Genomic DNA, 72,089 nt, shown 5'->3' on the forward strand with positions numbered 1-72,089 from the left:
CAGTTCAATCAAGTGGTTCAGTGTAAGCAGTTTCAGGTTTAAGACTCAGCTCCGTGACCATGGGAAAATCCTCATTTTATCCCTCATTTATATAATACGCAGGTAAGTGTCACACTAAGGTGTCTTTTAGTGGTAATAGTACATGATGCTGATTCAGTATGGGACTTGTCACATCTGCTCTTGTCCCTTCCAATACAGTCTACAAAGTAAACATAAGTGATAGCTCAAAAATCCCAAATCTGAGCATATTATTCTCCTACCTGAGATTCTTCATGTCTCTTCATGTGTCTTAGGCTGAAATCCAAAACCTTCACCATATTATTTGTTAGGGATCCTTTTTTTTTTTAAGGTTTATTTACTTATAAGAGAGAGATTGAGAGACAGACAGACAGAGAGAGAGAGAGATTGAGCACAAGCAGGAGGGGCAGAGGGAGAGGGAGAGAGAGTTCCAAGCAGACTCTGTGCTGAGTGTGGAGCCCATAGGGCTCGATAACACAACCCCAAGATCATGACCTGAGTGGAAACCAAGAGTCAGGTACTCAAGTGACTGAGCCACCCAGGTGCTCCAGGGCTCAGTGTAATCTTGACCTTGACTGCCATTTTATCTTGTGCCACATTTCCCTTGGTCATCAGGCTCAGATACCTCGGATTCCCATCAGTTCCATAAATGTTCTCCACTCCTGCTCATGCATGTTCTTCACATATGCTAGAATGTCTCTGCCTAGAATGTCCCTTTCTTCCTCTTCACCTGGAGAACTACCTGCAGTCTTTAAGTGTCAGCTTCAACACTCGTTGGTCTTGAAGGACTTCCCTGATGCTTTTGTCATGAGGAAGTTTCCCTGACATCTGGTCTTCAGCACCCCCTAAACATGCGCAGGCTATACACTTGCAATAGCTCACAGGATGTCTTCACGACAAAGACATGAAGGGGACTTACATCTTTATTATGGCAATTTGCCAATAGCATTTTGAAGAAGGGAAGCCTTTTATTTACTTTGCACAAACTTGCTGCATTTGTCGTTGACCACCTTGTTTATTATTAAACAGTTTTCCTATAAAACACCAGTTAACTCGTTATTAATTATTCATAAAATTTTTAAAAATTAAATTCTGTCTCTCACACTAGATTGCATAACCTGTTTGGGAAAAAACTGCCTTTTTACTCCCTCGAGTCCAGCCTTCTCACCTGCCACTTGGGGACATTCAGCAATAACTGATCAGTGATGGACCTGGGGCCTGCTGCATTCTGGCTCCTTTTAGGCTGCACTGGCCACGCCTGGCATCTTAAGCAGATGTAACTGCTGCCTTCAGCTTATACTTAGTGCAGGTTTATGTCTGTTTTTAGAGCCACAACAAAACCAGTTGATCACAGTTTACTGGCAGGGTCCATAGTCTATACAATAGAAATGCCAAAGCACCCACCACCCAAGACACTTTGTAGCATGAAGCAATAAGAATCATTGAAAACACATTTTTCAGCTTTAAAAGTACTTAGAGTCATAAGCATAGTTTTAGCACTGAGCAGAATGGCAGGTAGCGATAAAGTGTAAGTTTAATAACATGTGCTTTATATCCGTGCATAATAGTGTACAGCATTTTAGCAGTTTATTTTTCCTCTCTATTTTATAGCTTTTCTCCAATATTCTGATAAAATCTCATACTCCTGACAACCTGACTCCACATAAGCGGACTTCCTCATTGTGTTCAGAGCACAAGCCAGGTTCCCCTGGCAACAGCAACTGCCTGAAGGTTTTTTAATGCTCTGCCCATTTTGGCTTCACTTTATTTTGGCCATTAGTTTGGTAAAAAAGAAAAAAAAATAGAACTCAAATGAAACAAAACTGCCTTTATCATAATTAGTAATTTTTGCCTTCAAAAGACTGTCCCAACTAGTAGAGGTTTCTTATGAGTGATCAGAATGAGAACATTGTCTTATAGTTTAGAAGTCCCAGGCTGAGTTCTGCATTCTGCTTTCATTATAGAAGTACCTGGCAAACCTCTCCATACACATACACTATGTATATACATATGAGATGTACGGGAGAGCAAAAGGTCAAGTTATTGGAATTGTACCAACTTGGAAACGTCTTTAAAGTTTTTTACCTTTTTAAAACGGTTAGGGCACCTCAGTGGCTCAGTCGGTTAAGCCTCTGCCTTCGGCTCAGGTCATGATCTCAGGGTCCTGGGATCCAGCCCCACATTGGGCTCCCTGCTCATTGGGGAGTCTGTTTCTCCCTCTCCCTCTCTGCCCCCCACCCACTCATGCTCTCTCTTTCAAATAAATAAATCTTAAAAAAGAAAAAACAACTTTACCTAAATCTTTTCAAGTAATACCTTTCCTGTTCTTCTTTTTTGTCCTTGCCAAATAACGCTTTCTATATATATTTTGTCTTTTGGGGAAGAGTGGCTCTGCATTTGCTCCTCTACATGAAATCATTCTGTGCAATCAGCATATTGCAAGAGCCAGAAACACCTGTGTTTGAACCAACTCAGTACTGTTACCAGCTGTGTGAGGCACCCGTGTGCTAAATACAACAACAAAAATTAACCAATGTGAGTGCAAAAGGAGGATAGATACTGTAAATACCCTTTCAAAAGTGTGTTGCACAGAGACAGTTGTATGTATGTTGAATGCATGAAATCATAAATAAATAGGTAGTAGAAAGATGGATAATTCTGTCTTTCTTAGCTATTTTACTTTAACATACTATTTTTACTTTTTTTCTTATTTGGTTACTGCTTAATTTTCAAACAAAACATCTTCCTAGGTTGGTTTGGTGGTAGTCTGGGATCCCTCTGGCAGGAAACAAGCCCCCAGACATATGGAGATGATTCATCTGCTATCTTCCTAACAGAGAAGGACCCTCAGACACATGGAGATCCCATCATTCTGATGTTTTGTCATCTTCTAATGAAAATCTGCAATCAAAACCTAAAAAGATACAAGATTTGATAATAATTTTCAAAACACCAATGATCCCAGGTTTGGAGGGATTCTGTTGGGCAAAAGAGAGCTTTCCTGTTGTTCTTTGAATCAAATTGCTAAGAAGAGCTGTGCATTTTGAGGTGGTTTTTAAGACTCTGGTGGTCAAATGCCTCTTTGGGGGTCACAATATCTTTTTTTTCTCTCCATTCATCTGTTTTTTTTTCAGTTCACATTTGTTTATTTCGTATTTTATTTTTTTTAATTTTATTTTATTATGTTAGTCGCCATATATTACATCATTAGTTTTTGATGTAGTTTTCCATGATTCATTGTTTTCCTTTAATACCCAGTGCTCCATTCAGTACATACCCTCCTTAATACCCATCACCGGGATAACCCATCCCCTCCCCACCCTCTAAAACCCTCAGTTTGTTTCTCAGAGTCCACAGTCTCTCATGGTTTGTCTCTGGGGGTCACAATATCTTGAACAAGGTAGGAGCTCTCTTCTGCAGTCAACTGATGAATGGAATGACTGTATCAGCATCCTGACTCCCATACCCAGTTGGGAGAGGGGAACTTCCCCAATGTCCTTCAGCACCTTCACTTCAGTGGCTGAGTCCTGGCTCCCCTGTGCAACTTACCTTGGCCTTCCTTCCTTTTCCTCATTGTCTCCTGGGTCTTTTTGCCTGAGGCTGTCTTTCACCCAGCAGAATCTGACAGCAATCCTTGACTGGTGGAGTTAAGCACAGAAATGATGACTGAATTCCTCTGTGGGAGTTCAGGTTCTTGCGAGCTTCATAGAGAAGTTACCCTAGGGACAGAAAAGTGATGATTGAAGGGATTAAAAAAAAGAGAAAGAGACATTGTCAACTCCCTGGCCAACACTAAGGAGAGTGTTTTACTCATTCGCAGGTAATACAACGAAATACAGGTAATACCTGTAAGCTGCAGTCTGTGTGTCATCTCAGAGAAGATTAGAAGGAATAGAATGCACAGGAATATTCTATTTATGTATACTAAATCATTAATATCTTATGACCTGGTCTTATTCTAATTGGATTATTTTGCTACTTTATTTGGATGGGTCATTCAAAATACGCTTTTTCTCCTCTTGAAAGAAGACCTGTCTGGAGAATGAGGCCCACAGTAGTTCTAGACTTTATTATGAATAATCCAGATGCATACTCGCACTGAGGCACACCCTTCCTTATTACTAAAGCTAAACGGCACAGCAGCTCAGTCTTGGAGCCATCCAAGTGAGGCTGATTGAGGCTCTGGGTAGTTGGTGCTCCTTGAGCCTCAGCTAGGGGCGCGGGGCTGGGTTCGGGTGGGCGGGACAGGGCGGGGCGCCCTGGAGCTCTCCATCCGCAGGGCCAATGAGCCTGCCGACTTCTAGAAGCAAAGGCCTGGCTGAGCTGCCGCGGGTCGTGGGAGCCGCGCGCTGAGCGCGGCGACCGAGCTCGACTGAAAAGGTGCCCCTGCCAGAGCGCTGGGCTGAAGGTGCGCGGCGACTCCGAGAGCTGAGCGGCCCCGGCAGCGCAAGGTTCCGCAGGGGCCAGGACGTCCCCTAGACCACTGTGCGGGTCTCCAGGAGCCGGAGGTGAGCTTTGGGCTTTCGACTTTCGAGGAGCAGTCCTGGGGAGCGAGGGCTTTGTGCTCGAGGGCTTTTTGTTCCTGGGGGCTCAGAGCAGCAGTCTGGGGACAATTCCACCAGGGGACCGTGCCTAGGAAAGGGTTGGAGGGGATTTCAGGAGCCGGGGAAGAGGAGCCAGCGCTGTCCGCCTCACCAGTACTCAGCTGCAGCGAGATGTCCTTCCTCCTTTTCCCGCCCCTGGGGAAGTGCGCCGGGGTGGGCATCAGCGGGTCCCGGGCTCCCCGGGCTGCTGGCCTCCGCTCGCTGGCCGGTGGGCGGGCAAAGTTTGCCTCTCCGGGTCCAGCTGGTTCTCGCTCTCGTGGCCCAGCAGGTTCTGCCTCTGCTTGCCCTCCACCTGCAGCCGCCTGACCATGGAGTCCCCGGTCCAGATCTTCCGCGGGGAGCCGGGCCCCACCTGCTCCCCGAGCACCTGCCTGCTCCCGAACGGCAGCGGCTGGCTGCCGGGTTGGGCCGAGACGGACCGCAACAGCAGCGGGGGATCCAAGGGTGCGCCGTTGGAGTCCGCGCACATCTCTCCCGCCATCCCTGTCATCATCACGGCTGTCTATTCCGTGGTGTTCGTCGTGGGCTTGGTGGGCAACTCTCTGGTCATGTTCGTGATCATCCGGTGAGTGCGGGACCCGGGCGCCGCAGTGGCTGGGGTCGGGAGGGAAGGTCGGGCTCTGACGCCAGGACCCGCGGTTGCGGCTCCCGCCAGGTGGTGGAGACTCCTTGCCCTCCGTGCAGGACTCGAGATTCTCAGAGGGTGGCCTCCTTGAAGTAAAGGATTTCCTGGAAGAGTTTTGGGTGGGGAACTGCGAGGTTCACAGGGGGCGAATCAAACAGCCAGGGGCGTTTTGAGCATTTGAATGACCCTCCACTCCCCCGCCCCCTTCCTCCCCTTCCCCCAAACTAAACCCCTACTAAAAACTGGTCAGGGAAAGTACAAAGGCGTGGAGGAAGGTCAGTGTCTTCTGGAAGGGAAACTAGTACCTTTTCCTGGCTTTTTTGCCTGGTGTTCCGCGCCAGTTCCGAACACTTTGTTCTGTCCTTTGCAAATATTTTTTAAGGTAAAATTCAGGCCCATCGAATGCACTGGAGATATTCAGAATTTTCTGTGACTCATCAGATTGGGATTATGGTTTATAAGCAAAAGCCAGTATACTATTTAGGGTTGTTGGTGTTCACGCATGAGCCCTTTTAGTACTGAAATGTTATCTCATTTACTTAGAATATCAGTGATTTTTGTAAATAAGCCATCCAATATTTATCCTCTAAACTGTGGGTTGTGGAGGTTTTCAAAAATTGCTTTACTTTTTATTTTCCACGGAGAGAAACCGATGGTTCTATTTTATTGTTCTTTGGTGGCATTACATTGAAGTCAACTTCTAATTATAAATACCCAAATATCCACCTGTATCTGCTAATTTTCTGGTAAGTGAAGTGATTCTTATTTTGACCTCTTTCAACAAAGAAAACAAGAAAAGAAAAAAAATCCCAACTTTGCTCTGGATGCCCTTTGATATATATGTATTTACCTTTCTGGGAGAGTTAATGCTTTTGAAATACACCTTTAAGAGTGAATAAGGACCTTACATTCCTTTGAGAAGTCCCTGTAAAATAAGGGACACAAGTCACTCTTTTCAGGGACATTGAGGGGATGAAGAAAAACTACGTTTTTGTTTTTTAATTCTAATTTTAGTTTAGCTCTTTATTTATTATGAACCTTAAGAACATTACCTATAGTAGCATGAGTCTTGGGAAATCATCATAATAAAAAAATGCCCATTTATCTGTCTATCTAGGTTTGAGAATGTCAGGTCTTTTATCTTCATCTGTGCTCCGGAACTAAAACCCATCTTTTAAGCCTCCAAATATATATTATAAAGCTCATTTCACCTACAATTAGTGTTTGTAGCTTGGTAGCCTTGGTTTCCATAATTGTGTATTGCATTTTATAGGCATTCTATCTGTGATGAGTAAAGGCTACAGAGGGAGAAAATATTTTAAAAGCACATTGTTTTTCCAAGTCATTAGTAATTTCAGGGCTGCTCTCCATTAGAGAGAAGATTATAGCAACCAAAAGAAAGACAGCTGTGTTCTCAATTACAATTAAAATTTTTAGGAGATCTTTGGTTCAGAGGCTGTTTTTTTGTAATAAAACATTATTACACAAGAAGAAGATGCTAAGAAAAAAAAACTCTGTTCCTATTTATATCATATAACATCTTATTGTTATTTGAATGAGCACCTGAAGTTTTGAGTTTGAGAAGAGCTTCTTAGTTGCTTAACAACTGTTTATATAGCCCTGAAGAGTAGGATAAAAAGGAATGAAGAATCCTAAAATATGTGCAAAGACAACTCTATGGGGAACAGTAGACATGTCAGAATGAAAACAGAATTATAGATTAACTAGGACTTTTAATGTCAAATATGAATATGAAGAAATAGAAATAGAAATGAAATATAAATATATATATAATCACATGTAATTATACATAATGAATAATCACCATTATAAATTATAACATAATACACTTACTAACTATTCATATATTTATATAACATATGCAATATATAATTACATATATATGTGTGTGTGTGTGTGTGTGTGTATATATATCCAAAAGATATCCAGGACTAAAATTTGTTAAAAGGAGATACATTTAGCTAAAAATACAAAAGAAGTTAGCTAGTTCATGTAACATCATCTGTCCTCCCACTCCACTCCCAACTACTTGGAGATGAAGTATGAAAAGTGAGGAGTTTCACTATCATCCTGGAATGCCAATGTACTGAAACATTAGTTTGCTTACATATATAGCTAAGAGGATTAAGGAGTATTTGGAGTTGGTTAAGACTGAGAGATGGTCAAAGAGTTGAAAAATAAAGCCTCAAAAGAAAAGTTGGTGGATGTGGGTTTATTTCACTCGGAAGAAAAGGAACTGAAGACTTGAGAGAGGTGGCTATGGTGTACACACCAGGACTGAGAGCAGAACCAGAATGAGGAATTCATATGCAGCTTTTATAACTGATGTTGAGAGCTAAGTAACACTGCTTGAAAAGATGGAGGATCACTTTTGAGAGGGATGCTATTTTAAAATATTACACATTGAAAAGGGGCATGGTTCAGTCATCTAGGACATCATTCTAAAGATGCTTGGATGTTGGGGCAGGTGCAGGTCCGAGATGACCAGTTCAGACCTGGGGAGGAAGTTAGGGCTGTGGAAAAAGCTTTGACTATTTTTAGACCTGTCTTACAAATAGCTTTCCCATCTTGGGTGCCTGAAATGCTGCCCAGAACCCTCTGAATATAGTTACAATTTCAAGTGTTTTCATCATTTCATAGGTACCAACTGCCCTAACTGCCTAATATTAGGGCATAGTAAATTTTCATTGTGAAAATCAGCCTCTCTTCTCACCAGGCTTTGGGGTTTATGGTCCTGGGGTGGGAGGTTCTTGCCTCAGCCCTGGATCCCTGTCTTTGGCTCCTACAACACCTCGGGTGTGCCCATGGGTGCAGCACTTAGGATCCCTATGCCTGTGTTCTCTCCACCTCTTCCTGTGCAGGTCCCCTGCAGTGAATGCTGTGATGCCCACCCACACCCACACCCACATCCTGGATCTTGCCAGGCAGTCTCACCTGTGACATCTTAAACCATTCTCCCACAACTTCCATGCATATGACAGTCTCCTCCCCCAGTGGACATGACCAGAACCTAAGGGACACTAAATATATGCCAGGCTAGTAAAGCTCCCTACTTCACGTGAATTATTTTATTTACTCTTCACAACTATAGGTGTCTTACCATCCCCATTTAACAGATGGTGAAAATGAAGGCAAAGTAAGATTAAATAAACTGACCAAGGTCACACCTTGCTGATTGTGGAGCCAGCCTGACCCCAGAGCCTGTGCTTTGGTTCACTGTTGAATTCATTGCCCTCTATACCACTTCTGCAGACTTGCAGATACTTTCTTACCAGGCAGCCCTTCATTTTCTCCCAGACACTCTTTTTTTTCTTACCTCACCTGGGTACCACAAACCATCACTTAGCCTCTCTTGACAATACATTCGGCTGCCTGGCCTTCTTGTCCTTCTGCTGTTGTCCAAACCTCAACCCTGGATCAAGCCAGTACCTTATCTTCCTATTCCTATTCCCAGCAAATTGAATGCTGCTGAATAAAATCAATTTTATCTTTGTAAAGATACACTTGAAGGCAAAGTCACCACCGTCAAGTGTATCTGACCCTTAGTCTGCCTAGTGCTTCTATGTCTCTCTCCTATTTCCAGAAAGAGCCAATTTCTTTTCCCAATTGTCATTAAAAACAAAACAAAACAAAAAACAAACAAACAAACAAAAAACAAACAAAAAGAACCCCAAACTAATTTCATTGGTACTAATTCCTAAACCCTCTCCCTGACCATATTTCGTCATGGTCAGGGGATATTCTTAACTCAGTAGTTCACTGTGACACTGGAGTCTAGCTGCTGGGAATGCTCTTCCTACATACCTGCACTGGCAGCTGCCCTGCCTTGTATCATTCCATCTCTGTAGTGACGTTTCCTTCTTTGTATCCAGAGCAAATCCCTGCTCCTGAGATTTGAATCTCATCACCTCCAGCTCTCCTGAGGTCTCTGCTGCGTTAGCCATCCCCTTTCTACGCTATTTGTAATCTCTCCACTGCTTTTGTCCCTTATGCATCTGGACATACTCAAGCATCTGTCATCTTACAGGTAATTAATATCCACGACCCTTCCATTTTTCTGAGTTCTCTTAGCTAATGTCTTTTCATCCTCCTGTGTGTTAGAGGTAAGTTTCTTGGAGGGATAATCCTTCTTCATTTTCTTGTCTTCCACCTGTTCCTCAGCCCCGTGTCCTTGGGTCCCCTCCCTGACGCTCCTTTACCAAAGCTAGAGCATCACGTTTCAGCTGCTCAATTCGGGCTGACTGTCCCTTGATTTCTGTGGAGATTTGGCATGCTCGACCAGTCTTACGCCCTTCACTTTCTCTGATATCACCCTGTCCTTCACTTCCTGCCACATCCTTGGGGTTTCTCGTCTACAGCACAGACTCCTCTTCCTCTCGTGTTTCTTATATGGTCATGTTTTCCAGAGCCTTCTCAGCTCTTCTGTCTTCACTTTGCACACTCTCTGTGTTAGGATTCAATCAGAACAACAGGACCAGTAGGAGATATACATGTGAAGAGATCTGTTGCAAGGGCTTGGGTTATATGACGGTGGGACTGGCTGAGCTAGTCTGAAACCTGGAGGGCAGGCATCAGCAGAGGTAGGCTGCTGACCGCAGGTAGAACTTCTTTCTCAGGGAAGCCACTGCTCTGCTCTCTATTAGTGTGCTAGGGCTGCCATCACAAAGTGCTACAAACTGGGTGGTTTAAGCAACAGAACTTATTTTCTCACAGGGAGGCTAGAAGTCCAAGATCAAGGTGTTGGCAGTGTTGGTTTCTTCTGAGACCTCTCTCCTTGGCTTGCAGATGGCTGTTTTCTCCCTGTGTCCTCACAGGGTCTTCCTTCTGTGTGTGTCTGAGTCCTAATATCCTCCTTTGATACAGACACCAGTCAAATTGGATTAGGGCCCAACCTCATGACCCCATTTTACCTTGATTTTTCCTCACTTTGCCTCTTTGAAGGCTCTATCTTCAAATACAGTCACATTCTGAGGTACTGCGGTGTTAGAACTTGACCGCATGTATCTGAGGGGACATAATTCAGCCCTAATCACTGCCAATCCCCTTTCTGTTCTCCTTAAGAAAACACTCTCCTCAAGCTTCAATTTTCATGATAATTATGTATATATGTTCTCTTTAATTTGAAGAAAACCTTTATTCTTGTAAAGGCATGCTTTTTTTAAAGTTAAATGTAAGGATAAACAAGGAAAAAAATATAAATAATAACAAAAATAACAGGAATCAAAATTACTTGGTTTTTGGTCTTAAGTTTTGCTTTTTGCTTTTTTCATTAGTTTTCATTAATTCACTGCTACCACAATAAAGACCTCTAGGGGGTCAGTTTTCTGCTACCGTTGCCCTGAGAGTAGAAGACTTATGCTTACCTGTAGTTCAGCCTGGGCAGTGTTGAAATTTCCTAAGAGGGGCAACTTTATAAGAGGCTTAGGCAAAAACAAACAAACAAACCAAACCAAAACAAAACAAAACCACAAAAATACTCTGGAAATGTTTGCATTTCCTGAACTCAAATTTCTTCTCCAAAGGCAGCTAACTCACCCAAGCTTGCTGAGCACAGAAGTTGTTTTTTGCAAGGGTACTTGTTTTCTTGTTCATAAATTGGGGGACAGAGTGTTTCTTCTCCAAGCCACTGACAGAAGTCCCACTCTGCGGAGACCATCTTAGGTCACATTGCATATACGGACTCAGGTCACCTCTGAGTTAGTCTGGGCCCCATGGCTGAACTTGTGTCAGTCCCAGGAAACTGTGTGGCTATCACAAAATTGGGGAGATATGGGAAGAAGTGAGGTGACCAATCAGAGTGTCTGATGCAGTGCCTTCCTCTTTTCCATCCAGGGAAAAGTATCTGTTTCTTCTAGAAGTTCTCATTGCAATCACAGCAGTTTCTCTCAAATGTCACCATAGCCTACCTTGGATAATATCGCCAGACTATACCTAGCCAGGCATTGAAGAAAAGGCAGAGGTATATTGGTATAACTAACCTTGTGCTGCTCCCTTTCTGACATCCGTCTTATCTCAGGCTTTGATTGAAAAATATGTTCTCATTTATCCTGAGTCCTCTCTTGGAGTCAATGTTGAACATTTCCTTAAAAGTAAGCATAGTGAAGATCCCTCCAGAAATTATTTTCAAAAGTGCCTATCTTGCACTTCTCCAAGTAATTTTATTATTTCACAAGCTCTTAAAAGAAAGAATTGGTTTCATTGCAACTGGTGATATGGATTAGCAAAATAGAACTATTTTCTTCCCCGTGGAACATATGATTGGAGCTGAAATCCAAATCCTTGTGTTTCAGAGATCAGAGACTAACCAGCTGCATCCCCCCCGCCACAAAAAAAAAAAAAAAAAAGGGAAAAGAAAGAAAGAGAAAGAAAACCAATTTAGTCATCAGGCATAGAGCTCCTAACCTTTAACAGACTCTAGGCAAAATTGTAGTCTTCAAAATCACTTCTTGATTCTGTTCATTTTATGACACTTTACAATTTTTCCTGGTGCCTGCCTTTGAATTAGTTTTAGGGGGGACTTATTTCTGGCTAGGAGATGGTTGCCCCTCTCCATCAATCATTCAGCTGTATCTCTTGAGTAGCAGTATCTTCTTTTGAACTGTGCAGTTGGCACTTTCTTCACTCCAGATTAACTTCTGGATGCACTCAGTTGTCATTGCCCTGGGGTCTCTGTCCTAAAACTGTATGGCTGCAGGACAGTCTTTTTTTCTAAGGTTTGGCTTACATGGTTTCAGTGGTGTAAGTAATGCAGGCTCAAAACTGTATTAACAAAAGATTTATTCCTCCACAGAAAATCAGCCAACTTTTCTTTGTTTCTTTCTTTGGAGGGGATACTGGCTTATGTCTGAGATAAGGAACACTGATGTAAGAAAGGAGATTTTAGGAGTGGGAATAATATTGTAAAATGCTTCTGTGTGTGTGTTTAAACACTTACCCCTTCTCTGATCTAGCAAGTCAGAATATAGATGAAAGATGAGAAAAACAGAAAGCACGTGATGAATATGTGATGAATTGAGAGATCCCAAAGGACTGGTCTGAAGGTGGGGAAGGGAGCCTTCAGATTAACAACGGTTAGAATTTCAAGAATTTAGAGACAATGGGAACATTTTTCTGAGCTCCTACTAAGTATTAACTTACTAAACCTCACAAGACAACTAAACTCTCTCTGCTTACCATGTTGCTTTCCACCCAGTGAAGGGACCATTTCCTTCTGATAAGAGTGCAGAGTGGAAGGATAATCTTGTCTCCTCTCTACCAGCATCCTGCGGCTCCCTTCGCTATGTCAGTTTTCTGTATAAAATTGGAAAAATCATTTAAGGTATCTGTGTACTTCTAAATATCCAGATAGTTGAAGGCTGAGAAACAACATGTCAATCACATGAGATTTGTAATTTTTCTACTGGGTGTTGTCAGGCATGATAAACACTCACCCTGTGCGCATAGCTGAATACACTAGAACATTCATCCTGGGTGTCAGGACCATGCCTACAGAGGACGAGCAGGTCCTGGGCACCAGCTATTGCAGTGAAATCACTATTCTACATTCTCCCCCCACCTGCATGGACAACCTGCTCCCCATGCGATGCAATACATGACCACCATTCTGGCTGTACATCACTGCCAGCATGATCACTGAGGCTGTGTCAGTTGTGGAACTCAGGGACACATTCTGGTCCTCTGTTTTCTCTATAGCTTTTGCTCTTTGCATATGGGAGATTAATTCTGGGGAACTGAAGGGGCCTGCCTGACATCTGAATGAATCTGTGGATTCACATAGTGAATGTGAATATAGTGAATGTAGTCAATTGCAGAGTCAGATCACTGGAGAAACAATGAATGAATTTCCTTTCCTTCCCTTAAAAATTAATAAACTGGGACACCTGGGTGGCTCAGTCATTAAGCGTCTGCCTTCGGCTCAGGTCATGATCCCAGGGTCCTGGGATGGAGCCCCACATCAGGCTCCCTGCTCAGCGGGGAGCCTGCTTCTCCCTTTCCCACTCCCCCTGCTTGTGTTCCTTCTCTGGCTTGTCTCTCTCTGTCAAATAAATAAATAAAATCTTTAAAAAAATTAGTAAGCTATTGCCCCTTAGTAAAGAACCATAATTTCAATGGTAAATAGTCCAAAAAGACATAGTAACTTAATTTTGAGATGAACTGGAAGTTATCTGGAGAATTAATGAAGCAAACTCATTATGTTTTCGAATAAATTCTTCTGAAAATTCACATCAGTAAAGCCATCATTTCTGATCATTTAAAACATAAAATCTGGGATACTCTGTATCTGGAAAACATGCCCAGGAAAATGAATAAATCATGCTTGTTGACAGCGCAGAGAAAAGAGTGTCATTATGCTAGTCTTCCACTGTTGGTTTAAAAGGACTGCATTTTCCCAGGTATCATAGAAATTTCCTTCTATTGAGCTTGGTGTGTTGGGGGGGTGAGTGGCCAGCTTCCTGTGGGTCAGGAGCGTTTGGTCACAACCAGGACCAAACAGTGATTCTTCAGGTGTATTCTGTTGGCCCGTAGGTATTTGCTATACTAAAGGGGTCTATTCAGAAAAATGACCACTAGGGTGTATGTTTGTTTGTTTGTTTCATTCTGTTGCAGCTGTGGTTTGATGGCTACAGATTTTACTCCCTAATGTCTCACTAATTTGTGGTCTCAGGCAAGCCATTTACTTCCTCTTTACTGTTTCCTCACCCAAAGAATGGGTATTGTTTGTGGAAAAACTGCAACACTATATATAATGTACATGACAGCCTTTGTCCATGGATGGGCAGCGTGCTAGTGTTCAATATTAGTATTCCCTGACTCATGCCCCATTCCCTCATATCAAATGTTTTTTTTACCCTCATGATATGTATTTCATCACACTTATCAGAATGCTTTTCAATCCTTAGCTGCTGTAAGGAGCAGAACTCACAGAATCACATTATTTCTCTAAAATTTCTGCCTCCTTAAGAAACTTTGGAATGACAGCCCTGAATTCCTTTACTGATTAGCTATGGACTCTGAGAACCCCTGAGAATCATCTCTAAGACTGCTTGCTCTTCAGAAGAATTGGGGGCAGTGGAATCTTATGGGGCTGTCAGGCAGGGTATTAGGACCGGGGCAGGTCGTTAGTGACCACAGTAATGATACTAGCAGCAACCTCAATGACTGTGAAGGCTGGCATCCAGTGAGCAATCATCAAATACCAAGTCCTGTGCTGGATATTTTGAGGGATTGTCTCATTTAGTCATCAAGATAACTCTGCCAGATAAAGTTCCCAAAACAGAGTTTGTCCCATAGTAAGCCCTCAATGAACACTCCACATGGTTTTGCCTTTTTGGTATTCAAGGTCCTCTGTGCCCTGACACCCCTTTTTCCAGCTCAGCCAGGTTCCCATTACTGTAGCCATGAAAGCCTCTCTCTCCAAATCCTTCTCAAAGCTCAAGATCCTGTCCAGGTTTTGTGTTCTTTACAATGTGTCCTGATCTCTTCACTACACGCTGATCCTGCCCTTCTGTCTATTCCTCTAGTTCACGTTGTAATTTTGACTCAGTCAGTTGAAAATTTCCCTGGGTCATGGTCTGTATATTGAGTTTTTCAATCATCCTCAATGCCCAGTATATTGCTGTATATGGAGCAGACACTTAAAAATGTGTTGAAATAATGAAATGATGAAGACAGGGGAGGAAACCTGACTATAACCAGAGAGAAGAGAGGGTGTGTGTGTATTGTCAGCATGGGGGACAATTGCAGGTAAGAGCTAAAAATAACTTTCCAATAAAATGGGAAATATGTATGTATTTAAAGATATATGGTGATTACCCATCAAGATTATGAGTTTATTGTGCTGTCATAAAGCTAAAAAGGATCTCCTGATTAAAGAAGCATCATTTAAATTTAAAATAAAAAAGCACTCAGACAATGCACCTCAACAGCAAGAGATGCTAATAATTCAAGAATGAGCTCTTCTACCTGCACAGTGTCTGAGCACAGCAGGCACATGGGAAGGACGGGAAGATGTGAGACTGCTGTGGCTCAAGGTCAATGTTTTCCCCGCTGGTGCCTCATTTTTCTCCTGGCAAGTGCCAGGCTCTCCCAGAAACCCTGCCTGGTGACATTGGTTCCTGATAGCTGAGCAGATAACCTTGTGCGCATATGGCTGCCAATCCAGAAGACACCCCTCAGTTCTCTGTAAAGAGAACTCCAGTAGGAAGGTCTTGAGTTAACATATGATGAGGAGCATTTCTTACTCCTGGAGACACCCTCTGCCATGTAGCCAAGCGCTGACCTTCCTCACGGCCGGCACCCTGGGTTCTTTGGTTGACCTCTCTTCCTGGCCTGCTCCTGGCATCCTGTCTGGTACACCTTACCATTGTTTTCAGGTTTGTAACATTGACAAGTGTAGAGAGGACAGCCCCACAGACTTTGCTCTTTTAGTGCCATATGCCCCTGTGGTGTGTACGCTAAAAAGTGCAACCACTTGCTGTCAGCCCACCTCCAGCTTCTCCACACGAGCCAAATCTTCCCACCCACATGGTGCCATTTTACTTGAAATACTTGCACATTTTTGTAAAGCAGGGTGGATGAAATGGAAAATCATTTCATATCTTATCGTAGTAAGAAACTGTATTTTTTCTCCCCTCAGGGGACATTTGACTGAAAGGACTAGCTACTATCTCCTTTTGATTAAATGAACAATACCAGAGTGCTAAACAAGACTGTCTTTGAGGGTGAGGGTCTTACTATCACACTTTCACAGGATCTGGTCCAGTGTAGTACATAAAAGACCATCAGTAAATATTTGTTGAACTCATAGTTTATTCACTAGTTTGAATTATACCGGTCAGTTCTTTCAGTGTGGTAGGTTTATAAGTATGTGTCTTCCAGAACCCTGGGAGAAGGGCCTTGCCCTGCTGCCCCTTCCAGATCATCCCACCGAGGTCCACCTTTGCCAACATTAGAAACAACACTTTAGAGCGCCTGAGTGGCTCAGTCGGTTAAGTGTCTGCCTTTGGCTCGGGTCTTGATCCCAGGACACTGGCATCAAGTCCTGCATTGGGCTCCCTGCTCAGCGGGATGTCTGCTTCTCCCTCTGCCTACCCCTACCCCCCTGCCCCTGCTTGTGCGTGCTCCTGCTCTCTCTCTCTCTCAAAAATAAATAAATGAAATCTTTAAAAAATAAATTAAAAAAAGAAAAAGAAACATCACTTTACTCACCTGAGTCTAACTTGCTTCACTAATATTAGGGAGAAGACATAAGTCTCCTGGCTAAACTCAAGGGGTTGTTGTCTCAAGAATCAGATAAAATACATGGAGGTCAAAGCATTGGTCTTTGTAAGTTACACAGTGCTGGGGGGCTTTAAGAATGCAGAGACTGGCATCCAGCACCCAGGTTTGAGTCTTGCAATGCCGTTTATAGCCATATGACTTTGAGAAATGCACATAACTCCCCTGATTCTCAGTGGCGTCACCTGTAGAAAAGGGATACTGATACCTACCATGTGAAGTTGTGGTGAGGACTGACTGGGATAAATATGTGGGATGTACACAGAGTCTGACATAGGGAGTGTTAGAAATAAATGGTTAGTAAGATCATCATAATTAACATGAACCATCTCAAAACAAGAGTGACGCCCTGACATCGGGATCCTGGCAGATCCAAAGGTCTCCATGAAAGGAGGGTGCAGGTATGTCTCTAGGTCTCTGGTAAGTGAGGGATGGTGACAGTGGTAGCTCCTACATGAATGGTCTGTCCAGAGCTTGTTTCTCTGGGACAAGACCTTTGCTACAATTAGTATAGTTAAAATTAGTGTAATTTGTAGACATTTCTGTTATAGGAGCTCATCTCTCTTATTTTGAGATCTGATGACAGAATTTGAATTCTTTATAAGTTCAAGTCTTAAGCAATTTCATATTTATTTTTTAAAGTATTTTTGAAAAGCTAGGAGAAAATTGCTCATCATTTTATGATTAAAGATGCATATTATATACATATTTTTGCATCAAATTTTTATTTACATTCTAGTTAGTTAACATATAGTATAATATTTGTTTTAGGTATAGAATTTAGTGACTCATCACTTACATATAACACCCAGTGCTCATCACAAGTGCCCTCCTTAATGTCCATCCCCCATTTAGCCCATCTCCCCACCCACCTCCCCTCCAGCAACCCTCAGTTTGTTTTTTATAGTTTAGAGTCTCTTATGGTTTGCCTCCCTTTTTTTTCCTCTGATTGACTTACTTTGCTTAGCATGATACACTCTAGCTCCATCCACAATTGCTGCAAATGGCAAGATTTCATTCTTGTTTATGGCTGAGTAATATTCCATTGTATATATATACCACATCTTCTTTATCCATTCATCAGTCGGTGGACACTTGGGCTCTTTCCATAATTGGGTTATTGTTGATAAAGGTGCATATTATATTTTAGCATAACTCATATTTCATTCCATTCACATTCTTCTAGCATGTAAGGTCACAGGCATCATTTTTACTATTATCTTTCATATTCAAGCTGAACCATGGCTCTAACTAAAAACTAGGTTCCTTTTTTTCTTCTTGTGGTGACTGATGGCCACATATATAAGGGAGGGAGAGGAGTTGAAGACCATAAAACAAATTAGACATATTCTCTGGATTAGGGGCATTCCATTAACTATCTCAGGAGCTCTATGAGATAAACATTATGTTTCCCATTTTATAGTTGAGAAACTGAAGCTCATTTTTAGTGACCTCTCCAAAATCTTACAGTTGGAAGGAAAAATAAGGACTAGAACCTAGGTCTACCCAACTGTATGAGACAGGGAATGTGGGTCTAACTTCATCAAGTAAGAGGAGAGTATCAGGGTCACTAAATATGAGAGCAGAAGTCAAAGGTACTGCCCGCTACAATCTTTGTTAATATCAGGGATTCTTGGAGAGAAAGTGACAGAATAGGAGGTTGGCTTATAAGATGTAATTTTCAAACATAAAACCATACCTTAAAGAAGACAACATTTGAACAGATAGCATTTCAGTCTTGCTCACCGGAAACATTTTCTCTGTCTCGGTAAGTGGACTTCCCTAGTTATCTGTGCCTTTATAATGCCTATGCTCTGAGCATTGGCCATATACATTTAATCACTATTTATTTATTTAAGAGAGAAAGAGCACAAGCATTGGGCGGAGAGGCAGAGGGAGAAGCAGGCTCCCCACTGAGCAGGGAACCCAACATGGGACTTGATCCCAGGACCCCGAGATCATGACCTCAGTCGAAGGTAGACGCTTAACTGACTGAGACACCCAGGCACCCCACATTTAATCACTTTCTAAAACTTATAGATAGGCCACTTAATAATATTTGAGTGAAAATTGTAAAGGTAAAACATAACCTATTTTAAAATAAACTCCTCATTCTCCACATTAAAGCAGTCTTTAGATAGCAGAGCATAAAAATGGAAACCCACAGATACTGACTCTGTGCCATTCTGTACCATCTCTTCATCCAAGCACAGACACACCATTTTCTAGCAAGAAGAAAAGAAGGGAGGATTTGGGGGGAGGGTGAGTGGGATGCTGAGAGTAAAGTGTGATCTCGTAAGTCACACATTTTGAGTCAGGTCATCTACTGCCTTTACCTTGGGTACAACAATTTGGTTTTATTATCTTTATGTGACAGGACCTGAAACTCAGAAAATCATACACTGAATCCAGACTCTGGATGATCTGACTTCATAGAAGTCCTGCCTCCCAGGAGAGCGAAGGCTCTATTGTCACTACATGTTTTAAAAGACATTTCTCATGTAGAAATTTCTGTATTGAAAGACATCCTAGCAGGTATCAATAAAAAACATTGATATTGATTTTATAGCCAAAGCAGTAATTTTCCATAAGACAGTTCCTTATACGTGACCTTTAATAACAGTCAAAGCCATAACATTAAGAAGGTACGTGGGGCATGACTGAGTTAATTACGATAAGGTCTACAAATCTGAGGTGTATAGAAAGTAATTAACATGGATTTTCCCTACATATTCAGAGGCATTTGGCCTCTGAAAACCTGCTGATACTGTTTGGAATGTTTCATGCCCTATAGATCCCTCAGGGAGCATTCTGTAAGTAAAACAATCCTCTTAATTCAGTTTTAGTTGAAAATGGAATTGTTCTCAACTTCATGTTATAATGGAAAGAATAATTTGGGCTTAAAGGCAATGTTTTTGACCTGTTTTGAAAATTACTGTCCCCTCAGTTGGAAGAGGAAACAACTTATGTGCTTTAAAAATCTCTCAAAATGAAAGTAAAGAAAAACTGAGTTATTTCTCACCTACTGTGCTAGATTACATTTAGTGCTGTGATGTGTATAAGGAAGAACTCAACCTGCTTTATTTACATAATGCATTTAAGATGAAAAACTAATGGCACACTGGCAAACAAAAATCAACAAACTTAGCTGTATTTTAGCCATTGAAATTGAATGTATTTTAAAAATGAAAACCATTTCAAATTTTCAAAAGATGTAATTACAGTGATGGATTTCTCAAAATGACCCTGAGGAAAAGTTGAGTAAGCTTTATCTTTGTTTTACACAGGGAAAGGGAAGTAATAAAGTATGTAAAAAAATGCTTAAAGGCAAGCAACTCCAGATAGGATTAAAATGAATTGTCAGTCACAAAAGAAAGACCTGTATTATGTGTAAGTCTGTCAAAAAGATCTGTATGTATATTTATTTATCTATGCTATTTTCTTCCCCTTTTTAAATTTAAATATATTTTGAACAAAGCACTAGAATAAAAGCTAGTCAAGTCAGAGATTTTTGTCCATTTTTCCTACTACCCTTAATAACTAGAAGAGTCTTTTATATATTAGATGCTCAATAAATATGTAAAGAATAAGTGAATGAAAAACAAATTTAATAATTCAAAGGTTGTTACAAACACATTTACCCCATGGACTTGACATAAAGTTGAAGAGAAATGATCTTGTTTCTTGTCTTTTAGATACACAAAGATGAAGACAGCAACCAACATTTATATATTTAACCTGGCGTTGGCAGATGCTTTAGTTACTACAACCATGCCCTTCCAGAGCACGGTCTATCTGATGAATTCCTGGCCATTTGGGGATGTGCTATGCAAGATAGTCATTTCCATTGACTACTATAACATGTTTACCAGCATATTCACCTTGACCATGATGAGTGTGGACCGATACATTGCTGTGTGCCACCCTGTCAAGGCTTTAGACTTTCGCACACCTATGAAGGCAAAGATCATCAACATCTGTATTTGGCTCTTATCGTCATCTGTTGGCATATCTGCAATAGTCCTTGGAGGGACCAAAGTCAGGGAAGGTAAGGGCAGTCATGTTCATCTCATTTTTAACCACCCTACTTCTAATTATACAAACTTTTAATTTGCAAGTGAGTAGGACACATATCTAGGGGAAAACCCAAAAGCCAGTGGAAATATAATGCCTAAATCCATGGAAGATGAAAAACACAACAGTTTTGTGCTTTCCATAGCTAAACATAGGATGGGATAAAGACATTACCCAAACACAGATGCCCAACCTATCTGCTATTCTGGAACTGCTTATCAGAATCTGGAGGGGTGAGGATGAAGCAGGGAATCATAGGCATGTAGATTTTTAGAATACAATCCATTGCATGCTGGCAATTGTAAGATACACCTAATCCCTCCTCTTCTTTCTCCCCCAAAAAGGACAGTAAATCATCAGAGACCTATGCTGGCTCTTTACTCTTTTTCTTTAGGGGTTAATCTCCATGTTACTATCATAACAACTTCATTTGGCTGTAGGACATTCAGAATTGGGTTCACAGATGGATGACAGTACACATGAGCAAAACTTAGATTTTGGACATACTAGGTCTTACCCGATGCAAACAGGATATTTGATGTTTTCCCAGTGTTGCTACGCTAGTGGTTCTCACCCCAGGCTGCCTGTTGGAATCACCCGGGCACCTCAGAAAATACAGATGATCCTTGAATAATGTGATGGGCACCAGCCCCATGCAATCAAACATCCTTGTATGACCTTTGACTCCCCCAAACTTAACTACTAATAGTCTACTGTTGACCCAGAAGCCTTAATGAAAACATAAACAATTGATTAACACATATTTTGTATGTTTTATGTTTATATGCTGTATGCTTACAACAAAGTAAGCTGGAGAAAAGAAAATGTTATGAAGAAAATCATAAGGTAGAGAAAATACATTTGTAGTACCGCTCTGTAATGAAAAAAAAAATCTGCATATAAGTGCACCTACACAGTTCAAACCCATGCTGTTCAAGGGTCATCTATATTGCTGCCTGGGTTCCCCCCGGAGGCTCTGGTTTAATTGAACTGAGGCACAGTCTGTGTATCAAGATATTTTTAAAGATTTATTTATTTATTTTTGAAGGAGGGTGGGCATAGGGAGGGGGAGAGAGAAACCCAAGTGAACTCCATGTTGAGCATGGAACCCAATGTGGGGCTCAATCCCAAGATCCTAGCTGAAACCAAGAGTCAGATGCCTAACCATCTGTGCCACCCAGGCACCCCTGGGTGTCAAGATTTTTAAGATGTCCCCAGGTGACTCTGACCTGCAGCCAGGGTGAGAACTACTGTTGCAGCAGTTTTGCTTTACTAGTAAAAGTAAAACTATGAAAATATCTTTGGTCTTAGTAGAAATTCATTGGGAAGAGGGGAGCAGAACTTTGGACTTCATAAATGCTATTTATTGCTGTAGCAGTTCTCCAAAAGGTCTAGTTTGTTAGGGAGGCTCATGATACCTATAAATACAGATAATTGCATATGTGTAGTAGGGACCTACCAGATCATAGAAAGGGCAGGTGCTAAAATCATAACTTATCTGGCATAGTCCACATTTGTAATGAAACACAGTCTTTTCGCTCTTAAACTATAAAATGAATTTCCAGCTTAGCTGTGGAAGGTGTTAAGCTATAATACTTGGTAAATTTTAAGATATGCCAATATTTATCAGAGAAGCATTTTAAAATATGATTAATTACACACAGGATTTTGTTTCTTCATGCATGCAAAAAATGGAAAAGTTGCAAGAAACTCTTTCTAGCTTAGGGTGTTGATACTTAATAACTGGATTCAAGAGGAGAGCTGCATATTCACCATGAGGACTAGAAGAATAGGCCATGTAATAAAAGAAGATGGCGATTTTACCCAGGGCAAATGAAGAACTGATTTTGACATTTCATGACATACTTGCAGACTTAGCCACTACACTCCTCTAATCATTGTCAGAAAAATGACATCCTAGAAGCAATGGATTTCAATTCAGTTTCTGAAAGACGAAATGAAGATTGATGTAGGTTTTCCAGGAAGAAATTGCTGTAGATGAATGTGTGCAGATGCCATGGAAGAAAGGATCCACTAGTGTCGGGAGATTGTTTCTTTTATTTTCTAAAGCAGATTTTGTTTATATGTTGAAAGGTTGTCTCTGAACCATTTAGTACGCTCATTTTTGAGTGCTGGGCGACAAGTCAATTCTTGGATGACCAAGAGGAGTATTGGAGTATGCAGAATAGCATTGATAGCAGTAAAACCTATGCTGCGTAGTAGATCTACAGAACTTTTTTACTTGTGTAATGGTACTCTTTGACCTTTGCCTCCCATCCCTCCTGCCCCAAGCTGCTGGAAACTACAGTTCTACTCTCTGCTTCTATGAGATTCCATGTATAAGAGAGATCATATAGTATTTGTCTTTCTGTGTCTGGCTTATTTCATTAAGCATAACGTTCACCAGGTCTCTCCATGTTGCCACAAATGGCAGCATTTCTTTCTTTTTAAAAACTGAATAATATTCCATTGTGTGTGCGTATATACACACCATACACCACATTTTTTTTATCCATTCATCCATTGGTGGACATTTAGGTTTTTTTCCCCATATCTTGTCTATTGTAAATAATGCTGCAGTGAACATGGGAGTGCAGATATCTTTGAGATATTGATTTCATTTCCTTTGAATATATACCAAGAAGTGGAATTATTGGATTATATGATATTTCTATTTTTAACTTTTTGAGGAACCTCCATATTGCTCTCCATAGTGGCAGCACCAATTTATGTTCCCATCAACAGAGGTTCCCTTTTCTTCACATCCTTGCCAACACTTATCTTTTTGTTTATTTTTGATAATAGTCACCCTAACAGGTATGAAGTGATAGCTCATTGTGGTTTTGATTGGCACTCCTCCAATGATTAGTGGTGTTGAGCACCTTTTTATAATCCTGTTGGCAGTTTGTATGTCTTCTTTGGAGAAATGTCTATTTAGGTTCTTTGCCCATTTTAAATCAGGTTATTTGCTTTCCTGCTATTGAGTTGTATGATTTCCTTATATATTTTAGATATTACCCCTTATCAGATACATGATTTGCAAATATTTTCTTCCATTCTGTAGGTTGCCTTTTCATGTTGTTTCCTTTGCTGTGCAAGAGGTTTTTTTGTTTGTTTTGGATTTTTTTTGTTTTTGTTTTTGTTTGAATTAGTTTGATGTGATCTCATTTTTTTTATTTTTGGTTCTGTTGTTTGTGCTTCTGGCGTCATATCCAAAAAAACAAAACAAAACAAAACAAAACAAAACTCATTGCCAAGACCAGAAGCTTTTCCCTTATGTTATCTTCTAGAAGTTTTATGGCTTTGTTTACATAAGTCTTTAATCCATTTTGAGTTGTTTTTTGTGTATGGTGTAAGATAAGGGTCCAATTTCATTCTTTTGTGTGTGGATACCCCATTTTCCCAGCACCATTTATTCGAGAGCCTGTCCTTTCCCCACTTTCTATTTGTGGCACCCTTATTGAAGATTACTTGACTGTATATGTGTGGGTTTATTTCTGGGCTTTCTATTCCATTCCATTGGAATATGTGTCTTTTTTTATGCCAGCAGCAGACTGTTTTGATTATTATAGCTTTGTAATATAATTTGAAATCGGGAAGTGTGATACCTCTAGCTTTGTTTTTGCTCAAGATTGCTTTGACTCTTCAGGGTCTTTTGTGGTTTCACACAAATTTGAGGATTGTTTTTTCTTACTTTTGTTTTGAGAGAGAGAGTGAGTGAGTGCGGCGTAGGGAGAGGCAGAGGGAGAGGGAAAGAGAATCTGAAGCAGGCTGCATGCTCAGTGCGGAGCCTGACATGGGGCTCAATCTCACAACCCTGAGATCATGACTTGAGCTAAAATCAAGAATTGTACACTTAACTGACTGTATCACCCAGGCGCCTCTGAGGATTTTTTTCTATTACATTGAAAAGTGCCATAGGGTTTTGATAGAGGTTGCACTGAATTTGTAGATTGTTTTGTGTAGTATAAACATTTTAACAATATTAATTCTTCTGATATCTGATTCATGAACATAGGATATCTTTCCATTTATTTGTATCTTCTTAAATTTCTTTCATCAATGTTTTACAGTTATCAGTATACAGATATTTTATATTTATTTACAGATTTATTTCTAAGTGTTTTATTCTTTTTGATGGTAAAAAATGGTATTGTTTTATTTCTTTTTCAGATAGCTTATTGTTAGTGTATAGAAATGCAACCAATTTTTGTATGTTGATTTTGAACTTTTGAACTTTGCTCAATTAGTTTTTACTAATAGTGTTTTAATGGAGTCTTTAGGGTTTTCTATACATAAGATTGTGTCATCGCCAAACAATTTTATATCTTTCTTTCTGATTTGGATGCCTTTTATTTCTTTTATTGCCTAAGTGCTCTGGCTAGGACTTCCAGTAATATGTTGAATAAAAGTGGTGAGAGTGAGCATCTTTGCTTTGTTCCTGATCTTAAAGGAAAAGCTTTCAATCTTTCACCATTGAGTAGGATGCTAGCTGTGGGCTTGTCATATATGACCTCTATTATGTTGAGGTACAGTCCTTCTATACTTAATAGTTGAGAGTTTTAATCAGGAATAAATGTTGAATTTTGTTAAATATTTTTCTGCATCTATTGAGATGATCTTTTGACTTTTAATCTTTCATTCTATCACATTATTTGATTTGTGTATGTTGAGCCATACTTGCATCCCAGGGATAAATCCCACTTGATTATAATATGATTCTTTTCATGTGCTGTTGAATTTTGTTTGCTAGTGTTTTATAGGACTTTTGCATCTCTGTTCATCAGGGATATTGTGGTATGCTTGTGGTATCAGGGTAATGCTAGCCTTGTAAAATGAGTTTGGAAGTATACTTTCTTCAACTTTTGAAAAAGTTTGAAATGGATGTTTAAATATCCTTTTTAAATGCTTGATAGAACTCACCAGTGAAACCACCTGGCACTTGGTTTTCCTTTGTTAGGAGGTTTTTGATGTAGTCTCAATCTATTTGTTACTGGTCTGTCAGATTTTCTATTTCTTTATGATTCAGTCTTGTAGGTTGTAAGTTTCTAGGAATTTATCCATTTCTTCTAGGTTATCCAATTTGTTGGTATGTAATTGTTTATAGTAGTCTCTTATGATCCTTTGTATTTCTGTGCTATCAGTTATTATGTCTTTTCTTTCATTTCATCTTTTCTCTTTTTTCCTGTCTAACTAAGGGTTTGACTTTGTTTACTTCAAAAAGCCAACTGTTTTTTTCTACCATTTTTCTGGTCTCTATTTCATTTATTTCTCTTTTTTAAAATTTTATTTTATTATGTTATGTTAGTCACCATACAGTACATCATTAGTTTTTGATGTAGTGTTCCATGATTCATTGTTTTTGTATAATACCCAGTCTCCATGCAATACATGCCCTCCTTAACACCCATCACTGGGCCAACCCATCCCCCCACCCATCCCCCCACCCCTCACCCCTCTAATACCCTCAGTTTGTTTCTTGGAGTCCATAGTCTCTTACAGTTCATCTCCCCCTCCGATTCCCCCCTTCATTTTTCCCTTCCTTCTCCTAATGTCCTCCATGTTATTCCTTATGTTCCACAAATAAGTGAAACCATATGATAATTGACTTTCTCTGCTTGACTTATTTCACTTAGCATGATCTCCTCCAGTCCCAACCATATTGATATAAAAGTTGGGTATTCATCCTTTCTGATGGCTGGGTAATATTCCATTGTATATATATGGACCACATCTTCTTTATCCACTCATCTGTTGAAGGACATCTCAGTTCTATTTCATTTATTTCTGCTCTGTTCTTTATTTCCTTCCTTCTACTAACTTTGGGCTTTGTTTGTTCTTCTTTTTCTAGTTCCTTAATCTGTAAAGTTAGGTTATTTATTTGAGATCTTTCTTTTTTCTTAATGTAGGTGGTTGTCACTATAAACTTCCCTCCAAGAACAGCTTTTGCTACATCCCATAATTTTGGTATATTGTATTTCTATTTTTATTCATCTCAAGCATTTTTAAATTTTCCTTTGATTTCTTCTTTGACCCATTGGTTGTTCAGGAGTGTATTATTTAATTTCTACAGATTTGTGAATTTTCCAATTTTCCTCCTGTTTAATGTCTATTTTTATGTGGTCAGAAAAGATACTTGATATGATTTCGATCTTCTTAAATTTGTTAAGACTTGCCTTGTGGCATAACATATGTTCTATACTGGAGAATATTTCATGTGCAATTGAGAATAATGTGTATTCTGTTTCTCTTGAATGAAATGTTTTGTATATGTCTGTGAAGTCCATTTTATATTTTTAAAGATTTTATTTATTTATTTATTTATTTTGGTGGGGAGGAGCAGAAAGGGAAGGAGGGGGAGGAGAAAAGACTCTCAAGCAGACTCCACATTGAGTGCAGAGACCCACACAAGCCTCACCAGATCACCCACGTGATCATGACCTGAGCCAAACCAAGAGTCAGATGCTTAATCTACTGAGCCACTCAGGTGCCATCCCCCCATTTAATTTATAGTGTTGTTCAAATCTGCTGTTTCCTAATTGATTTTATATCTGGATGATTTATCCATTGTCGAAAGTGGGATATAGACGTGCCCTATTTTTGCTATTTCTGTCTCCCTTCAGTTCTGTTAATACATGCTTTATATATTTAGCTGTTCCAATGTTGGGTGCCTGTAGATACTTAAAACTGTTACATCCTTTTGATGACTTGGTCCTTTTATCATCATATAGTGACTTTGTTTTTCTCTTATGACAGTTTCTAAGTTGTAGCCAGTTTCGTCTGATGTAAGGACAGGTACTTCTGCTCTCTTTTTGTTTCCATTTGCAAGGAATATCTTTTTCTATCCTTAACTTTCAACTTATGTGTGTCATTAAAGCTAAAGATGCATTCGTTTTCCTGAAAGAGAACATTTAATAAAAATGGTGCACGTGGACTTGAATTTCCTTGATGATTGCCTCAGTACTCTCCTTTCTCTTTGTTGGTATAAGCTTAGCTTCACTGATATTTCTGGAGGATATTTCTAACCCTATCACTGAATGTTTTGCAAAGTCTTGTAAAAGTAGCTGTAGTTGATTATTTCACCCATTCAGCAAATATTTATTGAGCTCCTACAACATGCAAGACAATTTGTTCAAGAGGAAGCTGATTAAACATCAGCTCTTATGTTGCCTTACCTATCTCAGCAGATTGCTCTTCCATAATAACTACTGTAATCAGTCCCCATTTTCAAGGGTTTCCATGTGGTACTCATTTATTCACTTATTTAACAATTTGTACTCCTTAAGCACCTTATGTTCTTATTTAACGGTTTGTATTCCTTAAGCATCTTATGTTCTTGCCACCCTATGTGGCAGGGATTATATGTTGAATAAAGCAGGCTGGTTATCCACCCTAAGGTAGTTTGCATTCTGGATGGAGAGAAAAATGCCAGGAAAGGTAACATTATCACAGAAGAGCTTCTGTCTACCTTCTGTCATTATATAATGGTTAAAAAATAAGTTGAGTATAATATAGAGAGAGAATAAAGTTGCAAGGGAGAGAACTATTTAAATGGATCAGCCTCTGTATAAATGTCTCTGATCTGACATTTAAGCTGAGGCCAAACTCAAGAAAGAGACAATGTTGGAATACAAAAAGTTAAGCATGGAAAAGACAAAACAAAACTAAACGTGTTCCCTACCTTCAAGGAGACTAGATTCAATAGACAAATCAAATCCAGAGTAGTATATTTTTAAAATCAGATTTTTCACAATGTGCACCTGTCAAAAGTTGTTTAATACTTTTTTCAATGATTAATATTGATGATTTAAAAAATGATTTTAACTGTTAATATTCCCATAAACACTAAAAGCACAGGGGCGCCTGGGTGGCTCAGCCATTAAGTGTCTGCCTTCGGCTCAGGTCATGATCCCAGGGTCTTGGGATCGAGCCCTGCATCGGGCTCCCTGCTCTGCAGGAAGCCTGCTTCTCCCTCTCCCACTCCCCCGCTTGTGTTCCCTCTCTTGCTGTGTCTCTCTCTGTCAAATGAATAAATAAAATCTTTAAAAAAAAACTAAAAAAACATTAAAAGCACAAATTTAAAAAGATGCTTGTTTGTTTCTAAAACTCTTCATAGTAATAGTACTTTAAACAATGATTTTTTTAGAGAATCAAAAATTCTGAGTTATTCTGGAAGTTTGCATTTACTAATGAAAGTTTTGATCTGGTATCTAGTTTATAAAAGAGAGGTTTCTAAGGTAGTCATCTTTATTAATTGGGCAAAATAATTATATTCTTTGTATTGTAAGTATGTCTAATTGAAAGTCTAAGATGGTACATTTGGTTTTTACTAAGAGATATTTGATTAAGATCACATAAAAATGTTTTAGAAAATATAAATAGAGCTGTTTCACTACTTAAAAATATTCTTGTCCTATTTTTGAAGCAGATTTTCCTGATATCAGAAGAAAATATCATAATAAAAATTATGCTCTTCTTATTGCTCATGATTACTTTATTGGTAAGGAAAGATCAGATTAGGACAAAGAGTTTTGCCTGCTGTGAGCTCAATGACCTCTCAGAGGGAAGAGGAAAAAATGTGGACTGGTTGATGCTTGGGGAGGAAGGGAGCCCCAGAGGGATGAGCAGGCCCCCAAGGAAAGTATCAAAAAAGTGCTTATACTGGGTCTCTGTTCTTTCTGGTCTCTGCTCTTTCCAGTATGAAGGTCACTCCAAAGAGAATACTATCCAGCAAAGAGAAGCAGAGCAAATAACATAATTTTCCAAGTAATCAAATAAAGTATTTGTTTTATCTGTTACATAGTCAGTGTTGGTAAAAATGAAAAATGTGTCTCACTTATGAATTTCCTTGATGATGGTGCTAATAAGGATGATTTTCTTCCTCCTTTTTCTCCCTTTCCTTGTTCGTTTTTTTTTCTTCCTCCTTCTCTTCCTTCTCCAAAAGTTTACTCATGTTTCAACAACACCCTTAATCAATTGATTCCATTAAGTCACAACTCCTGGGTCATATTTAAACACACTTTGTACAAATTTTTACTGACCCACATAATGCTTTCTTGTAAATCACTTGATGTTTTGAGACAAGTTGGCTTTTGCTAGACTTGGAATATTTAGTCATTTATTACAAATGGACACTAGCTTTTATTGTCAGAGCCTTAGGTCTGGGAGAATTGTTAATGAATGGAAATGTACGTAAGGGCTTATGCTATATTACCAGTTTAGCTCTTCTGAAAGTCATCCACATTAAACTGGTTTCCACAACTACATAATTCATATTGCTAGCTAGTAATATGTATTTCATAGCACTGCATATGTTACCAATAAATGGTGACTTTCTGGCTTCATTGATCTAAGCACAGATAGGATGGTTAATATTATACATAGCATTCATTCCTAATTTGGTCATCTACTTCAGGTAATATCATCTCACCATAATTGGACCTTTGTACCCAAACATATTAAAACTCACTTTTAGAATACTTTGCAGCCACAGTAATAAGAAAATATTTTCTTTTTGTGCTTTCATTTGTTTTGTTCACCTTGTCCAGATGTGGATGTCATAGAGTGCTCCTTGCAGTTCCCGGATGATGATTACTCCTGGTGGGACCTCTTCATGAAGATCTGTGTCTTCGTCTTTGCCTTTGTGATCCCTGTCCTCATCATCATCATCTGCTACACTCTGATGATCCTGCGCTTGAAGAGTGTCCGACTCCTTTCTGGCTCCCGAGAGAAAGATCGCAACCTCCGTCGGATCACCAGGCTGGTCCTGGTAGTGGTGGCAGTCTTTATCATCTGTTGGACCCCCATTCACATTTTCATCCTTGTGGAGGCTCTGGGGAATGCCTTTCACAGCACAGCTGCCCTTTCCAGCTATTACTTCTGCATTGCTTTGGGTTACACCAACAGCAGCCTGAACCCCATTCTCTATGCCTTTCTTGATGAAAACTTCAAGCGGTGTTTCAGAGACTTCTGCTTTCCAATTAAGATGAGGATGGAGCGACAGAGTACTAGTGGAGTCAGAAATACAGTTCAGGATCCTGCTTATGTGAGGGATGTTGATGGGATAAATAAACCAGTATGACTAGTCGTGGAGATGTCTTCTTATAGTTCTTCAGGAAGAGAAGAGTTTAATGATCTCGGGTTAACTCAGATTAGTACTGAAGTCTGAGATGGAAGGTAGAATTTTTAACAAACTTTTAGAAATCTCATGGTCTGAAATCATAAGATGCAGGCTGTGTTAGCCACCCAGGTCAGTGGAAGCATCAAGGCTGTAGGGATGGAGTATAAAAGATTCAAGTAAGAAAATACAGCCCCTTTATAAGGCAGGGAAACAAGACTGATTCCCAGTTCCTTTGATGAACAAAGAAATAAGCCTTTTTCTTCTGGTTACCTAGATTTAGTCCAAGACCCATCTGCTGTGGCCTTTCCATGCAATGTGGTTCTAAAAGCTCTGTTTAAAAAAAAGGACAAGGAAAAAATTCTTGGTTTCAGAGCATAGTAGGTGTCCAATCCAGATGCTTTACATTGACAACAACCTGAATAAAAACAAGAACCATTTCCAGGGCATGTGCCCAGCTCACTTTATGCTACATGGATACACATTTCATGTGGCTGTATAGTGACGATTCTGACTTAAGTATGGGTTGGACCCACACCTGAGGTATCTGATGTTCATGTGTAATAGGAAATTATCTTGATATTTATGAAGTTACTTAAACATGCAAAAGGTGATTTTCAACATAGTTTAATTTCTTAAAAGGCACAGTTTGTTTCACAGCATGCTATTCAGATAAATAATTTCATGATAAAGCATGTCCTGATGTCAAGAAATATAAAGCAGTTTAAATACCACTGAAAGTATATGTATTTCATCTGTAAATAATAGTATATGTGCAAATAAGGACTGGGCTTGCCTTCCAGTCAAGCACTTTCCCGAGGACACATTAACAATATTGCCTGAGTTATTGACAGTTGATGCAGAGACATTTTGTGGCAACATGAGTTTCTTTCTGGGAATCGGTCACGCACCGTCTCTTTCAGACCCCTGAGCACCATTTAGGCCTTTAGTGGTGCTCTTAAATCATGTGTTAAACAACCACAAAATATTCACTCATTCCCAGGTTATTGACTTGGCAGAATCTAATTTATATGCAGCATCCTTCATGAATATATAGCTGTTACCAAATTTTCTATCTGTGGAGGGAGGGGGTTTTGCTCATGTTAATCTTGGGCTAGGATTTTGTGGCTTTTGGCAGGAAGTAGAAATGTTCCTAATTGTGGGCTGAACAAGGACATTATGTCACCCGTGGTGCTTGGACATACCTTGCACTGTGTTCTGCGAAGAGCATACTAGCTGAGGATCATGCCACGAGTAGCACATTTAGGATAATTTTGCTAAAACTTCCAGATGATATTTTAATTCCCTCATCTTTCCCCTGAAACTTATGATTTCAGAGGTAATGGCTTTTTTTTGTAATTTGCCTGGGCAGAAGAAAGGGATAATTTAGAAATAACCCCTGTCTCCTCTTCTTTAAGCCTATATGTTATCAAGGCAGCACCCCCTGGACTTTAATGGGAAAATCAAATTTATAGACCTACATCCTCATAGACATCATTACATCTCTAATTTCTGTTCCCTGTGTACTTTCTGTCTTGTGTATATACTCATTCCTTTTGGAAACAAGCCTTGCGTTGAAGGCTTTATATGTGGCTTCAGAATTTTACTATGATGATGTTTGTCTACATTCCAGATTTTCATGGCATCTAACAGATGATTTACGGCAGAAAGACAAAGTTCTTCTGAATGAACCCAAAGTGCTCTTTTGAGCATTTCTAAAATTTCAGTGATTTTCTTTGGTGTCCAAAGACACCAAATTGTATTCTTGTATTCTTGTATTCTTATAACTAAATGTAAATAGGAATAGCTTAAATATTGGTCGGCATTCATCCCATGGTTAAAAATCTTGGCTACCATATAGAAGGGATATTTATATAGAGAGTAACTTCAGGAACAAGACCTACTGATGTGAAAAATATACAAATCTCTTTATGGAACGGTAAGACCCAGGAGATTTTCTTGATTCTTATGCAGTGCACAAATATACAATCATGGAATAAAATTATAGTAATTATAGTAATGGGTTCTCTTTCACTTAGCACCCCATGTGCCCTTATGGCATCTGTTGCCATTATTGGAGTCTGAACTTTAGCCAGATTATCCTGCATGTCTTTATATCTATGTTTGCAGCCCATGGAGAGAGAGAAGTAGCTGAGTGCTCCTCAGGTGTTCTAAATTCTCTGTTATTATGGGCACCAATTTCCCTAAACTGGAGGAAGATAGAGTAGCTTTGTTATTTTAGGGCACTGCTTTTAGGAATGAAAAAGTGAGTCATATATGTTAGAGAAAATACCACTTACACAAAAGTATTCATTTGTCAAAAGTGTGTATGTGTGCACACGTGTGCATGCATGTGCGAGTGAGTGTGTGTGCATAAGTGTGTGTGCTCATGTGGGCATGCATATGCGAAAGTGTGAATATATGTTTTCTGTGTGTGAATTGTGGGTGTGCATGCCTGCGTGTGTGTGTGAATATATGTGTGTGATTATGTATGTATGCACATGTGGGTATACATGTTTGCGTATGTTAGTTTGCATGAGTATATGTGTGTGTGCATGCATGTGTGAGTGTGAGTAAATGTGTTTACAAGTGTGTGATTATGTGTGCACATGCATGCATGTGTATGAGATGATGTATGTTTGTCTGTGTCCCATGTCTTGATATTCCTGCTCTCTCATCACAGCAAGGAGGGCACACTGTTTGCTGTGTTTCTTTGAGACCAGAACTGTGTGTATTGAAACTCAAGATCAATTCTACATATATTCCATCCTCCCACCCTGGTGACTTCTGGAAGATAAGAGCTAGTGAAGGTCATAAAAAGATACAGAGAAATGAAACAGCCATGCAGGAGGCAGCAATGAGGGTGAAAACCCATAATTCTATCTGGAAGGAGACTGGCATTAGTGTCTCAGAAATACTCTTAAGAATCTAAAATCATCCCCTATGCAAAGAGCTTAAGTCAAAAATCAAAGCATAATGCTACAAAAGAAACACAGTTTAGAAAGTTAGTTTTGAAAAAAATCAAGGAATATATACATAAATCTTAAGAAAGTGGTTCCATTCTATGATGTATTACTGAGAAACACAAGTTCTTAAATCTGTAGAACCATTATCGGACAATTTATAGATGTTTCGTTTAGTATTAGGATGTAATAAGATGAATAACTGGAATAAAAGGAATACATTTTATTGGTATTCCTTATTGGCTGGCTTTAAATTAGACCTTTTTAAGGAGAAAACTATGACAAGGCTGTATGTCTATCCAATGAGATTTATTTTCTAAATAAGAACTGTTTGGAAGATTCAGGATAAATATGAAAATCCTATCCCAGAAGGACATAAACCTGTTTGCCCTGAGGCTGTTTTCTTCTCTGAAACAAAAGTATACTCATATATTCTTTATTGTATATATTTATATCTTGTAATTTTGGAAGGTGATAATTATGCATTGTATATAAGATTGTCTGTCTTGCAATAAAATAAAAATTGCACCTGCTCAAAACACAGCAGTCAATTACTGTGGTAAATCATTTATTATTTAATGGCTTTGATGATGCTGTACTTCAGTAAGAACAATGTTACCTGTTTCTCAAAACTAAAAACAGTCTCTTTGATTTTTCATCCATGACAATCTCGTGGATAATTAACGGAAAGGAACAAAACATATAAGGATCTATAAACCATGATGCTAAATTCCAAAACCTACAATCACTTAGGAAAATTCGCATCTTTCCACAGTTATGCTGTCAAGATCCCAGAATCAATGTTATACACAGCCTTCCCTATGGAAAACCACTTTTTCATTATGGAAAATATTCAAAATTCAAAATGAAAATTTCCCATCAATAAAAGCATAAAGAAATCACACTCTCCTGCCCCTCTTCCAAAACAATATAACTACATTACCACCATAAATTACCTGTTTCTAAGCCTCATGGTATTTGTACACATAGAGAGTAATTTAGAAACCGGTATCTTGACAAAAGAAGGATTTTTTTTTTTTTTTGGTAAATAGAAACAAACAGGGAAGGGAAATCAAAGAGGGACTCCTCTTTCTGATTGGAGAGAACTTACTAGCAGGTTCTACTTTCATTTAAAACAGCAAATTTCTTGTTACAAACTTTACCTTTGATAACTCAATTTCATTTGGGATTGCATATCAAGTATAAATTGGACTGGAGAGAAATCTATGCAGCAAATTTTAGGCATTATGATATCTTCTCTCTGTAATTAATTTGCTGCACTGTACATTCCTACAGATAGTCTCGAGGTTTGTAGAAACTAGTTGATAACAATAAAAAACAAATATTATAACTAATTTTTTCAATAATTTGCTTGAGAGGATGCTCGATCATATTTGCATCAGGAATTATGCCAGATTCTGCATAGATAAACAAAACAGACACAATTTTGATACTTATGTCTATGGAAAACAAGCAATTAAGGAAATAATTACAATGTATTGCAATGAGAGCACAACTTAGTGGATACAACCTATTCTAAAAGGTTTACCCATCTTCTTAAAATGCTTTATGTATGTCTATACACTGCACCTGAAACTACTAGAAAAGTTAGAATAACAGTATTCTTACATATGAAGATAGTTAAAATGGCAACTACTAGTAAAACATAAGTGACTTTGTGGATTTTAAATAGTCGAGGAAGGCTATATGTTGAAAGCAATCAATTAGGAACAATATAGTCTTGGAATTATATCAGAGGATTAGACATTGATAATTATGAGCTGTGCTATAAAGGTGTTCGTAAAACACAGACCAAACTACTGGGTCTAGTGTAGTTACTTTCAACAATTTTTAATGAAACTAGGGAGGAAAGAGTTAAAATAGCTGGTTTGCAACCAATTCATTCCTCTTGTGGAGGAGCCCTCTTTACGGGTGGGACAGGAACAAAGATCAGTAACTGCCTAATATCCTCAACTGGACCTCTGATAAATAATGATTTTTGCCTGGTAGAAGAGACCTTATCTATAGAATGCCCTTAGCAGGATGTCCATGGCTAGAGTTTCTTGTAATAAACCAGTAATCTATAAGTTTATAGTTTTGAAGGGCATGAAGTGGGTATGTTTCATAACATAAACACTCCTTGTGGTGGCCTACAATTTCATCAGAAACCTCAACTGTTATTTACGGAAAGAGATTCCATGTCAAACGTGGGAAAAAGGGACCAGGGACCACCCATGACGTCTCAGATGGCTCTCCATCAAAGTTGTAGATTTTCTGTATCCTTGAAAGTATAAATAAAAATTGGTATTTCTGTGTCACAATGTGGCTCAACTGTAAATTTACACTAAAAACATGCTGTTCAAACCTACGAGTTATTCACCAAGAAAAGTATCAGTTAAGTTTTGATTTAAAACTAACAATGCTGCGGACCCCTGGGTGGCTCAGTCAGTTAAGCGACTGCCTTCAGCTCAGGTCATGGTCCTGGAGTCCCTAGATCCAGTCCTGCATCGAGCTCCCTGCTCGGCAAGGAGTCTGCTTCTCCCTCTGACCCTCCCCCCGCTCAAGTGCTTTCTCTCTCTCTCAAATAAATAAATAAAATCTTTAATAAAAAAAATCCTGAAAAAAATAAAACTAACAATGCTGCTATGGCTAGTACTAATAATTATAAAACCTCATATTTATTGTTATACTGTTTTCTATGTCCTGAGTTCCTACACTCAACAAGCCTATGAGTTAGTTGAAATGGAAAAGTCAAGTAAGTTTGCCAGTGTGACATAGTAAGTGGCAGAGATTATGACATGGAAAATGATGGGATTTCTCAGGATCAGTGTTCTTGGATGTTGGTAAGCTGCAACAAAAGAGATCGGGAGAGTAAACACTAGCATAGACTTGGGAATTAGATGGCCTGGATTAAATCCCAGCTCCAGTTGAGATTTGTGTGGTCGTGAGCAAGATATTATTTTTTCTGCAAGACAGTATCCTCTGTAAAGCACTGACAAAAAGAATATCTACCACATAGAATTATTGGGCTCCTATAACTAAAGTCAGTACTCAACAAGTGTTAGTTAATATAATTACTACTATTCTCAATGAGCCCCACTGCAAAAACATTGGATTCCATGATTTCTATGGTAAATTCTAAATTCTTCCAATTCTAAAACTGCACAACTCTGAGATTCCCCGTGGGCTGCTTCACAAAGCCATGTGACACATCAGCGCCCTGTGAGGTCCAGCAGGTAGTGAGGACACAACTCTGGAAAGGGAACTCCCACAGCTATCTACCACAGTACCCATCTCATCAAATCTTCCATTTTTTCCTCAGTGGCTCCAGAGGAAGAAAGGGGAAGCATCTGGTAGGAATAGAAAACCAGGGATAGCAGCATTTAAAGAAATGTGCATGTGAAAGGTATTTGCAGGTGGATGTGGGGGGTGAGCTGAGGTGTGTGATGGGGAGAATAAGAACAGCACTGTCATTTACCTTGGCTGCCACAAGGATGCGGGACATGGCGTTCTGACAGCTGCATCACTTCTTTCCTGTCCTCGGAACGGGGCTTCAGATTTATGTATAGCCAAGAAGAAAACCCACACTGAAAATATTTATATTCTTGAGTATTAATTCTAAATAGCAATTAGTATTCAAATTTACAAATTTTATATTAAAAAAGAATCATTAAATAGTCTTCAATTTAGTAAGTAAAATTTAATACATAAGCCCCAGAATAAGTAATACTTTTGAAGGGTTCTTTTTTCTTTTTTTAAAGATTTTATTTATTTATTTCACAGAGAGAGAGCGAGAGCAGGAACACAAGCACGGGGAGTGGGAGAGGGAGAAGCAGGCTTCCCACTGAGCAGGGAGCCCGACGTGGACCTCAATCCCAGGACCCTGGGATCATGACCTGAGCCGAAAGCAGACTCTTAATGACTGAGCCACCCAGGTACCCCCTTTTGAAGGGTTCTAACACTGACAATATTTTAGAAATAATACAAGGTGATATCTGTTAGAAAAAATGAATTATTTGCAGATGTTAGAAATAACACTAAAAATGGCACTGCTAATAAAAAACACAATGTACAGTTGCTTACCATGATGACTAAATTCATGCTTTTCTTATACCTTCCATATCTTCCATATCTTATCCCTCCTTATATCTTGTATAACAATGAGACTTTGTCATACGGTGGCTATTTATACCCAAATTTATCCTGCAACTATCAGGTCAAAAATTAGACACCATTTGGAGGATGAGAGATCCAGGCATTTTTCTGGCATGGAGAAGAGATTATGATACAGGCGAAATGAGAGAAAATGACTTCAAATAATGTGTCTTCAATCCCTATACAGATGGGAGAGTTTTGCCATTCTTCCTTGTAACCCCACACATGACATACGCCAGCTGGAGCATGCTTCCATTTGAGGGAAAATTAAAAGTGTTTATATTCTGAGATAATCTGAAGAATAGTGCACCCATAAACACTGAATAGATATTTTTTTGTAAGCTAGAAGATATTTTTTGTAGCCTGTTTTCATTTTGGAATTCTGCTTAGATGAACATACTACAATAAGATGACCCTCTCGAGATCTTTGCCAGTATGCTTCCTTTATTCTATGCTACTTTCACACCCCTAACTTTATTTTCAGATTAAAAAATAAATCTCAGTGTTTCTTAAGTTACATTTTGAAATTGTTCCTCTGTACATAAGCCTCTGTTTCTAAGGACTACTTTTTAAGGAATAGAGGGTACTTCCATTTAGATAGATATGTAGGCAAAATCTTTTTGACTTATGGACATTTTCTTGATTATGTCATTCAAATATTAGTTCAGTTATAAATAAGGACTTAAACAAGACCAACCCATATATACATGCACAAGACCTCAAATATTTTGTTAGGGATTAAAAAAAATGAAAGTCAACATTGTCTTTATTACTGAATTGTTTTGGTCAAGGCTTTCCAGCATTTCAATTTTTGTGATTCAGCTGCACATTGAACTGGGTTTTCTGGGTTACATCTACTTGAGCAGGCTTTGCTAATATCTTTCTTATTATCATGGAGCAGATTAAGAAATGATTGGCAGTCAATGGGTAAAGTATTAGCTGTCTTACACCACTCTTTCTATATCATAGGAATACAGAAGGAGCAAAGATCCAGTCATAAAGAATGGACATACAATCAACTTTCACTGGTCTCCAGAGGGAGACCCATGGTATGAAACTTACAAATATCCCCAGACCATTGATTCTTTTCATACTTCGGCTGCTGAAAAATCACACAGCTTATAAAATAATGACAGTAATTTCTAAGATTTGACTCATTGTGGCAGACTGCATTTTCCAAATTGGCATGACTGCATCTTTTGTTCCAAGTAATCTTCATACAGTATGAATATCTTGAAATCCTTCTCATCTACTGTGAGGTTTATGTCCCTCCCTTGAACCTGGATATATCAGTGTTACTGTCTCAATCCACAGAATATGGTGGAAATGAAGCCATGTGATTTCTGAGATTAAATCATAAAACACCAATACTTCTGCTTTTCTCTCTTGGAGCCAGCTGCCATGTTGTGAGGAAGACCAAACAAGCCCCTGCAGAGAGGCCGCATGGAGAAACTATGGGTTAGTGGAAGAGCCAGCTGAGGCCCAGCCAACAGATGGCTTCAACTGTCAGACAAATGAAGATACCTCCCTGTGATTCCAGTCACTAGCTGTACAGTCACTCCTGGTTGAGAACCCAAAGTGAATCAGAGCAAGCCATCCTACTATCTCCAAATTCCTCACCCACAGTATCAGTGAACATACTAAAATGCTTGTTTTAACCACAATGTCCTGCAACACTTTGTCATATAATAACCAGAACACACACAGATAGAAGCAGTCAGATTTCATGACCGGCCTCCACTCAGAACCTCCCTGTTCATCTCTTCATACAGCAGATGTGAAAAACTACTCCTCTTTATGAGAAAAGGAACCATCCTGAGCAGTTAGCCTTTGTTCCAAACCTTGTTAGCTCACCAATTCACATCTTTTCTAAAGAACAGAAATGTATAAATGCTAAGGCTTCTAAGAAACTCATATTATATCTCCTTCCCTCCAGTTACCACTGGACCATAAACAGAAGATAACAGACATAACTAAAAAGGCAGCTGTGGACTGGGAGATAATACTGCAATGAATTTATTAATGATGGAAATAAGCAAGGAGTATAGAAATTTTATAAGAATACAGAAAATACATTTATTTTGGGTATGGATAGTTTCCCCATCATAATAGTTTGTAGAAAGTAAATTTATCATTACATATTGCTTCAGATCTCTAAATATTGTATCAAATTATACAAATGCTATTACTGACAACATTGTGGGAATGTTGAAAGATCATGGTTTTGTGAGCCAGAGAAAGTGGGATTTGGAATCACCACCTGCATTTCCTGACATGTTATTTGACAGTTCTTTGTCTTGGTTTCTTTACGCACTAATAAAAGGGAAGATAAAAAAATGTCTACTTTGATAATCTGTTATCAAATTAGATTGTTTGAAATTTTGAGTTAAAAATCAGAAATACAAATAGATATGTCCTTTGTTGGTACAGTGTTGAATACATTTCACGAGGCAAATTGCATAAAGTTTAATAGGCTGAACAAAGCATCAAAGAGTCCATAATTATTTTCTCTTAGAGTAATTTATTTATTTTATTCGTGGCTTATTCTGTTTGCATTAGTGGCAGGTGGAGTATTAGATTATATGACTGGGTACAGGAGCAAATTCGTTAAAGCTTTACAGAGTAAAAAAGCCAGGAGAACTTACAGTCAGCTCCTTAAAACTCAAAATATTTAGATTGTAGTTTACAGTGACTTTCATTTAAGACTTATGTGTTCAGGGGGTGGGAGGGATGGGGTGGCTGGGTGATAGACATTGGGGAGGGCATGTGCTATGTATGGTAAGCGCTGTGAATTCTGCAAGACTGTTGAATCACAGATCTGTACCTCTGAAACAAATAATACATTATATGTTAAAAAAAAAAAAAGAAGATAGCAGGAGGGGAAGAATGAAGGGGGAAAATCAGAGGGGGAGAAGAACCATGAGAGATGATGGACTCTGAAAACAAACTGAGGGTTCTAGAGGGGAGGGAGGTGGGGGGATGGGTTACCCTGGTGATGGGTATTAAAGAGGGCACGTTCTGCATGGAGCACTGGGTGTTATGCACAAACAATGAATCATGGAACACTACATCAAAACAAATGATGTAATATATGGTGATTAACATAACAATAAAAATTAAAAAAAAACTAATGATGTAATGTATGGTGATTAACATAAGATAATAATAATAAAAAGAAATAAGACTTATGTGTTCAGACAGAAATGTAAGTTGAAGGGGGCGCCTGGGTGGCTCAGTCGGTTGGGCGTCTGCCTTCAGCTCGGGTCATGATCCCAGGGTCCTGGGATCGAGCCCCACATCGGGCTCCCTGCTTGGCGGGAAGCTTGCTTCTCCCTCTCCTGCTCCCCCTGCTTGTGTTCCCTCTCTCGCTGTCTCTCTCTCTGTCAAATAAATAAATAAAATCTTCAAAAAAAAAAAAGAAATGTAAGGTGAAGGGGATGGGAGGGAGAAGCTTCTATTTCCACTATTCTCCACAAATGAGACTATAACTTAAATACATAGGATCATTTATTTCATTATCTAACATATATATACATCTGTTATCTCTGTACACACATGCCCACACACACAAAATTAAATTGTGGCCCTGGTATAAAGGCACAAACTGCAAATTCTTCCATACCATTTGGCAAAGAGCCTAAGAGGATGATCTTCCCAGCAGAGGCTGTGAGCCGGTGCAAGGGCACAGAGGGGGAGGTGGTAGCAGATGCAATGGGGTTGGCGGCCCCCCATGCTTCCAGGCCCCAGTTGGCAGGGGCACTGGAAGAAGAGGTGAACCTGTGGCATTGATGGGGGCACTGTGGGCAGGAGCATGGGACCTGCGGTAGATGCTAGTCCCAAGAGCAGACCCTCACTCCCAGCCCTTCCTTCACTGCAACTCAGTCTGCATTGGACACCCAATCATGAGCAAGTGGTACAATCAATGAGTTACATGGAAAAGAAATTCTAAAACTCAAAAATGATTAAAATGACAATGAGTGGAAATGATTAAAATGACATGAACTTATGTCATTTGGAAAGAAGATATATGGTACACACACAGGTTTTTTTTTAAGATTTTATTTATTTGAGAGAGAGAGAGCACAAGCAGAGAGGAGAAAGAGAGAGAGAGGCAGACACCCTGCTGAGCAGACAGCCAGATGTGGGCCTGGATTTCCAAGACCCTGAGATCATGACCTAGGCCAAAGGCAGATGCTTAACCAACTGAGCCACCCAGGTGCCCCCACATACATACTCTTATTTAGAAAATAAAAATAAATATAGTTTTAAGTATTTTGCTTTGGATATTGAATTTTCATATTAATTTACATTATTTTTATTAAATACTTCTCAGTAACACCCCTGCATGTATGTACATATTCACACACAGATATTTGAGATAAAGAGAGAACAACTTCATAAAATACTATCATCTGATTAGTAGCATTGTCCAGTTGTTAAGTAACTGTCAAGAATTAACTTTAATAGCAGGGCATTTAATATGGTGTCTTAGAGTTACTGCTCTTTATGAACCAAATGCTTGGTTTATGAAGTGTCTTTCAAATGGGATTGAGATTCATGATGGCACTTAATGACTTTTACTGAGATACATAAGGCCACTTGTTTGACACTGCTCAGTTGTGGAAATCTCAACCTTATCGATCACTTCCACAGGAAATACTTTCTTCATCTCTCCTGTGCTTGTGATACTATTTTGTTTCATTCATATGATACTAATCTTAAACTATCTTCTTATAGAAACACTTTGGAACATGTTCCAATCCCTTTCCCTTAGTCACCTGCATACAGTTACAAGCTCTTTCAAGTCCAGCTGCAGAGTCTTACACACATAATATGTATTTCCTCAGAGCCTAGCACAGTGCTTTGGAGTATAGTTTTGAAACCTTTTAGAAAAACTTAGAAAAAAACTTTGAGAAAATTCCAAATTTCATCAGGTGTCTTTCCCAAAAAAGTCTCAATTCTTTCCCAACTTTATTGAGATAACATATAACATTTTAGAACTTTAAGGTCTACAACATGTTGATGTGATACACTTTTGTATTGTAATATTATTACCAATGTAGGGTTAGCTAATACCTCCATCATGACCCATAAATTACCATTACCTTTTTTTTGTGTGTGCTGAAAACAATTAAGATCAACTCTCTTAGCAACTTTCAGGTATATTGTATATACTGTTATCAATTTTAAAAGTCATATCATAAAACACTGTGCTGATGTGACATGACTATATAACATTGCAATATCTGGCATGAACATATCCTACTGAATGCCAGAGATAGGCCAATGACTATTCCTTGAAACACTGAAAAAAGAAATGACTTCTTAATGACCATTAGCATGAAAATACATTGATTTATTTGCGATCCCTTAGGTGTAGTCACAATAAATCAGCATCTATCTCACTATGCAAATTTGTTGTTAATCCCAAATAAGCCAGTAAAGATAAAGCATTAATTCACTGAGAATAACTATCCCCATATTCATATTTTGTATGAATGAAACTAATGAAACTAATGAAATGGAACTAATGTTAACTTCTGGTAGGATAATAAAACATTGGTACCAGAAGTGATTTTTAAAATATGTGGTATTATCACATAATCCAGCAATTGCATTCCTAAGTATGTCCCCAAGTGATTTGAAAACTGGAAGCAACCAAGCTATCCCTCAGTAGGTGAATGGGTAAACAACTGTGGTATATACGTACAATGGAATACTATTTAGTGATAAAAAAAGAGCTATTAAGCCACAAAAAGATATGAATAAACTTAAATACATATTTCAAAGTTAAAGAAGACACTCTTAAAAAGCTACATAGTATATGATTCCAATTATATGACATTTTGGAATAGTCAAAACTATGGAGACAATAAGATTGCTGACTGCTAGAAGCTCAAGGGGAGGGAGAGAAGATTAAATGGGTAAAGCACAAGGGATTTTTAGGGCAGTGAAATAATTTCCCTGATACTGTAATGGTAGATGCATTATAAAACAAATATGTATGTCAAAACCCTTAGAACTTTACAGTATAATGAGCGAACCTTAGTGTATACAAATTTTAAGGATAATTTAGGAGGTTTGAGGGTTCCCAGGAAGGAAAGCAAACCATGACAAGAAGATCTACGTGTATTACAAATATATAAAATAAGTTCACAGACATGGTGGGGGAAAAGATGCTAGTTAGTTGGAAATGACTTAGTCTCTGTTGCACTAGAGACAAAGGAACTGCATGTAAGCACTGTACTCTGGTTGATGAGGTTTTTTTCCCAAGAGGGTAAGGGTTAGCAATGCTGATACTGCTATACACGTATATTGGAATTGAGCAACTGAGTGAATGGATGACAGATGGTGTGAGCCAAGTTTTTTAGTTGGAGTGGGAATTTACAGACAAACAAAGAGAGGAAGCTAGCATAACCAGTGTAGCAATGAGATGGAGATCTCAGTCTAACCTCATGTTGATCTTAATACAGATACAGATGGTTACATATAGAAAATGTAGTTGTGTGGATATACTTGTTCTATTCTATAACATGTATTTCCTCATTCTGTCAACTGAGAGAGTCTAAAAGAGATGACATCCCAGTAGCAATGCCTAGCACCCAGACCATGGTTTCTCATAGCATCCTCCTGTACAGGTGACCAGAGATGATTCTAGGTCTGAGACAGGTAATATATAAGATGGGCCTGGTACATCTTTACTGCCAGAACATGAGGATGTGCTCAAAATAAATATATAAAGCCATAATTCTGAGATGTCAAAAGAACATGAATGGTCTCCCAATGGCTAAAGCTGGAACAATTTGAGCAAGAAAAAAAAGTGTTATAACCCAAGGTGTAAAATAAACATCCATGTGTCCAAACTGGAATAAATAAATAATTGAATAAATAAATAATAAATAAATAGGGGAGAAGAGACAAACTCTAAATATTTTATGTAGATATTTCTCCCTTAAGGAGGTATTACATAATCGCCCACTCCTTAAGTACAGGCTGCCTTCCAAAGAGTATAGTATGGGAAGGAAGGAAAAGAGAACTTTGTAGTAGAGAAAACTGACAAACACTACCTTCAGCCAGGTGACCAAGGCCAACATCAATGATATGTCATGTTGATAGTATGTACCCTTGATGTGATGAGCATGGCATTTTACCTCTGTTTTCTTCCCCTCAAACCATAACTCAAGTCCACATCATGATAAAAACCCTAGAAAAATTCCACAGAATAGAACTCCTCACAACTGTCAGGATCATCAAAAATAATGCAAGTCTGAGCAACTGTCACAGTCAAGAGGAGCCCCAGGAGACATCACCATTAAATGTGATGTGTATGCGTGGGATACTGGAACCAAAGAAGGACATTAGGAAAAAAACTAAGAAAATCTGAATAAAGTTTAGACTTTAGTAAATACTTATGTATTGATATTGGTTTGCTAATTGTAACATGCACCATGATAATGTAAGATACCAGAAATAGGGGAAGCTGGGTACAAAGTATATGAGAAACTCTGAACTATCTTCTCAATTTTACTGTAAATCTAAATCTATTCTAAAAAAATAAAGTCTATTTAAAACATAATAATCCCCCCACTGTTCTTGCATATTTGGTTCTGGCTTCCAGCCTCAGCCATTGTTTTTTCTCTTTGATTTTGAGCTTGGGAAGTTTCTGTTGATGCATCTTAAAGTTCACTGACACTTTCCTTAGTTGTGTCCAGTCCACTGATAAGCCCATCAAAGAGATTCTTTGCAAGAATCTATTTAGTAGATTATGGTTTTAGGGGAAGAAAACAGAGGTAAATACTACTAAATAAAACTATTTTACTGCAATAGTTTTCATTTCTAGCATTTCCTTTTGATTTCTTCTTGGATTTCCATTTCTCTGCTTACAGTACCTGTTTGTTCTTGCATGTTGTCCACTTTTCTGTTTTTCTGTCCACTTGACAGCCCTTATCACATTATTCATAGTTATTTTAAATTCCTGGTCTGATAATTTCAAAATCTCTGACACATCTGAGTCCTGTTGTGATGCTTGCTGTGCCCCTTCCATCTGTGTTCCTACTTTTTAGCCTGTATTTGTAGTTGCTGTTGTTGTCATTAAAGGACAGACATGATGTCCTGAGTAAGAAGGACAAAGGTAAATATGCCTTTAGTGTGAGATTTCATGTTTATCTGGCTACCAGGAGGCTGTGTTTACTGTTTGTTGTAGTGGCAGGTGCCAGGGGCTAACATGTCCTCTGGTGTCCTTGTTTTTGTCTCCTTTATTGCGTTTAGGCTCTCTTAGAGACTCTTAAAATTGAGTCTGAATCTTGCAGTTCTTTTTAGCTCTAATCCTCCATTATTATAAATAAGTGTTTTTGCTACAGTGGTGAAGTTTGAGGGAGGAAGATGCATTCCATGTTCCTATGATTAGGTGTCAGCTCATGGCCCTGGGCTGTGACCTTCCCAAGCATCTCTCAGTTCCTTTTTCACCCTGTTAGGTGGGTAAAAAGACTAATGGGGGCTTGACTTGGGCATTCCTTTCCCCACTGTTGGTTGGACTCTGGTAAAACCCAAGCCAGGTAGGTTCTGGTAAGATGGTTTCCCTTTATGGCAGGCTTTTTTGTGGGAGAACAGAATGCTCTGGGTATATTTCATAATGTTTGCTTTCCCCTCTTCCTGCTTGAAGCAGGCAGGGATTATTCTCTGATCTTTCCCTTGAGAATCTGGTGGGGTTCCTTGAGGTAAAATTCACAGAAGTGTGGGGCACCCCTAAGACTGGGCTCACAAGAATTTTGTTTTCTCTTCAGCTAATCCACACTCAGCCTCCAGGACAATCACATATCCTTCACGTGTCCCCACCAGCGGCAGTGCCTGCTCCCTGTGGGCTTTGATTCTCTGAATTCCCCTCCAGGTTTTAGGTTGGTGGTTTGCCTCGTCAACTCAGTTCTTGGAAATATCTAAAGAACAGTCACTGATTTTCAGTTTTTCTCTTGTTTGGGAGGATGGGAGTGATAACATCTAAGCTCTTTACATGTCAGACCAGACCAGGAAGTCTTCAGAAATAAAATGGAGCCAGGCAATGTTGCCCATTTGGTGCATTGAATGCAGGGATTTGCAGTAGCTTGAGAACAGAAGATGGTTCCTAGTTGTCTTGATGGCCATTTGACCACAGACCATGTGAAATTTGGATGTAAACTCAATGCAGTGGTATGTTGTTACTCACCCACCTTTTTGACACTTCATTCTATTACTCTACACTTTGAGCAAATGAGTCAACACAGAGGTCAATGACATTAAGCAGCTTGAATAATCAACTCTATGTGGAAATGCAGTAAATAGATTCCACACTTTCTTAGAAGTGTGACTTACTTTTTTTTTCTCATTAAACTTTTGATTTAGGGGGTCTCAAAATTCTGTGATAAATTTTTGTTTTTTCACATTAAGTGATCAACTTTCTCTCTAGGAAATATACACATTGTGAGAGACTAGAGACTGTTAGATTCAAGGAGCCAGAATACGTAAGACAGATCAAATTGTCAGTGAAGATACTTGTGCATTCTGAGCATTGGAGATGTCCTGTCAGCCTCACCAAGGCCTGGTTCAGATGTGGACCAGTGATTCTGTGAAGTCAGAATCCTCCATGATGTAGGAGGAAAATTTGGTGCCAGCTCTACTGAATGTGTCATTTAAAACTGCCTCTCAGCTCTGCTAAAGGTCGAGTGCTCTGTCTATTTAATGCAAGAAGGTGAAAGAAAAGTTTCTCTTATTTTGCACCAATGATCATTTTGTTCCAGTCTTCTATTGTAGGCATTTGGAAACAGGAGTCAAATAAAATGTCTCCTAGACCATGCTATCCTCTATATTGAACTTTTCTCTTCAGAGAAATGGTTTCTAAACTGTTATGCTGTGTAAAGCAACAAAGATTGTTCTGTATGAAATTCTCCTTCTGGGACCTTTGGGGCTTGTTCTTGTCCTAGACAAGAACAGCAACTGCCATCGATTCAGGGCTTTGTGTGCTGGCTATTGTCTGAGCACTTTCCATGTGTTAATTCACTCCACTCTTGAAATATCTGAGAGAGGCAGGCAGAACCATGGTTGACATTTCCAAGGTGATGAAGTTAAGGCTTTGGAAGGGTAAGCCAGCCAGGCAAGCCCAAGCACGTGACAAGGGGCATTAAGCTCATGCCCTGGAGCCTGTTGCTAAAGTTTTTGCAAAGAGATGCCTCGATGACTTGTGACTGTAAACAACAAGGGTGTTCTCAGATTCAGTGTCACAGGTACCATCTCAGGAGACACTGTGGTCACTGGGCATACTCTCTGGCTCCCCTTTACCATGCAAAGCCTTTCATTCCTTCAGACACGGTAGTGGAGGGTGACAAATGCCCTGCAGTCCACCAGCTACCGCCTCAGCAAAAATACTTGTTTCTTTTTCACTTTTAGAGGATAGCTTGTGAGCAAAAAGAGAAATCCGTCATGTATTCCATGTTGATTTGGTTTTGAATATTTCATAATAAATCTTTGAAAACATTATCTCTGTACCAGGTATTCTCTTATGAGATCCTAGGACAGCCAAACAAAGAACCTCAAACTGGGTAGTTTAAAACAACAGAGACTGTTGTCGCACAGTGGAGACAAGTCTGAAACACAGACGTTGGCAGAACCAGGCTCTCTGTGAACGTTCTATGGGTGGCTCCATCCTTGCCTCTTCTTAGCCTCTGGTGGTTGCTGGCGATCCTTGGTGTTCCTTGAATTGAAGACAAGCAATCTCTGCCTCCACTGTCACAAGGCCATCTCCCCATGTGTCTTTCTTGTCTGTGTTTTCTCCTCATAAAAACACCAAGCATCAGGGAATTTGGGTGGCTCAGTTGGTTAAGCATCTGTTTTCAGCTCAGGTCATGATTTCAGGGTCCTAGCCTCCTTGCTTAGTGAGGAGTCTGCATTTCCCTCTCCCCACCTCCCTGCTCATGCTCTCTTGCTCTTTCTCTCTCAAATAAATAAATAAAATCTTTAAAAAAATGTATGAAAATACCAGGCATAGTGGATCTAGGGGCTACTATAATCCACTGTCACCTCATCTTGACAGTATCTGCAAAGACCTTATTTCCAAATAAGGTCATATTCTGGGGTTCTGCATGGACATGAATTTGGGGGACACTATTTGTAAGTTGGGTAGTTAAATAAATATTTACCCTTCAGAAATTCTGTGGTAGAACAGAGTCAAGAGTCTGGGATCCAATTCTTTTTTGTCACAGTGACCAACAGAGCAGACCTTGAGTGCCATGACTGTGGTCATCCCTGGGGACTCAGCTGACAAAGAGTTGCAAACCAAACCCTAAAATCTGACATGAATGGGAGAAACTGATGGCGGTGTCAACATTGTCACAAATGTCACTGGTATACTTAGGCTCAGGCTGTAAAAGTTTTTTAAGTTTAAGTTTAGTTGCTCAAAAAAGAAGGCAGAGGAGTAGGGGACCCTATTCCAACCGGTCCCCTCAATTGAGCTTCATATCTACCAGACCACTCTGAACACCCACAAAATCAGCCTGAGATGTAAGAAGATATATCTGGATCTCTACAAACCAAATATTACAGGCAGTTGGTTTTGAGGTATGAAGCGGGGAGCCGTGATTCTGCAGACACATATCAGAAGATAAACAGAAGGGGGAGAGAGCTGTTGGAATCCTGCATCATTGGTGGGTGAAAACCTCCCGTGCTGGGGATGGAGCACAGATTCGTAGACTAGTAGCGGTGGGGAAAGGACTTTACGGCAGCCCCCAGACTGAAACCTGGAATGGCAGGGCTGCCCATGCAAACCAGGGGTGGCTAGCAGTTTTAGAAGCACAAAGGGCAGAGATGTGCTTGGACCTGGAAGCTGAGGGGTGCACAACCAAAAACGTTGCAGTTTTTAGCACCACAGACAGAAACGAAGATTATGTGGCCTGGAGAGCTCACTGAAGAACAGACTGTGATCTCTCTGTTCTGAGGCAGATGGTTGGAAATGGTCTCTTCTCCTCTGACTCTCAGAAGAGACGTGGAAATCCGCCAGGGACAGCCACCAGAGAACAAAAGCCCCCCCAAAAAAGTTTTCATTGAGTCCATCCCCCTCTACAGGGGAAGGGCAACTCTGACTAAACAGGGTTGCCTGAGTAACAGCTTGGCAGGCCCCTGCCCCAGAAGACAGGCTGGGAGAACAAGAGGCCAACAACACTAGGGTCCCTACAAAACAGGTGCATCTTGCTTAGGTTGTGGTCAATAATTTGGGCTCTATACATTCCCTTAACAACTCCTCAATAGAATGACTAGAAGGAGGTACCCCCAAAATAGGAAAGACTCAGAGACTGTGACTTCTGCCACAGATTTAAAAATGGATACAGATATAACCAAGATGTCAGAGATGGACTTCAGGGTAACAGTTATGAAGATGATATCTAGAATAAAGCAATTGATTAATGGCAACATAGAGTCTCTAAGGGCAGATATGAAAGCTGAACTGGCAGAACTTAAAAATGCTATCAATGAGATCCAATCCAATCTAGATAATCTAACAGTTAGGGTAAACGATGCAGAAGAATGGATTAGTGATCTAGAAGACCAATTGATAGAAAAGAAGGAAAAAGAGGAGGCCTGGGAAAAACAGCTTATAATCCATGAAAACAGAATTAGGGAAATAAGTGACTCTATGAAACGTTCCATATCAGAATTATTGGGATCCCTGAGAGGGCGAAGAGAGAGAGAGGACTAGAAGATATATTTGAGCAAATCATAGCTGAGAACTTCCCTAATCTGGGGAATGAAACAAACATTCATGTCCTAGAAGCAGAGAGGACCCCTCCCAAGATCAAAGAAAACAGACCAACATCCTGGCATGTAAGAGTAAAACTCGCAAATCTTATAACCAAGGAAACCATCTTAAGGGCAGTTAGGGGGAGAGATTCCTTACGTACAGAGGGAGGAACATCGGAATAATGTAAGACCTATCCACAGACACCTGGCAAGCCAGAAAGGGCTGGCAAGACATATTCAGGGTACTAAAGGAGAAGAACATGCAGCCAAGGATACTTTATCTGGCAAGATGTCATTTAGAATGGATGGAGAGATGCAGAGCTTCCAAGACCAGCAGAAACTGAAAGAATATGTGACCACTAAGCCGGCCCTGCAAGAAATATTAAAGGGGGTTTTATAAAAGGAGAAAGACCCCAAGAATGATACAGAACAGAAATTTACAGAGATAATCTATAGAAACAAGGACTTGAAAGGAAACAGGATGACAATAAATTCATATCTTTCAATAATCACTCTCAAAGTGAATGGCCTAAATGCTCCCATAAAATGGCACAGGGTGGCAGACTGGATAAAAAGACAGGACCCATCCATATGCTGGCTACAAGAGACTCATTTTGAACCTAAAGATACATCCAGACTGAAAGTGAAGGGATGGAGATCCATCTTCCATGCCAATAGACCTCAAAAGAAAGCTGGTGTAGCAATTCTTATGACAGACAAATTAGATTTTAAACTAAAGACTGCAGTTAGAGACACAGAAGGACACTATATCATTCTTAAAGAGTCTATCAAACAAGAAGATCTAACAATTGTATCTATGCCCCCAACATGGGAGCAGCCATCTACATAAGCCAACTGTTCACCAAAATAAAGAGTCATATTGATAACAATATGTTAATTGTAGGAGACCTCAATACTCCACTCCCAGCAATAGACAGATCATCTAAGCAGAAAATCAAAGAAACAAGAGCTTTGAATGACACACTGGACCAGATGGACCTCATAGATATAGACAGAACATTCCACCCTAAAACAACAGAATACTCATTCTTCTTGAGTGCACATGGAACTTTCTCCAGAATAGACCACTTACTGGGTCACAAATCAGGTCTCAACCGATACCAAAAGATTGAGATTATTTCCTGCATATTCTCAGACCATAATGCTTTAAAACTGGAACTCAATCACAAGAAAAAATTTGGCAGAAATTCAAACACTTGGAAACTAAAGACCACTCTGCTCAATAATGTTTGGGTCAACCGGGAATCAAAGAAGAACTTAAACAATTCGTGAAAACCAATGAGAACAAAAACACATCAGTCCAAAAGCTATGGGATACTGCAAAGGCGGTCCTAAGGGGGAAATACATAGCCATCCAAGCCTCACTCAAAAAAATAGAAAAATCCCAAATTCACCAACTAACTCTACACCTTAAAGAACTAGAGAAAAAGCAACAAACGATGCCTAAGCCATGCATTAGAAGAGAAATAATTAAGATTAGAGCAGAGATCAATGAATTAGAAACCAGAAACACAGTAGATCAGATCAATGAAACTAGAAGTGGGTTCTTTGAAAGAATTAAATAGATCGATAAACCACTGGCCAGACATATCCAAAAGAAAAGAGAAATACCCAATTAAGAAAATTATGAATGAAAGGGGAGAGATCATGACTAACACCAAGGAAATAGAAACAACTATTAGGATTTTTTATCAGCAACTGTATGCCAATAAGCTGAGCAATCTAGATGAAATGGATGCCTTCCTGGAAACCTATAAGCTGCCAAGACTGAAACAGGAAGAAATTGACAACCTGAATAGGCCAATAACCAGTAACAAGATGGAAGCAGTGATCAAACACCTCCCAAAAAATCCAGGGCCTGATGGATTCCCTGGGGAATTCTACCAAACATTCAAAGAAGAAATAATGCCTATTCTCCTGAAGCTGTTTCAAAAAATAGAAACAGAAGGAAAGCTTCTGGACTCATTCAATGAGGCCAGCATTACCTTAATCCCCAAACCAGGCAAAGACCCCATCAAAAAGAATTTCAGACCGATATCCCTGATGAAAATGGATTCCAAAATCCTCAACAAAATTCTAGCTAATAAAATCCAACAATACATAAAAAGGATCATCTGCTACAACCAAATGGGATTTATCCCCGGGATGCAAGGGTGGTTCAACATTTGCAAATCAATCAATGTGATAGAACACATTAATAAGAGGAGAGAGAAGAAACATATGGTCCTCTCAACTGATGCAGAAAAAGCATTTGACAAAATACAACATCCTTTCCTGATTAAAACTCTTCAGAGTATAGGGATAGAGGGAACATTCCTCAAGTTCATAAAATCCATCTATGAAAAACCCACAGTGAATATCATCCTCAATGGGGAAAAGATGAGAGCCTTTTCCTTAAGATCAGGAACATGACAGGGATGCCCACTCTTGCCACTATTGCTCAGCATAGTACTAGAAGTCTTAGCAACAGCGATCAGACAACAAAAAGAAATAAAAGATACACAAATCGGCAAAGAAGAAGTCAAACTCTCTGTATTCGTAGATGACATGATACTTTATGTGGAAAACCCAAAAGACTCCATCCCCAAATCACTAGAACTCATACAGCAATTCAGTCATGTGGCAGGATACAAAATCAATACACAGAAATCAGTTGCTTTCCTTTTTTTTTTCTATTTATTTATTTATTTATTTATTTATTTATTTATTGATGTAGTGTTCCATGATTCATTGTTTGCATATAACACCCAGTGCTCCATTCAATACCTGCCCTCTTTAATACCCATCACCAGGCTAACCCATCCTCTCACCCTCCTCCCTCTAGAACCCTCAGTTTGTTTCTAAGAGTCCATAGTCTCTCATGGTTCATCCCCCCCTGCAAACTCCCCCCATTCATTTTTCCCTTCCTACTACCTTCTTTAAAAAACAAAACAAAAACAAAAAACATATAATGTATTATTTGTTTCAGAGGTACAGGTCTGTGATTCATCAGTCTTACACAATTTACAGCGCTCACCATAGCACATATCCTCTCCAATGTCTATCATCCAGCCACCCCATCCCTCCCACCCCCACCACTCCAGCAAGCCTCAGTTTGTTTCCTGAGATTAAGAATTCCTCATATCAGTGAGATCACATGATACATGTTTTTCTCTGAGTGACTTATTTTGCTTAAGATAATATCTTCCAGTTCCATCCACGTCATTGCAAATGGCAAGATTTCATTTTTTTGATGGCTGCATAATATTCCATTACTGCATCTTCTTTATCCATTCATCTGTTGATGGACATCTTGGCTCTTTCCATAGTTTGGCTATTGTGGACATTGCTGCCCTAAACATTGGGGTGCATGTGCCCCTTCTGATCATGACAGAATGGGAGAAGATATTTGCAAGTGACATATCAGATAAAGGGTTAGTATCCAAAAACTACAAAGAAACTATCAAACTCAACACCCAAAGAACAAATAATCCAATCAAGAAATGGGCAGAAGACATGAACAGACATTTTTCCAAAGAAGACTTCCAAATGGCCCACAGACACATGAAAAAGTGCTCAACATTGCTTGGCATCAGGGAAATCCAAATCAAAACCTCAATGAGATACCACCTTACACCAGTCACAATGGCTAAAATTAACATGTCAGGAAATGACAAATGTTAGCGAGGATGTGGAGAAAGGAAGCTCCTACACTGTTGGTGGGAATGGAAGCTGGTGCAGCCACTCTGGAAAACAGTATGGAGGTTCCTCAAAACATTGAAAATAGAGCTACCATACGACCCAGTAATTGCACTACTGGGTATTTACCTCAGTTGCTTTCTTATACAATAACAATGTAACTGTAGAAAGAGAAATTAGAGAATCAATTCCATTTACAATAGCACCAAAAACCATAAAATAACTCAGAATAAACTTAACCAAAGAGGTAAAGGATCTATATACTCTAGGAACTACAGAACACTCATGAAAGAAATTGAAGAAGACACAAAAAGATGGAAAAACATGCTATGCTCATGGATTGGGAGAATAAACATTGTTAAAATGTCTATGCTGAGGGGCGCCTGGGTGGCTCAGTCGTTGGGTGTCTGCCTTCAGCTCAGGTCATGTTCCCAGGGTCCTGGGATCAAGTCCTACATCGGGCTTCCTGCTCAGCAGGAGGCCTGCTTCTCCCTCTCCCACTCCCCTTGCTTGTGTTCCCTCTCTCACTGTGTCTCTCTCTGTCAAATAAATAAATAAATAAATAATCTTTAAAAAAATGTCTATGCTGCCCAGATCAATCTATATCTTCAACACCATCTTGATCAATATTCCAAAGACATTTTTCAAAGTGCTGGAACAAACAATCCTAAAATTTGCATGGAATCAGAAAAGACCCCAAATCGCCAAGGAAATGTTGAAAAACAAAGCTGGGGCATCACGTTGCCTGATTTCAAGCTATATTACAAATCCGTGATCACCAAGATAGCATGGTACTGGCACAAAAACAGACATAGACCAATGGAACAAAATAGAGAGCCCAGATATGGACCCTCAACTCTATGGTCAACTAATTTTTGACAAAGCAGGAAAAAATATGCAACAGAAAACAGTCTCTTCAATAAATGATGCTGGGAAAATTGGACAGCTACATACAGAAGAATGAAACTCGACCATTCTCTAACACCCTACACAAAAATAAACTCAAAATGGATGAAAGATCTCAATGTGAGACAGGAATCCATCAAAATCCTAGAGGAGAACATAGGCAGTAACCTCTTTGACATCAGCCACAGCAACTTCTTTCAAGATACATCACCAAAGGCAAGTGAAACAAAAGGGGGAAATGAACTTTTGGGACTTCAACAAGATAAAAAGCTTCTGCACAGGAAAGGAAACAGTCAACAAAACAAAAAGGCAACCCACAGAATGGGAGAAGATATTTGCAAATGACACTACAGATAAAGGGCTGATACCCAAGATCTATAAAGAACTTCTCAAACTCAACACCCAAAAAACAAATAATCAAGTCAAAAAAATGGGCAGAATATATGAAAAGACACTTCTCTGAAGAAGACATACAAATGGCTAACAGATACATGAAAAAATGTTCAACATCATTAGCCATCAGGGAAATTCAAATCAAAACCACACTGAGATTACCACCTTACACCAGTTAGAATGGCAAAAATGGACAAGGCAAGAAACAGCAAATGTGGAGAAGTTGTGGAGAAAGGGGAACCCTCTTACACTGTTGGTGGGAATGCAAGCTGGTACAGCCCCTTTGGAAAACAGTGTGGAGTTTCCTCAAAAAATTAAAAATAGAGTTACCCTATGACCCAGCAATTGCACTGCTGGGTATTTACTCCAAAGACACAGATGTAGTGAAAAGAAGGGCCATATGCACCCCAATGTTCATAGCAGCAATGTCTGCAATAGCCAAACTGTGGAAAGAGCCGAGATGCCCTTCAACAGACGAATGAATAAAGAAGCTGTGGTCCATATATACAATGGAATATTACTCAGCCATCAGAAATGATGAATACCCAACTTTTACATCAACGTGAATGGGACTGGAGGAGATTATGCTAAGTGAAATAAGTCAAGCAGAGAAAGTCAATTATCATATGGTTTCACTTATTTGTGGAACATGAGGAATAGCATGGAGGACATTAGGAGAAGGAAGGGAAAAACGAAGGGGGGAGATTGGAGGGGGAGACGAATCATGAGAGACTATGGACTCTGAGAAACAAACTGAGGGTTTTAGAGGGGAGGGTGGTGGGGGGATGGGTGAGCCTGGTGATGGGTAGTAAGGAGGGCACATATTGCATGGAGCAGTGGGTGTTATTCGAAAACAATGAATCATGGCACACCTCATCAAAAAGTAATTATGTACTGTATGGGGACTAACATAACATAACAAAATTAAATTAAATTAAAAAAATAAAGGTTAAGTTTAAAGAGTAAAGTTTGAGAAAGATCTAGAGATCTTTGAGGAAGCTGAGGACTGTGTTTTGAAACCTAAGATATTTCAGATCATCTAGATGCTCAGAGATTTTTAACCATTAATATTCAGAAACAATTGTCAATAGTCCTGGTACCAAACTGTTTGCTGGCTTGCAACCTCTGACTGGAGTAATGCAAAATGTTCTGTATTGATTTATTTTCATGTTCAGTGACCTGATAAAGCATAAAAAACATAAAAAGGTAAAGGATGATCTGTATTGGTTTATTTTCATGTTCAGTGACCTGATAAAACATAACAAACATGAAAACAGAAGGGACATGGCTGAATTTCACTTAATTCTGTGTTGATTCACAAAGCTATTTGACATTACTGTGTACTTTGTTATTCTTTTTAAATATGAATTTGGCAACCTCAGTAATTTCCTAAATGTAACTCAAAGCTGCATGGCAACTGGTAATTAGGAGGCTGATGGTTAGTACAAGTTCCAGAGCACCACAGTAATAGATTTATATATAAATTTTTCTGCTTCCTGCCTCTGTGTGCATTGTGGAGAACCTATGCTGTATTATAGTCATTAATTTATTTCTTTGGAATATGGTGAACCTATCAAAACTCAGCTTAGCAAAATATCAGAAGTTCTCTTCTGGCATCTCCATTTTACACTTTGGGTCTTGTAGACACCTGCTTCATTACCAGAAGTTCAGTAAATCAAGACACAAAGTTTATATCAAGTATTGATCTGGGGCGAATAAGCTCCCTTTTATGCTACTGATGAGATATGGCCAGGTGGAGGTCAAGGGAGAAGCTCAACCCTCCCTATTTTGATATGAATTTTGGGGGACCAGAGGAAGCACCGGTCAAAAGGACATTAGAAAGCTATATACAATGGATAGGGATTCCTCCCTATTCTTAACTATTTAGATTAACAGTGACAATAATGTATCTTCAAAGGTCAGTGCTGCTGTTTGTATCCTCTTCTTTCCTGCCTCTGCCTGCTTTCCCCAGACCTGGCTGACATGTAGCAGAATTGGCAGACCAGCACACTCAGTCATTACTAAGAAAAGTCTGCTCCTGGGAATACAAATTTGTATTTTGAAAGATGATCTACTGCCGCTGAGTTATATCGGTTGCGTGAAGGAGAAACAAACAATTTTTTGTTTGTACCTACAAGAGAGAAAGAGGCAGAAATAGTGTTAATACTCAGGAGTCTAGACTCTGGAACCAATCTGCCTGAGTTTGCATCCCAGGACTGCTCCTGAGCTGTCTTACTTCTAGATTATGTCCTTATGTGTTAAATAAGGATACTCTTAGGACCTATCATGTAGAATTATGTGCAAGTTAGAGTGGTACTAACTACTACTGTAGATAAAACCACACATTTCTATTGTATAACCAAGAAATATATTTCAAGCTCACAAGAAGTTCCAGGCAGATATTTCCGATAGGCCAGCCTTGCTCCTCCAGTGGGTCAGGGCCTCACCTTCAGCTTAAGGTACTAAGGTTATGATGTTTCCATCCACTCTCAGACGGGAAAGGTTTCTATGGGCCAGGTCTTGTGATGGTACCCATCACTTCTGCTCCCAGTCCACTGGCCAGAGCTCTGTCATGTGACCACAGGTAAGCACATGATTGGTTAGAAAACAGCTGTGTGACCAGGGAGAAGAGGTAGATTTGGTGGACAACCAGCCTCTTTCTGTCACAAGACTTATGCAAATGAATGAGTTAATGCATACAAATTGCTTGGAATAACATTAGACACCTTAAATGCTATATACATGCTTTTATAATTTTTCCTAATATTTAATCATATAAATTTTCAAATATACAAAAAAGCTGAACCAGTCTTATAGTGCACACCCCTATGCCCACCACCTAGATTCTGCATTAATATTTTATTCTATTTGCTTTCTTAAATCTATCTATCCATCCTGCTCTCCATCCATCAATCTATCTCATTTTCACATCCATCAATGTAAGCTACATCAGTACATTCCTCTCCTAGATACTTCAAAATACATACCATTAATTAGAGCTCAAGATCTGTTTTTTTTTTTTCTTTTGAGGTTTCTTCTTTTCTGAGGTACAGCATGCTTTGAGTTTTGATAAATGCATGTCCCAGGGTAACTAAATCTCTATTGATAAATAGAATATTGCTGTTATCTTAAAGAGTTCCTTCTTGGTCTTTCTCAACTGCCAACCCCCTCAAGGAAATCACTGTTTCGATCATTTTCCACCATAAATTACTGTTGCCTATTCTAGAACTGAAGACAAATAGGATGACTCAGTATGCAGGTTTTTGTATAATCCCTCTTTCATTTAGTGTAATATTTTTTGAGATTTATTCATGTTGTGTGTATCAGTAGTTCATTCCTTTAAGTTGGTGAGTTGTATTTCATTGTATGAGTATTATCAGAGAGTGCCCCCATTTTCCTTTTGTTGGACACATGAGCTATTATTAATAAAGTGTCGTAAACATTCTTGTACATGTCCTTTTGTGGACATATGTATTTATTTATTTTGAGTAACCTAGGAGTAAAATTGCTGGTGATAGGGCTGGTGTATGTCTAGTTTTATGAGAAACTGCAGTAAATGATTCTTTGAAAAATAAAGAATAGGTCATAAGCAAAGTAACTTCCATGAGGCCAGTGATTCTTTTCATTGGCTGGATATTAGAATCCTTCATGAGGCATAAAAATAATAGATACCAAGCCCTGTCCCAAATCAACACTGAAGAATACAGTGAGAGGTCCTTGTATTTCTAAGGCACCAAGGAAATTTTGCAGTGTAGTTGATATTAATAGCTCTGGGTCTTAATGAGCTTCATGATAAAAGGAGGCTTACATATCTGTATATCCTCAAAGACTAGCATGATGTGGAATCCTTAGAATATGTGTGACAAATATTTGTTGAACTGACATGTTAAACATTCTGGCTTGAATGTTAAATATTCTTATGCTGTCTTAATGAGTATATCAAATATTAGGTATAGAAAATCCAAATGCTCAAATAATTTCAATTAAGAGTCTTATGCTACACAGTACTTCCCATTTATATTTTCAGGGTTAACAAGCAACAATTAAAAACACTTGATTTTTCTCCATAGAACCTGGCAAAGTGCCTTGCACTTACCAGGTACTCAAAAAAAGACTTATCTAATAAATAAATAAAATGGAGTGGTTCTTATTACAATCATTTTAGTATAGAGAACGTGTGCTTAAATTTTGAGAACAAACAGTTCTTCTAGAACATTAGTGTGGTTTTAATTTTAAACATATTAAAATCTCAGGCAGTAAAAAAGATCCATGCTTCATTATATTAATTCTTGTTGAGTCTGAAGATCGTGAAGAAATTCTAAAGGTCCAACCAACTAAAAGTCCATTGGTTCAATGTTTAATTCAACTCTGGAGGGTCAACTACAAGTCTATGACAACCACAGGTTCTGAAGATATCCAATATAGTCTCCATTTTCAGCTTCAGATTAGATAGCATGCTTGTTGATTCAGAGTAGGTGGTCACTTGTTTCCTGACAAGATCATGGATCCATATAGAAAAATCATTGTGAAACCTCATATGTTCCCACTGTCTCTATTGGCCTGTCTTCTGCTCTTCCTTTCATGTTGTCTCCTCTCCCAATTTCACTGTCCCTAGGACTCATTTGATTCCATCTCCCACCCAGATCACCTTAAGAATACAGAAAATATCGCATAGCACTGACTTATTGTATTTATTTCCATTCTGTTTCTTTTTTTTTTTAGATTTTATTTATTTATTTGACAGAGAGAGACACAGCAAGAGAGGGAACACAAGTGGGGTGAGTGGGAGAGGGAGAAGCAGGTTTCCTGTGGAGCAGGGAGCCCAATGTGGGGCTCGAACCCAGGACCCTGGAATCACAACCCAAGCTGAAGGCAGATGCTTAACGACCGAGCCGTCATGTTCTCTTCACCTGAAAAATGAGGATAGTAAGTACATCTCAGGATGATTATTCAGAGACGATGAGATGGTTTATATTGAAATGATTTATAAACAAACAATACAAAAAAATAGTTGTTATTAACTATGCATGGGTTAGTAACCAAGAAACTTTCCTGAATATCAAAATGAAGACTCCCTATTGTCTTTGTTTTATGCCAAAGTAAGGAGTCTGTCTAGGGCCAATTATTGCCTTTTGGAAGGAAACTGAGCTTAAACTAAAGTCTGTGTGACCTAAGGGAAGAAGTAAATTCAGAAACTCTAATCTCACAGCATTGAGCTCTGTCTGGCAATGTCTGTCTAGATATGTATGCCAGATATACTTGGTAAATGTTAAATCAAAATCCAGACAGATTTTCTGGGCTAAAATTCAAAAGGCTTTTGTTAAGTTTTCACTCTTGAACACAAAACATTTTCTTAATAACCTCATCATCCATGAAAAAGCAGTCTTCTTTTTCTGAGAAAATCTTTCTTTGGAGAAATCTTCTGTTCATTGTTAAAGGTCCAAGCCCACTAAATAATCTGAACCATTATCTGCTGAGAGATTTTTCTAAACTGTTTTCCTTTAACTGTGCTTTCATGTATTGTAGGACCCTTAGACTTGGGTTAGTTTTGCCCAGAACAATTTTATAGTAAGGTAGAACACTGTAATAGAAACTGTTAGCTTTGTCACTGCCAACACACCATAGAAGTTCTAGGCTTTTATTGCTCAATTAAACTTCATTTCATCTTAAGGTCCATGAATATGAAATCTCACACACACTTTATATATCGAGACTGTTGCTTACTGACTTCTTTAGTGGTGACTAACAAACTTAATGTTATGTAAAGTATAAGGTTCCTATAGCATATGGACGTGAGAAGGTAGTTTTGTGTTAGTCCACAGGACATCATAAGCAGTTAATCAGAACCCTAAGATATTTAAATGAATATTTACAGTCTCCATTAAGGACTGCCTTTGTTTCCAAGCTACTCCATGGTTCTGGCTTTCCTACCTCTCCAGGCTTTGGTGGGTTTGATTCGATTTGTAAGAACCAGAAGAACCAGAAGGTTTCACAGAGAATATCTGAGAGAAAGGACACCCCTCATAAGATTCTTTTGCTGATTTTATTCTATTATGCCCACTATTGTAGCCTGTTCTATTTTTCCACTAGAAGCCAGGTCAATACTCTGCACCTATGGTTACTGGACTGCTTTCCTTTGACCTTGCTGATCTTTGAAGCTATTATACAAGTTCCTTTCACCTTAAAAATTCTGAAATATTCAAGGTTCCCTCACTGCCTTCTGTTTAAAGAGCTCTCTATTATCCCACACAGCCTGGTTTCTGCCCCACCACTCTGGCTCCACACAGCATTTCACCCTCAGAGATCAGTTGTTAACTCCCTTTTCACCAAGGAGGAAAGTTAAAGCCTGAGTGAGGCTGTTTCTTCCACTGGCTGATGTGATGTGAAGTTTGGGCTCGAGAGTGAATGGCCAAGAAAGAATTCTTGAGATGTTTTTGGTGCAAAACAGTGATTTTGTTATAACATGGGGACAGGACCTGTGGGCAGAAAGAGCTGCCCTGGGATGGTGAGCAGTGACTGATTATATACTTTTAAGTTTGTGGGGATTAGGGATAGCATAAGTCTCTAAGGAATATGGAAGCAAGGCTTTCAGGAGCTTGAGGGGCCAGCTGCTGTTAAGATAAGGTTATTTTTAGTCTTTAATAAAACATAAGTACTAAGGCAGCCATGAGTTGCTTGAGGCAGGTCATGCTCTGCATGTTTCAGGTGTCTATCAGTGGGCTGCAAGCTGTAAGGAAATTTAATTTAAGCTACATTTCTCTTGCCTTTGTTTTCCTCATCACCCACCATGGACATGGGTGATCAGTGCCTGGACATCCTCATGTTGCATCTGGGCTCTCCGCTAACTTAGCTGCTTGATAGGGCTGCTTTTTTGTCCCTTCCTTGTTTCTGCCACCCTCCATGCTGTGAGTTGCCACCTCTCGAGTCCTGATTCTACTCTTCCTTGGTGTGTTCTCCCCCTCTTTATGGGCCTTCCTCTCGAGGCTGCTTCTCTGTGTCTCTGTCCCCACCACACACCCCACCACCACCTCTCAGCTCTCTCAGCTTTTATCGATGGATCCCCAAACTACACCTGGGGCTTTGACTCATCTTCACATTGTAGTTTCAAATCCCAATTTCTCTGACTCACTCTCCTCTTCTTCCCAAACCCTTTCTCCCTGGCAGGCTTCCTCTTTCTGTCCCAGTTACCCTATCACCCCCCGTCACTAATGCTTCAACTCTTTGTGACAGCTTGGACAGGGCTGTGGCTTCTTCACAGCCAAGTCACCAAGATCTCTTAACCTGTGCTTTCCTGTATGTCTTCAATCCTCTCTTCTTTTCAACCCCTTTGTTCTCATTTCCTATTTATCTCTTCACTTTATTTCCCTCTTGCACCTTCCCCACCACCCATTTCCCCCACCCTCCCCAAATCCCATAGCCATTGCCTGACTGGTCTTCCTCACCAGCTCATGGTAACAGCAACAGCTAGCCCATGGGAACATTTTCTAACTCTTTTCAATGGTTCTTTACTGTGAAATATACATATCTTACTTCAGTTAATCCTAACAAAAACCCTATGAGGTAGAACTCTTATTCTAATACTCATCTAACAGGCAGAAAATTAAGACTCATAGAGGTTAAGTAACTTGGCCAAGTTCACACAAACATGGTGACAATGCCAGAATTCAGAAAGGGTCACCTGCCTTTGGAGTTCACGGGCTTTTCTTCCACAGAAGAGTGGCCTGGAATCTGGGGTCCTGGTGTAGACTCATAGGTGTGTACCTGAAAGACTCTGATTTCCCCCCTCAACCTCACTGTGCCTTTCCATTTAGTAGGAGGGGGCCCGTGACTTGACATCTCATGTTTGCTCTAGTTCCTGGTAACTATGAGAACCACTGAGTTCTGAACCCCTTGTCTGGGACCCAGCTGAGCTGCCTAATTCTTGTTACTTCCATCCTTCCTCCCCAGGACACGTCTAAGAATTGTCCTTGTTGCTGCCCTGGCTGCTGTGGGACCTCAATGCTATTACCTGCCTGGGGTGCCTCCTAGCATACCTCACAGAGTCTTGGATACAAACGGGGATAGAGCTTGTGGTATATTGCAATTTGTACTTGATGATGACTCTCCTAAGGACCCTGTCACTCTCCAGCTCTGCTTTACCAATTCTGGCTGACCATTAGTTAGGATTAGTCAATTACGACATTATTTTCCTCGCTAACCTTTTTTTATATATATCAGGCAGGAGAAGGATCATCTCACTCATATAGTCATTTATCAATTTTTCAATTTTAACAAATATTTACTGAGAACTTCCAGTATTCCAGAGCTTGGATTATGATGAGGAATAGTAAGTTGTAAATAATACACTGTTCTTATCTGCATCAAACTCTACATTCTAATACGACAATAAAAATACACTGCAAAATAAAATTTCTTTTTCTTAACTTTGAATTATTAGGGTTTTTTATATATAATTTTTTATTATGTTATGTTAGTCACCACACAGTGCATCATTAGTTTCTGATGTAGTGTTCCATGATTCATTGTTTGCGTATAACACCCTGTGCTCCGTGAAACAAGTGTCCTCCTTAATACCCATCCGGGCTCCACCCAACCCCCAGCCCCCTCCCCTCTAAAACCCTCAGTTTGATTCCCAGAGTCCATAGTCTCTCATGGTTCATCTCCCCCTCTGATTTCCTCCCCTTCATTTTTCCCTTCCTGCTCCTAATGTCCTCCATGCTATTCCTTATCCACCACAGCAACTTCTTTCAAAACATGTCTCCAAAGACAAGGGAAACAAAAGCAAAAATGAACTTTTGGGACTACATCAACATAAAAAGCTTCTGCCCAGGAAAGGAAAGAGCAAAACAAAGATACAACCCACAGAATGGGAGAAGATTTTGCAAATGACACTACAGATAAAGGGCTGGTATCCAAGATCTATAAAGAACTTCTCAAACTCAACACCCAAAAAACAAATAATCAAGTCAAAAAATGGGCAGAATATATGAAAAGACACTTCTCTGAAGAAGACATACAAATGGCTAACAGACACATGAAAAAATGTTTAACATCATTAGCTATCAGGGAAATTCAAATCAAAACCACATTGAGATACCACCTTATACCAGTGAGAATGGCAAAAATGGACAGGGAAAGAAACAGCAAATGTTGGAGAGGTTGTGGAGAAAGGGGAACCCTCTTACACTGTTGGTGGGAATGCAAGTTGGTACAGCCACTTTGGAAAACAGTGTGGAGGTTCCTCAAAAAATTTAAAAATAGAGCTACCCTATGACCCAGCAATTGTACTCCTGGGTATTTACCCCAAAGATACAGATGTAGTGAAAAGAAGGGCCATATGTGCCCCAATGTTCTTGGCAGCAAGTCCACAATAGTATCTTTAAAATCGTCATTCTGAACTCTAGTTCCAGCATCTTACTAATGTCCATATTGATTAGATCCCTGGCAGTAGGTACTGCCTCTTGTTCTTTTTTTTTGAGGTGATTTTTTCCATCTTGTCATTTTGTCCAGAGGACAAAATGGATGAGAGAGCAAAATGTTAACAGGGTAACAACGACCCCAGACAAATATACACTAAGGAAATCAGAAGAGACGTGAAACTGGGGGAAAAGAAAGGGAAAGAAAGAAAAAAGAAAGAGAAAAAAAAAGAAAAAGATGAAAAAAAAAGAAAAAGTTAAAAAAAAAAAGAATATGATCAAATATGATCAGGCTGGTGCATAGATCAGTGCCACACACTAGATTTTGGGCATATTTTGGTCTGTTAGAAGAAAGTGACTCCCAAAATTTTAAAAAAAGAAAAACTTATATATGTACAAAAATAAGGGTAAATATGATGAAGGGATGGAATATGGCTGTAAAGATTAAAAATTATAAAAGATTTTATAAAAGGAATTGATGATAAGAAGTTGGTTGAGAATTAAAAAAAAAAAAGGTAGAGAATGTGATCAGGCAGGAGACTAGAACAAACCATACACTAGAGATTTAGGGTATATTTTGGTCCTTTAGAAGCAACTGTATCCCAAAATTTTAAAGAGAGAACAACTTATATATATATACCAAAAATAAGTTTAAGTACTATTAAGGGATAGAATATGACTCTAAAAATGAAAAATAAAAAAGATTTTTAAAAAAGGGATTGAGAAGATGTTGGTTGAAAAAGGGAAAAAGAAAAACTCAAAAAAAAAAAAAGAAAGAAAATTAAAAAAATTAACTTCGAAAGACTAAAGAACCTGGTGGGGGGAAAGCTATGAATTCTATGTGCTGTATTCCCCTAGTGCGGGTGTTCGTTCTGCCGTTAGCATTGATGGCTGGCTGTTCTTGCTGATCTTCTGGGGGAGGGGCCTGTCGCAGTGACTCTCAAATGTCTTTGCCTGATGCGGAATTGCCCCGCCCTTTCCGGGGTTAGGCTAAGTAATCTGTCCAGGTTTGCTCTCAGTAGCTTTTGTTCCTGCAAGCTTTCCGTTCTCTGGCTTACTCTTGACCTTCAATTATTCCTTTCAGACTCTTTCTTTGACATTTTAATTTTAAACTTGTTTGCCAGCCGGCATATTTCTCAGATTTCTATACAATTATATATTCTGCCACCTACTCTTTTCTATTTTTAGCCGTAATCCTTGCTTCTTTATTTTTTGCTATAATTTTCTTCCAGTAGGTAGTGAACTAGACCTTGAAATCTCAGAGCCATTGATTTTCTTTGCTTTCACAATATTTTAATTTATTTAAATTACCTTTGTTGAACTTTACTGGAGAACCTCAGAACTTCTTAACATTTAAGTTTTCTATCTGGAACTGTCTGTATAGGTGGAAAAGGTAGATGAGAATTTCAAAGCTGAAAGAGATCTTGGATTTTATCAGTTCACTTGCTTCATTTTACACAGAAAGCAACAGAGATACATAGATAAAGTGTGTTACCAAAGGTTACATTGCTACCTAGTAGCAGACTTGCTTTTTGGGAGGTTTGGTGGAGGGGAGACTAGCTCAGGTTCAATTGTGACATTTAAAATTGTTTGGACATCTGCCCAATCCCACCCCTATAGTTTCTTAAAATAACAACGTCAACAATAACAACAACAACAACAAAACCAAAAACCAAAAAACCACTAAGCAATCAGAGGTTTGGGATTTAAAAATTTATAAATTTAATAAAGAAAGAAAATCATTCCTCAAAATCTAGCAGATCTCTCTGTAAGGAGGCTTTTCCTCCTGTTCCATCTCCTCAGGTCCCCCCTCCCTGCCCGAGTGGAGCAAGCTAACCTGAGTTACAAGTGTCCAGCAACAACGGAGATACTCCTTGGCTCCCCACATCCAATGTATGTGCTTCACAGTGTGGGGAAGGAAGAATTTCCTCTACCTCTTAAGGGCCTTTGAGCTGGACTAAGAATCAAATTGACATGAAACAGATTAACGGGAGAAAATCAAATTTAATTTCATGTGTAAGAGGAATCCACACAGACAGGAAATTCCAAAGATGGGCAAAATGAGGTCTGTACATGATTCTGAACTGAAGAGAAGGGGGTAGGGGTTTGGGACTTCAAAGGAAAGGAAAGTGATTCATAGGAAGATAAAAGAGTAAATGTAGTGTAAAAAAAAAAAGGGGGTAAACCAATCTTTCCTCGGCTGCAACAAGGGGACAGAGAGGACTTCGATCAAACAGGCCTTGTTGGGTTCCTCCTGTCTGCCTACCTAGTTCATATCATAATGTAGTTACCTATGGTGATAGTGTTGTGGGATTGTGGAGTGCAAAGGCCAAGAAAGAATTCTTGAGATGTTTTATGGTTCAAGTTTGTAAGTTTATTTGAGTAGCATGGGGACAGGACCCATGGGCAGAAAGAGCTGTATTTTTGCTATATGAAGCTGGTGGTTATGTGCTTAATGCTCAAGGGGGAGGGGATGTGCAGGGAGTATTAGATCATAAATATCTTCTTCGAATTTCTACTCATAAAACTACTCTCATAAGATTTCTCTGGGGCTTACCATTCAGTTCAATATTAGCTATCAGTGAGATGTACAGGCAGTCATGAGACCTTTTAAGAATGTAGCCACCAGCCCATATTTGATCCTTATTGAAGCTATGCAGGCTATAGGTCAGCCTTCTCGGCTAAAGGTGAACATTTTTTTGTTTCTATCCCTCATCAATAGCTCTCTTCCTTGAGCAAGCCCTCTGTCTAAATTCTTTTTAGGCAGCTGAGTTGGAAATAAAGTGCTTTTCATGAATTTGCTGGTCTTTGATTGTTTTTTAACTCAAAATAATCTTCATGCCAAAGTGGCCCATCTTGGGGCCACCTGCCTTGGTCCTTACAAAAGAAAAACAACAAAAATAACAAATGTATAAAATGTAACAGACAGAATTATAAAATCCATTCATCCAGTGGTGATGGGGGGTAGGAAGAGGAGGTGGGAACATAAATGGCAGTGGGAGAAAATGAACGTATCAAATCAGTCACCACACAGGGGCTGGCAAATGTTAGAAAAGTGCTGGGGAAAATCCTGGGGCCCTTTCAGGCTGGGGGGTTGGTTGTTAAAAATCCACATATGGGTGTCAGGTAGATCGTGCCTTATATTTCCCAGAGACAAAAACCCCAATTCTTCAGAAAGAAGGGAATATGCAGAGGGCCCCAGGGAAAATTGGGGCAAGGAGAACTGCGAGAAGAGTTGCCCCAGTGGTCCTTCCAATCCCACCCCTCCCCTCTGGCCCCTCTGGACACAGGTGGTAAGGGGTAGGGTGTGCAGGTGGGCAGCAGCCTGCAGTTAATGGGAGACCAATGCAGTGAAGAAAACTGCTCTGAGGAGAATCAGTGCTAAGGGCAGACTGCAGGTAGGTGGTCTTGTGGAAGAGTCTTTGCTTAAGAAGACCACCAAGAAGAGGTGCATGGGCTCTTTGCCATGCATTGGGTTGACATGAGTAAAGGAAAGAGGATAGAGAAAAGGCAGCCATTGATAATGTATGGGGACGGCATTCCTGTGAGGAGACCCAAGACAGACCACATCCAAGCTAGTAAGGCCAATTACTTACTGACTGACAGTGACAGGTGTATTTTGATTCCTTTATTAAACTAGGATATTCAAAGCAGTTTATTGAGTAGACAGGGACATAGGCAGAAGACTCACCAGTTGACCAGCAAGATGGGTGGGAAAGAGACTCACAGCATCCCCTGGATGAAGAAGAGAGTCAGCAGCAAACTGCTGAAGAGCGTGTGAGCAATTGTTTTGTTGATACTAGGGAATGGGGGAAGCTTCCTCCCTGATACCTCAAATGTCAGATCCACTATATCTTGAAACCAAATGGCACTGGCAACTTTGCTAAGCACAGACAGGGAGTACCCAAAGAACACTGGAAATTGATGTGAGAAAGAATTCCAGCCAAGACCAAACATCTCCAAGTAGCCATGGATCACCCATAAGTTGTGCTATTACTGACTGAAGCTCAGGAATAAACACTTGATGAAACAAGTGGAGAACATACCAGAATACTCTACCATTCCAAGCACAACACTGGAAAATTCCAGTAAAGATACATGGCTCATTCTTCTGATTCTGCACTATACCTGCTTTCTTCACTGTGCCAAGACACTACTTGCCTTTCTCTGTTCCTCTCTTTTTTCCTGGATTCGGGCATCTAGCTTTGAGATGGTACAAATAGCCCAGACCAGATGGAGACTTTGATTCCCTTGGCAAGGTCCTGGAGAAAGGTTTTGATGCTGTCAGCCATCTCTTCATCACCCACACTATTGACTACACAGAAGAGAGGGAAGAGTCCCCCAGCCTCTCATCATGAAGGACATGGCAGCCTTGTCACTGGGACTCCAGCCCCAGCCTGGACCCTCACCCACTGCAGGACGCTCACTTTCTCCCCACCTACTTGCTTCTCCTGTCAGCACGTTCCCAGGACCACACTCCTTTTTCCTGATGGAGTGGCCTGGGTTTGGTCATTGGACTTCCTTCCTTTTCTATCTATAGTGGATCTGCTAGTGATCACACAGAGTAACCCCCAATGGTATCCTCAGCCGCTCCTCTCTCCTAAAAGCCAGAAAATACACAGATAACTGCCTACTCAGCATCTCCATCTGACTACTTAATGGATACCTCAGAATTAACAAGTTGACAATGAGATTTCCTCCAACAACTTCTTCTCCCACAGACTCCCATCTCAGTTGAGGATATCTCCACCCTTCCCATTTCTCAGCTTAAAAATGCAGGAGACACACTTGGCATCTTCTTTTATTCTCACATACTACATCTGATACATCAGGACATACTGCTGATTCTAGCTTTCAAATATTCCTGAACTTCAACTTCTACTTCTGCTAGAGTGACTGGGACCAGATTTATCCCTCTCCTACAAATAACTAGAACACTGGCCAAACTATGTAAAACAATCGTTTCAAAACACTGGAAACCAGGCAGCACAGGACTGTGATCGCTTAGAGGAGAGAAACAAATGAGGTGAGCCTACAGCTGACAGTGACTTCTGCCTGGAGACATATGTCCTGACCACAGAACAAGGAGGGGAATCCCAAGCGGAACACGGCCATCTTGCTGATTTGAAGAGACAGATGGGAGTTCAGACAGGTGGGTGTGCCTGAAATAATGAGGGCAAATCACCAGACAAGAGGGAACTACACAGAAAAAGTGGTCCAGAAATTTGCAAATGTGTCCTCCTGAACCTTTGGTGGAGTATTAATCTACAAATGTGAAAGGTGAAATTCTACAAGTCCATGCAAAGAACAACTGCTGGGAGCTATGAGGTGAACAATTCCTATAGTTCACATTGTTATTTGAATTGTGTCCAAGCAGAGTACAAAGAACTTATTGAAAACTTGAAGAAATCAGTAAACTTATTAGAAGGGCTAAATTAATTCTAGAGATAAAGATATCCTAGGACTACCCTAACAAAGTTTTAAAATAATCCCCTACCCCCGAAGTATCAACATAATCCCGGGAAAACTTAATTATTGCCCCCAAAGAAAACTAACATTTTTAAAGTAAAATAACAAAATCTAAACACTCAGCAATGTAACATATGCAATGTCTGGCGTCCAATTAAAAAATACTAGACATTCAAATAATTAGCAAATTATGACCCATAAGAAGTAGGAGAATGAGTCGGAAATGATAGAAATGGTAGAATCAGGCAAGAACTTCAAAACAGCATTATACGTCTTATAAATGTGCTGAAGGATTTATACTAAAACACCAATATAGTAAGGACATATGTGTCTGTTTGTGTAAATGAAACTTGTAGAAATGACAAATGGAATGTATTAAATAAAATACTGGATGAAATAAACAGAATCAACATTGCAGGAGGAAAAAAAACAAAACAGTAAATCTGAAAGAACGGAAATAGAAACTATCTATCATTAAGTTCACAAGGAAAAAAAAAATATGTTTCTGACCACAGCAGGATTTAACTGTATAGAAATCAGTAACCAAACATTTGGAAATTAAGGAACACTTAGTTAATAATCCTTAGAGCAACGAAGAAATCACAAGGCAAATTGGAAAATACTTTTATTTAAATAAAGAAGAAAAAACAATGTAACAAAGCTGTGGGGTCCTGCCAAAGCAGTGATTAAAGGGAAATTTGTAGCTTTATTTTTTTAAAGATATATTTATTTATTTGAGAGAGAGAGAGAGAGAGTGCAAATGGGAGGAGAGGCAGAGGGAGAAGGAGAGGGAATCCCAAGCAGACTTCCCAGTGAGCAGGGAGCCCTACGAGGGGCTTGATCTCATGACCCAGAGGTCATGACCTGAGCCAAAATCAAGAGTCGGACACTTAACTGACTGTGCCATCCAGGTACCCCAGAAATTTGTAGCTTTAAATGCTGATATTTAAAAAGACTCAAATAAATGATCAAAGCCAGGAATTGGTAAACTTTTAAAGTAAATGATTAACTAGTAAACATTTTGGGCTTTGTGGATCATAGATGGTCTCTGTTGACTGCTGCATGTTTTTTACAACCCTTTAAAATATAAAAAAGATTTTTAGTTCAGAGGCTGTACAAAAATGGGCTATGGATTATAATTTGCCAACCTCTGATCTAAGCTATTGCCTTAAGAAACCAGAAAAAAATGAGCAAATCAAACTTAAGGAGGAAAAGGAGGAAAATGAATAATCAGTGACATATAAAAGCAAAAAAGAAAATCAGTAAAATAAAAACTAGTTATCTGAAATGATCAATAAAATTATAAACCTCCAACCAACAAGAAAGGAAAAGAGAAGACTCAAATTATTATACCTAGAAGGAAAAGATTTTACTTTAGATCCTACAGACATTAAAAAGATAATAAAGAAATCTTACAAATAACTTTTTGTCAATATATTCTATAGCTTAGATGAAAAGTACATAATTTTTTGAAAGGTACAAGGCACTAAATCTTACTCACTTATGAAAAAATAGTAACCTGAATAGCCCTTACTATTAAAGAAATTAAATTGAAAACTATCAACATTTTTGTACACACACAAAAAGACTCCT

General features: G+C 39.3%; 1 protein-coding gene and 1 pseudogene across 1 annotated transcript; one reads left to right on the plus strand and one right to left on the minus strand.

Moving 5' to 3' along the window:
* Positions 1-4,930: 4,930 nt before the first annotated feature.
* Positions 4,931-30,700, plus strand: OPRK1 (opioid receptor kappa 1). Its single transcript, XM_028119001.1, has 3 exons — positions 4,931-5,187; positions 20,241-20,593; positions 30,168-30,700. Exons 1-3 carry the CDS (start codon positions 4,931-4,933, stop codon positions 30,698-30,700), a joined length of 1,143 nt encoding a protein of 380 aa, XP_027974802.1.
* A 37,497-nt stretch (positions 30,701-68,197) lies between these two features.
* Positions 68,198-69,319, minus strand: LOC114220904 (etoposide-induced protein 2.4 homolog; annotated as a pseudogene).
* Between the last annotated feature and the right edge of the window lie 2,770 nt (positions 69,320-72,089).

This window comes from Eumetopias jubatus, unplaced genomic scaffold (assembly GCF_037043125.1).
Source record: "Eumetopias jubatus isolate StellerSeaLion01/CBP00866 unplaced genomic scaffold, mEumJub1_p1.0 scaffold_4, whole genome shotgun sequence".
Taxonomy (NCBI): Eukaryota; Metazoa; Chordata; class Mammalia; order Carnivora; family Otariidae; genus Eumetopias; species Eumetopias jubatus.

Excerpts from the sequence above, each read along its gene's own strand:
- OPRK1 (XM_028119001.1), top strand. The coding sequence starts at position 4,931 with ATGGAGTCCCCGGTCCAGATCTTCCGCGGGGAGCCGGGCCCCACCTGC. Across the intron at positions 5,188-20,240 it reads GTCATGTTCGTGATCATCCG|ATACACAAAGATGAAGACAG; the intron begins GTGAGTGCGGGA and ends CTTGTCTTTTAG. Across the intron at positions 20,594-30,167 it reads AGGGACCAAAGTCAGGGAAG|ATGTGGATGTCATAGAGTGC; the intron begins GTAAGGGCAGTC and ends CACCTTGTCCAG.